At 37.8% G+C, this 67,666-nt stretch overlaps 1 protein-coding gene across 3 annotated transcripts; it reads left to right on the top strand.

The window, feature by feature from the left end:
- Positions 1-13,991: 13,991 nt before the first annotated feature.
- On the top strand, positions 13,992-57,483 carry LOC108101760 (calcium/calmodulin-dependent protein kinase kinase 1). 3 transcript variants are annotated; one of them, XM_043208476.1, is made up of 7 exons: positions 14,019-14,488; positions 28,148-28,634; positions 41,564-41,918; positions 56,407-56,594; positions 56,649-56,882; positions 56,940-57,220; positions 57,280-57,483. In XM_043208476.1, the coding sequence occupies exons 2-7, from the start codon at positions 28,323-28,325 to the stop codon at positions 57,365-57,367; spliced, it is 1,458 nt and encodes a 485-aa protein (XP_043064411.1). In that variant the 5' UTR covers positions 14,019-14,488; positions 28,148-28,322; the 3' UTR covers positions 57,368-57,483. The 3 variants fall into 3 exon arrangements, 2 of the variants coding, with proteins under 2 accessions (XP_043064411.1, XP_043064412.1); XM_043208477.1 differs by lacking the exon at positions 28,148-28,634 and having other exon boundaries at positions 14,025-14,488; XR_006245620.1 differs by lacking the exons at positions 56,649-56,882; positions 56,940-57,220; positions 57,280-57,483 and adding an exon at positions 49,816-49,907 and having other exon boundaries at positions 13,992-14,488; positions 56,407-56,511.
- Positions 57,484-67,666: the final 10,183 nt, after the last annotated feature.

Genomic DNA, 67,666 nt, shown 5'->3' with positions numbered 1-67,666 from the left:
GACATGGTGTCCCACCAGTAGACGGGTGAGCCGGCCGCGGGCCACCCCTAAGGGGAAGGCCAGGATGTGCGTAGGGCAGTTAGGGACAGTATTAAGTTTGGTAAAGTATTGTAATCAAATTATAAAACATGAATTACGATCGGCTCAAAGTTATTCTGCAGAAAAGGCGGTCTCCGGGTGACGGAGCCGCCCCTTTCCTCTCCCAAATCCTTCTTCCCTCGTAGTTTGGATTCTCGGGCAATTTAAGTCCAAGATTTTGAATAACTTGCTAGAAAAGTACGGCATACAACACGCATACACAGCCATTTATGCTCCTCAAGCAAACGCCTCCGAACGGGTTAACCGCAGCATCATCACAGGAATTAAAGCTTATGTTCATCCGAATCAATCCAACTGGGATGACAAGTTAAGTAGTATATGTTGTTCCTTGCGATCCAGTTGGCATTCAGCTGTAAATAATACACCCTATCGGTTGGTCAACATACATATGATCACAGAGGGTTCTGCTTATAAGCTGCTTAGAGAACTGGATTTGTTAGAGGATCGGGCTATCCAAATCAGTCGAGAAGATGCAGTCGAGATCTTTAGGAAAGATGCCGTACAAGCTATGAGGCAACAGCAAAGTCGTAATGAAAAATCGTACAACTTGAGAAGCCGCGATGTTTCGTATACTGTAGGACAGGAGGTTTATAGAAGAAATTTTCAACAAAGCAAGTTCGTAAAAGACTTCAACGCCAAACTAGCGCCAGCTTTTGTCAAAGCTAGAATAAAGAGAAAACTAGGTACAATTTATTATGAATTGGAAGATCTCCAAGGAAGAGTAGTCGGAAAGTACCACGCTAAAGACATTAAGCAGTGATAGATATTGGCTCTCCAAGCATTTATCGCACGTTGATAGATTACACCTCCCAAGTGCGATTTTAGCGGTGGGGACTTGTAGAGAGGGCTTGTTCGAGCTTCCATCCGCAAAGTATGCAGTTTTTTTTTTGTTTGGTAGTCGCAGTTGGATATTTTACATAAATACTTATGTTAATATCGTATTAAGGGGTTACATGGGTTTCACGGTTTCAAAAAATCGATTTTTTTTTCGTTTTATTAAATTCTATAACATTTCTAGAATATTGTCCTAAATTTCCAAGTTGATCCGAGTAATAGTCTCGGAGATACAGCCTTGAGAAAGTGGACGCTTGAGACCACTTTCATTGTCTCTTAAAACTTTAAACGCGTTTTTCTCAAAACTATGTTTTCAAAGTCGGTTGTCAAAATTTCTCGCAAACTACTCAACCGATCTTAATGAAATTTTACACAAGTATTCGAGATATCATTTACAAGGTATTGAACGAAGGATTTTTTTTTTTTCAATTACAACTATTTAAAAAAAAAAAAATGTCGAGAAATTTTCATCGCAATTTGCATTTTTTTGTAAAAACGTCTGCCAAAAATCCAATTTTCATTTTTTTTTTTTCCTTCGTCCAATACCTAGTTTATTGTCTATACTGAAACACTTTTTTTTTATTTTTACTTTGGATGATCCTGAAAGAAGTTCTGCTGACAACGCGGAGGCACCTTTTTTCCGAGGGACTGCCGGAAATGGCGTCGTAATGGCCGACATTTTGATATTTTTTTTGAAAATTTCACAAAATCTTTATTAAATATGTATCTTTTAAATAATAAAAAGTTTCATTGAAATATTTCATTTTTTATATGCAAAAAAAATGTTTGAAAAAAGGCCGTTTTTTACCCGAGTTAACCCATGTAACCCCTTAAGCCACAAGTATTTCGAAAAAAAAGGCCCTTAAGATCGGGTGGCGCCATTTAGGTTTGGAACTAAGATAAGACCGACTGGCAACCTGAGGATCAGCTGACCCTCTTGACAAATCGTCTGTCAGTGTCATTTCTCTTTGAAAGAGAGGCTTATTTCCGGCTTCGGCTGACTTTAAAATCCTACGGACAGGTGTATCACAGAATTGGTTCCATACTTCCCGCAAATAATGAAAGAGGAAAAAATGTTGCGAAAAAAGAATCGGTTAATATATTACTTCAAGTGCATAAAAAAATTTTATTTGTGAATCCCAGTACAAAGAAAAAAAAGTGTAGTATAACCATGCCGACTTAACCTTTTAAAAAGAAAAAAAGGAAAAAAAATGGAGCAAGAAAGTTATGTTCCAGCCGACCTTCGCCAAAGATCTTTCGCCGCCGGAATTAATTAAGTAAGTTTTTCTTTCCTTATTATATTTTTATTTATTATGATTTGCTTTTTATTTGGTTATTTTCGCTTGTTATTGGTTAAAACATATTTTAATTTAATTATTATTTTGCATTATTTTTTTGATTTGAGTCCACTTTATTTTTCTCAGTGCTGCGTTGCTGCCAAAGCTCGATATGTAATGAGAAAAACATTAAGATAATGAGCTTTCATAGCGAGGGTGGCTACAAAAGTTTCACAGACACTGAAAATAAAAACTTTTTCTTTTTTCTTATTGTTTAAAATTTCGTTTAATTTTCATTAATAGTTTTTTTATTATTATTTTTTTTTTATTATTATTATTTTTTTAATTTAATATTATTATTCTTTTTGTATATATTATATTACCGCATTCTATTATATAATATTAACCCCGTTCTTTTCCAGCAACATTATTCTCTTTGCCATAAAACAAAAACAAAAAAAAATATATTGAAATTAAAACATTAAAACACTGAAAGAAATAAAATATTATCGATTAGGGAAAATCTATATATATAAAAGCAAGTTGTGTTAGTTCCACCACTTATAACTTAAGAACGGCTGAACAGATTTGGCTGAAAATTGGTAGGAAGGTAGCTTAGAGCCCGGAATAGGAGTTAGGGTACTTTTTATTCCGTTCGACATACCAAAAATCGCATATAAACTGAGTTATTACCTCATCAAACTGACAAGCACACACTACCATAGCATTTTAACTCAATTTTTTTAAAGTGAGTAAAAATTATTTGTGATTTTGGTGAATTGAAGTGAAGTGAAGTTTTTCGTGCTTTTTGTGAATTGAAGTGAAGGGAAGTTTAATTAATAATGCCGCGACCCAGACGATCGAATCTTTCCCGACAAAGCCGTAATGCAAGAAGACTACAAAATACTGCAAATGGAAGGTCTGAAGAAGAACAAAACATTGAACGTGAACAGCGCCGCGTTAGTATGGGTCGACTTCATGCTTCTCAATAAGAACAACAGAGGTCAAGAAATAGATAATTTGCGACGCAAAAGATATTTATCAAGTGCTGATTTGAATCGAGAAGTGTTTCAATACGATTGCATCACTAATTACAGCTTGCATCCCAGCGTTTGCATTGGGCAAATGGACGTTGTTTGCAAGTATTGCGGTGCGTTGAAGTTTTACGGAGAAACGCCTGGATTATGCTGCTTTAATGGTAAAGTTAAATTGCCATTGTTGACTCCGCCACCTGAGCCATTGTATTCGTTGCTTTGTGGTGAAACACAAGAATCACGCCACTTTCTTGCAAATACCCGAAAATACAATGGTTGTTTCCAAATGACGTCATTTGGGGCAGATATTATCGAAGAACGAGGATTTAATCCGACATTTAAGGTTTTTTTTTTGTTTTTATTACATAGAATATAGTTAAAGAATAACTTACTTTATCTTAGATACAAGGGCAGATTCACCATCGAATTGGATCATTACTACCTTTCGAAGATACACAAAAAAAATTTTTACAAATATATTTCATGGGCAACATGGAAGAACAACTTGATCGACGTCTAGCGATCAATGAAGGGATGAAGCGAGCAATTCTTCAAGACATGCATTGTCTGCTTCATGAACATCATGCGATGGTCAGGTTGTTTAAGAGTGCTTTAGAGCGCATGATGATGACTATAAAGTTGTCATAAAAGCAGATAAACGACCATCTGGAACACACGAAAGGACATTTAATGCTCCAACAATAGACGAAGTCGCCATCCTGATTGTGAACAATTTGATGAATGAGGAGATACATTATCGGGTTTTACTCTTGATCGAAGATAATATATGTGTTACCTCATGTGCGGTAATATATTAATCAGGTTAGAATGCCAGCGCCAAATCGTCAAATGAATGAGGCATTTAATCGAGAATTAGAACGGGAACGTGAATATGATCACCAGGAATTAAATTTATTAGTTCAAGCGAATGTACCCCTGTTGAATTCCCAACAGAAGAAAGTTTACGATACTTTAATGAAGGCAATCGATGAAGAAAATGGTGGTTTATATTTCCTAGATGCCCCTGGTGGTACTGACAAGACATTCCTCATGTCATTAGCTTTAGTAACTGTTCGGGCGAGATCCAACATAGCTGTTGCAGTTGCTTCTTTGGGAATAGCAGCCATATTGTTAGAAGGATGCCAAACGGCTCATTCAGCATTAAAATTACCGTTAAATCTTCAAATTATTGAGGAACCAAAGTGTAATATTGCAAAACACTCGGAAATGGCCAAAGTTTTAATGGTATCGAAATAAAATTTTTCCTTTTCATATATAAAACAAAAAAAAATTTTCTTTAGCTTTTAAACACCAAACGAAGTTTTACCTAAAACTATCGCCATCTGGTGGCGGAACGGAGTTCGCTGGGTTTACTAGTTTATTATAAAAATTGTATAATTAATTGTATAATTGTATTGTAATAAATAAGCAACAATAATTGTCTTGGTTAGAAAATAAAATAAAATAAGAAGCATGAATTTTTTGGTCTATCATAAAAAAAAAAAATAAATTAATAAAACAGGATTAATATGAAATTATTTTTTTTATTTTTTTTTGCCTGATTTTTTTAATTTTTTTTTGTGAATAAATTATTTTTTTTCTCCCTTTAAAGAAGAGGAATAATAATAACAACAACAAAATCTCATGTTATACGAAATGAATAGTTTTTTTTCCTTCGTGTATAAATAATAAAAATTAGAAAAATGAATTGTAGCTAAGTATCTCCTAACTGGGGATCATGGTTGTCCAAGCGTCGAGGTAATTTGTGATCATTCCGAGGGATCTTGTCCATGAAATGTAGGACCAACAAGATCAAGGTAGGGTGGGCACTTCGCATCTTTTGCGTAGTGAAAGGAATGATGTAATTTTTTTGGGAAGTGTGCTCCTTTCTTTTTTTCATATTCTTTCCCTTCTTAAGCCTTCTTCGGTTGATCCCCTTTTCAAAAAAATAAAGTACGCGAATTTAGTTATTTTTGTCTAGCATTTGAGCGATAAACGTTGCGGTTTCTGTTTTTTTGTTAACCCACCCCAAGCCGACCTGACTAAATAAAATAAAAGCCGAGGATACCGCGTGCTCCGCTTATATGTTTTTTTTATTACCATCAGCTCATTCTCCAATAGACAGTTACATGCTACACACTTTTGTATTATAATTTCAGTCAGACGTTTGCAACGCAGTGAAGGAGACACCTCAGACCCCATAAAGTATATATATTCTTGAATAGCAACGCAAATACGTCTATCCGTCTGTCCGTTTCTCTTCAAACTAGCCTCGCAGTTTTAATGCTATCTTGCTGAAAATGTGTAGTTAGTGCACGAAGTATATAAGTCGGAATGGGACGAAATAAAAAATTCTCACGCCGTTGTTTTTGATCAGATCGACTTGATTTCTTCCATATGTCATTTTCTAACTACTATTGAATTTCGAATTAAATTTTATCAAAATCGGATAACTCCATCATATAGCTGCCATAGGAAAGATCGAAAAATCTATATATCAAGAAACCACGGTTTCCACTTCAAAAAATTTTTAATGAGCCAAAAAAAGATTAACAATGAGCCAACTTGAATAAAAAAGAGCCAAATTTTTAATTATTATTTTTTTTACTTTTATCATAAAAAAGTCATATAATGAATGAAACTAAGGATTACTTGGTAATTTAAGTAATTCTGTGTTATGTGCGGCGAATAATGGCTGCTGGCGATAACAAGTGCATCGACGACTCGTGAGTCCAGGGGGTCGGGCAACCGAGTGCACTGCGGAACTGGTTCCTTAGACCGGATAACTCCAAAATGAACCGAAATTTAAGTCTGAAGATTTTGAGTGATTTTTGGAGAAGAGAGAGGATTAGAAAAAAAAAACCACAAGGAGATTTAAAGGGCAAGAGTCAGTGGTCAAAGACAGTTCGGCTAGAAAAAAACTTAATTAAATAATAATTCAAATTCCTACCTGTGAGTTAAAACTCAATCTATTTTTTTTTTTATGTGAGTGAAGATAAATTTAATTAACTATGAGTATTCCAGAGTGAATAATACGGGAGAGGAAGAAGAAATTTTCTGGAGGAAGGAAGAAGACCAGCCACCCGAAAGAGACGACTTTTCGCACAGAAAATTGGCCACTTATTCCTGGGTGGCCACAGGTTTTTATTGCAATCTCGATATCTTCACTTTTGCCGACAAAAAAAAATTTTTAAAAATTGCGAGCAACAAATATCAACGCAAATTAAACTCAACGGCCCTATAAAATTAAAAAATTAATTAAAATAATTTATTTAGAACTCATATTTATTCACAATTATATTTATTCAAATTATTTATAAACTCCAATATAATTAACGCCCCATTATTATTTATTATTATTATTTGTGGGTGTTAGCGACCTTTCCAATTGAATATTTGGTGTTTTTGCCGGCTCAAGGTCTGGGTGAATTAAAAACACAATTTAAGTTTTTAAACCAATATATTTCGGCTGCCCCTCGGCAACCGTCTTCAGGGCAACTAATCAAAAACAAAAAACAATCAACATCAAATTACACTTTTTTTAAACAATTTAAATATAGAACATACTTTTTGACACGTCTGCGCCAAGTGACGTGGAGTTATAAACCTACTTCTCTAACAAATGTCTATATATATGTGCGCAGTTTTCTGTGTCCGTTTTGTAATTCATCCTAATGTTTGTTGGTGTGTTAATTATATGTAACATTTCCATCATGTAGCGCTTCCTGTAGTGTTGTTCTTGCGCCAAGATAATTGTCTCTTCAAAGTTCGGAGAGTGTCCCTGTTTGGCACAGTGGGACATGAGAGCTGTTTTTTGTGTATTCGTCTGATGCCTTCATTTAAAATCAGATTTATGTTGTGACAGTCTAGTTTTTAATTTTGATTTGGTCGTACCTATATAAATACTATTGCAATTATTTTTGCCATCTCTATTGCACGGTATTCGGTACACTACATCTTTTTTGTCTGTGGGAGCGATTTTTGATTTGGTTTTATTAAATGTTTGTTTTAATGTGTTGTCGGGTTTGTGGGCTATCAAAATATTTCCTTTGTCATAGCAATCAGACTGTGCAAGGCGTTCTGAAAGTCCAGGTACATATGTAACTGAGATGTAGGTCCGTTCTTTTTTTGGTGGTCTTTGGTTGTTGTCTGATTTTAAATATTTGTCCAATAAAGAGTTAATCATGTGTTTCGGAAAGTCATTGTTTGTCAATATGATTTTTATTTCATTAATTATTTCTTCATGGAATATTGCGTCTGAAATCCTTAGCATCCTATTTATACAGCTGCTGGCTGTATTCCTAATCATCATTTTTGGATGTCGAGAGTTATTATTTATTTAATTGTGATATCCGCCCTATTTATTTATTTATTTAATTATTAATATTTATTTATCTGTATCTATCTATATATGTGTTCCATGTGAAAGTCCATCGGTACCGTTGGTAGGCTAAATAAATGTTAGAATTTAAGAGAACTTGATTCTGAAAATATAACATGAATTTAAAATGAATTGGTCGGAGTAGAAATTCCTGTTGGGGGTTGAGATGACTTAGGCAAGGTAGTCCGACCCACAACTCAAAGTTGGGAGATGTGTCCGAGATTTACCCGAGGATGCACTCATGGTTGGGAGGGACTCCTAGGAGTACAGATTTGGCAGTGTAGTCCAGTCCAGAAATTCCAAAATCCGTTGTGTTAAAAATAGCCGTTGTACAAGTTTGAAATTCCGTTTTGTTTGTTTTTTTTTTTTTTGTTGTGTCTGCTGCGTGGAAATATTTGTGGTTGTTCCCCCCTGCATAGTGGGCGATTTGGCCTCGCTAGCGGCATTTAATTCACGTAGTGGTAATTCAGATAAAGTTTATTTATGAAATATGTTTTTTTTTTAACTTAAAAAATTCTATGATTTTCCTCTGATCAGTGAAAAAAACCGATTAAAGACATCTATTTTAGTTTAGAAGTTATTAATTAAATGCCGCTAGCGAGACCAAATCGCCCACTGTGCCCTGGGATCACGCTGACTAGCCGGCAACTCCACCGCGCGAAAAGCACACATGACATCCGTCATATGTTCAGAGCTACCATACCAGTGGATTAATTTAGTTTCGATCTGGCACTTTTAGATTTCAGACATTAATCACTTTTATAATTGCACAAAAACAAAAAAATGCATAAATAAAAAAAATGAATTCGTTTTTTTTTCAAATTTAAAATACTTTCTATTCAATAAAAATGGGCCAAAAAGCCAACGAGAAAAAAAGACCCAGTTTTGGCTCAAAAGAGCCAAATCTGGCAACCGTGACTACGCTGCTGCGAGAGAGAGAGAGTCGAAGTGCAATGTCGACGTCACACTGCGTGTGCAGACCTTAAAGCCTATTCCATGAGATGTCCCATTATATTTCTAGTTTTTTTCTGCTTTTTTCCGAGTAAAACTGTATGTGTAAATTCGCCAAATGCAATATGTGCACTAATAAGCTCAGTCAGTTTTCAGTATTATGAGAATTTGAATAATTAAAAAACTAATTTGATTTATTTTAAGAACCTATTACGAAGACGGCAACCATAAATAAACAAAAAAAAATGTTTTTTTTGTTGCTTAGTGCGTCTTCCGGGTATAACGACGAAAAATCGTCGGTCCCTTGAAAGTCGCTATAACCGGATTCTACGGTATTTTGATATATTAGGTTGTAAAAAAAAGGGGTGTGTCCGGCCTACGCACGACAGAAGTGAAACTTCTAGTATTCCTCTCTCTCTTATCATTTCATTATCTCTTATTTTCTTTCTTAAGTTAGTTTGAAGATTAGAGGTTCAATAATTCAAGGACGAAGCATGAATTTTTGTATCTATAGTTCCAAAAATGTTCAATTTATTTACAACTAATACAATATTACATAAATAACAATATTACAATTTAAAATTACAAAGGAAATACATTGACAATTTACCTATCATGTGACATTTTCATTATCAATTGCACAATTATCTTTTCCTAATGTCGTGATAATTAGGTTATGGTAACTGAAGTGCGAGATATATACATGAGCACTCAAACCCTTAATAAATCGTGCAAAAACTGCATCGATTGTTGTTCCATGTCTAGTCATGCTAATGTTCCTTTCATTAACAATGTCCAAATTGAGGGTGTTTTTGAAAAAGTTTAAAATCTCTACAGATTCTTCCCTCGCGAAATTCACATTAAAATCTCCCGAAATATTCATAGGAATTTCGTGATATTTCTTATTCAATAACCTCGAACCATCCTCTGTGCATGGCAGAAGTACGTGGTGGATAAAATCTTTGATTTCAGTAATCGATTTACCTGGTGAGATATAAATTGACACCATAATAATTTTTTTCCCATTAGCCAGAGAACATTCTGCAGCACACAAATCCCCAACGGAGGATGTATGACTGGAAACGAATACAAATACATATCGATATGTGTTTTCATTTCTAGGTCAAATAAAATGGATAAAAATTATGGTGCCAATTAATATCTGTATGCAACCTGTTCGATTTGAATTCCTTTTGACATTCACACCTCTCACCCCTTTTTCAACTGCAACCGCATTCTATTTTTAGATTTTTACGCTCTCAACTTTGTGCGAGCGCGCTGAGAGGGAGAAAGGATAGAGGAGGATAGAGACATCGTTCGTCAGCGGTTAGAAAGGGATGGGGATCCTCGCTTTTTCGTAACGGTCATGAATCGGTTTTACTCCGCCCCCGAATATCTATAACGCGCCTAAGGCTTCGGCCACGCATTGAGCGATGAGCGACTGAGCGACGCTCTCTCGAGCGACGTTAATGAGCGATCGCTTTGAGGGAGGTGGCCACGCACTGAGCGACATCACTCGAGATGATTAGTTGTAAAAATTGTAAAAATGCCTTATTCTAGAGAGGTTCTACGAAATCTGTTTGAAAGCCGTTATAGTAAATATAGGCAATTAAAAAGAATACAAAGACGTAGGTTTGACGTTCATCCCATTAATCGATTGATTTTATTTTTATTTTATTTATATACTTTTATGTATTTTTATTTTTATACACTTTATGAGTGTCGTTCCATAAAACGGTTCGGCTTTGAACAGCCGAAATTAAAGTTTCCGCGCATATTTTTTGCATTGTTTGCATTTCGTCGCTCAGCGATGCACTAAAAATTAAAACCAATTCTAGCGCTGAGCGACGTCGCTCTGACGCTCAAGAACTTCGCTCGTCGCTCAGCGGCTGCGTGGCCACTCCAATGCATTCTCATAAGCTTTAATATTTTACGTCGCTCGAGAGAGCGTCGCTCAGTCGCTCATCGCTCAATGCGTGGCCGAAGCCTAAAGAAGTTGCACTTCAAAAAGTCTTGCGGTATTTTCGCTAGTTGGCGCTGAAAGCGCGTAGTTCTTGTTTTATTCGTCGCATCAGGTCATACTATACCTTTTTGGAAAGCTTATTTAACGCACTAACACGTGTTTGACTGATTGTCTTTTCTTTTAAGTCGTTCGTTAGTTATAGCGTCGCAATCATGGAGCAAAATAAAGAGAATATACGGCCTATTTTACAGTACTACTACGATAAAGGCAAAAATGCATCTCAAGCCGCCAATAAAATTTGTGCAGTTTATGGACCCGATACAGTTTCCATTTCCACCGCACAACGATGGTTTCAACGTTTTCGTTCTGGTGTAGAGGTGGTCGAAGATGCGCCACGCTCGTCGAAAATTGCGATAAAATCGCTGAATTGGTCGAAAGAGACCGGCATAGTAGCAGCCGTAGCATCGGTCAAGAGCTGGGCATGAGCCATAAAACCGTTATAAACCATTTGAAGAAGCTTGAAGTTACTAAGAAGCTCGATGTATGGGTGCCACACGAATTTCGTAGGACAACAGAATTTTGGTGTATAACTTTTCAAAAGTGGCCAAAAACGCCATTTTTTCACTTTTCAAACACGATTTTTACGAAAACTTGACGTGATGGGAAAATTTCGACTCCGGGTTCGTGATCAGCACGAAAAAAACCTTTCGGAAACACTATATCGCATCTTATTCGCAGTCCAGAAGTTGAAATTTGCAGAGCAGTGTTATCAACAACCCTACAAACAATACAATAAAAGCAAGGGATTTTTATACCCTTGCAGACCAAAAGGGTATTATAACTTCAATCAGAAGTTTGCAACGCAGTGAAGGAGACACACGGTTGCCAGATTTGGCTCTTTTGAGCCAAACCCTACAAACAATACAATAAAAGCAAGGGATTTTTATACCCTTGCAGACCAAAAGGGTATTATAACTTCAATCAGAAGTTTGCAACGCAGTGAAGGAGACACACGGTTGCCAGATTTGGCTCTTTTGAGCCAAAACTGGGTCTTTTTTCTCGTTGGCTCTTTGGCCCATTTTTATTGAATTTGGCTCTTTTTGCTAATAGCGATACAAAGTATTTTAAATTTGAAAAAAACGAATTCATTTTTTTATTTATGCATTTTTGTTTTTTGTGCAATTATAAAAGTGATTAATGTCTGAAATCTAAAAGTGCCAGATCGAAACTAAATTAATCCACTGGTATGGTAGCTCTGAACATATGTCAGATGTCATGTGTGTTTTTCGCGCGGTGGAGTTGCCGGCTAGTCAGCGTGATCCCAGGGCACAGTGGGCGATTTGGTCTCGCTAGCGGCATTTAATTAATAACTTCTAAACTAAAATAGATGTCTTTAATCGGTTCTTTTTTCACTGATCAGAGGAAAATCATAGAATTTTTTAAGTTAAAAAAAAAACATATTTCATAAATAAACTTTATCTGAATTACCACTACGTGAATTAAATGCCGCTAGCGAGGCCAAATCGCCCACTGTGCAGGGGGGGAACAACCACAAATATTTCCACGCAGCAGACACAACAAAAAAAAAAACAAACAAAACGGAATTTCAAACTTGTACAACGGCTATTTTTAACAGGACTGGACTACACTGCCAAATCTGTAGTCCTAGGAGTCCCCTCCCAACCATGAGTGCATCCTCGGGTAAATCTCGGACACATCTCACTTTAAGTTGTGGGTCGGACTTCCTTGCCTAAGTCATCTCATCCCCCAACAGGAATTTCTACTCCAACCGATTTAAAATTCATTTTAAATTCATGTTATATTTTCAGAAACAAGTTCTCTTAAATTCTAACATTTATTTAGCCTACCAACGGTACCGATGGACTTTCACATGGAACACATATGTATATAGATAGATACAGATAAATAAATATTAATAATTAAATAAATAAATAGGGCGGATATCACAATTAAATAAATAATAATAAATAATAATGGGGCGTTAATTATATTGGAGTTTATAAATAATTTGAATAAATATAATTGTGAATAAATATGAGTTCTAAATAAATTATTTTAATTAATTTTTTAATTTTATAGGGTCGTTGAGTTTAATTTGCGTTGATATTTGTTGCTCGCAATTTTTAAAAATTTTTTTTTTTTGTCGGCAAAAGTGAAGATATCGAGATTGCAATAAAAACCTGTGGCCACCCAGGAATAAGTGGCCAATTTTCTGTGCGAAAAGTCGTCTCTTTCGGGTGGCTGGTCTTCTTCCTTCCTTCAGAAAATTTCTTCTTCCTCCCCCGTATTATTCACTCCGGAATACTCTATAGTTAATTAAATTTATCTTCACTTACATCAAAAAAAAATAGATTGAGTTTTAACTCACAGGTAGGAATTTGAATTATTATTTAATTAAGTTTTTTTCTAGCCGAACTGTCTTTGACCACTGACTCTTGCCCTTTAAATCTCCTTGTGGTTTTTTATTTTCTAATCCTCTCTCTTCTCCAAAAATCACTCAAAATCTTCAGACTTAAATTTCGGTTCATTTTGGAGTTATCCGGTCTAAGGAACCAGTTCCGCAGTGCACTCGGTTGCCCGACCCCCTGGACCAACGAGTCGTCGATGCACTTGTTATCGCCAGCAGCCAGTAAACAAACATTGTTTACCTTTTGTTCTGTTCTAAATTTTTTTATTATTCGCCGCACATAACACAGAATTACCTAAATTATCCAGTAATCCTTAGTTTCATTGCAGAAAAATATGTTGTGATGTTTTTGTTTATTTTTTTTATATGACTTTTTTATGATAAAAGTTAAAAAAAAAAATAATTAAAAATTTGGCTATTTTTAATTCAAGTTGGCTCATTTTTAATCTTTTTTTGGCTCATTAAAAAATTTTTGAAGTGGCAACCGTGAGGAGACACCTTAGACCCCATAAAGTATACATATGTATATATTCTTGATCAGCATCACGAGTAGAATCAGATGCGCGTTACTTCAAATTGCTTGCTTTTTGAATACGTTTCCAAATTTCCGACTAGCCATATATACATACATACATATATGTGTGTATGAATTACGCATGTACGCACGTACATACATATATAAACTTAGAAAAACAATAAAACAGAAATACATATATTGTATGTATTTACACGAATAATACGGAAAGGTCAAAAGTTGGCAGCTTAAATTAAAGCTTTTACATATGTATGTATATATGTGAACAGACAATAATATTTAATATTTTCAAACATAAGAAAACAAGGATCACAGCTTTTTAATTTTAAAACCATCATATGTACCTGTGTATGTATATAAATGGATTTAAAGAAATACAATACAGGTCACAGGTAGAAAAATTAATGTAACACAACAAGACAACATAAAACTTAATAAAATCGATAAGTCATATAAGCAAAATGTAACATAGTACATCGGTATGTACATTTACACCGTTGTACCTCAACGTTCATACAAAGCTCTATAAGAAGTACAATTTAAGGTCAATATTGAAGTGCCCTTACAAAAGTATCAATGGAAGTAAAGCTTTAAAGCTGTCGTTTGAAACTTTTAATGTCGCTTTTATTTAAAGCTTGGCCTTACGTCGTTTTTCCTTCAGTCGGTGTTTAAATATTGTATAATGTGCGCTTCCTTTTGTGTAGACATAAACTTAAGATTAAAAATGTATTTATAAATTTGCCAAAGTAAAAAAGTGTTTAAAAATATATGCTGCAAATAAGTTAAAATAAAATCCGAATACTTAATACCGTACACATTTATAGATATGAATTGGCTACACTTCTTTGTAATTTGTTTAAGCTTGCAGATGTGAACAAAAAACATACATATGCATGTATGTATATACATACATATGTACATTGTGGGTTATACATACATAAATTTACATGAGCATTACTTGGTTGTGTTTATATGAACGTACACATGTAAGTACTAATAATGTATAATAATATTTGGTACAAAAACCAAATTTACAAATTTCACAGTTAACAAATAACGATTTTAATGTTGCGCGAATCGTTCATGTGTACATACTTATATATTATTCGCAGTTCGTCTTAATTTTATTTTATTTTTGTAGAACATACGCAAGTGTACATTGTATCTTAGGTAAAGTAGCGCTACAGGGGCTTTTGCTAAAAATGGGCAACATTTTTTTTTTTTTTAAGGGATACCTTGGGGCCTAAACATTAATTAAAAAAAGGGGAATAAAACGTAAATTTGATTTATTTATTGACAAAAAAATAAACATAAGAAATCTATACTATATCATATAGCTGCCATAGGAAAGATCGAAAAATCGATATAGAATCAACGGAAATAAAATGATAACATCGTTATTTCTCTTCAGAAAATCATGATTTTTGGAATATAGAGTTTTCTATTGACTCTTGACAAACAAATAAAATTTCATCATTCATTCATATGGCAAAAAATATGGAAAATTTCGCCTTTGTGTATTCTGTTCGAGATATTTGATGACTGCAAGGGTATATAAGCTTGCTGAAGCTAGCTTCCTTTCTTGCTTGGCACTGAATTTATTCCTCGTCCGTTAAAAAGGGCTACCTTGGGGCCAAAAAATTCATAAATGAGTATCGTATAGAATAGCTCACATACGAGAGAATGAAATAAAAAATTTTTACGCCTTTGTTTTTGATCAGATCGTCGTGATTTCTTCCAAATGGCGTTTTCTAACTACTATTGAGTTTCTGAATAAATTTTATCAAAATCGGATAACGTTTTCAGATTTGTGCCTTATCTCATATCCTGATACTGTATTTACCTCCAGAGCATCACCAATTACGCTGCCTGAAGTTTCGTATCATCCTGCTTTCGAGTTAACTATCGACACTGGTAAAACGGTTAAAAATAATGCTACAAAGGCAGCCAAGCGAATTCTTTGTTTTCGCAAGGCTAACTTTCTGAGATGTAATCATCTTATATCTGCCAATGACTGGTCCAATCTCTATTCCTGCAATAATAATATGGAAGACGCCATTACAATTTTTTATTTGGCAATCAAACTGTTTTTTAACTCGTGTGTTCCGTTGTAGAACCCGTCAACATCCAATAAACCACCTTGGTTTAGCAAAGAGTTGACACACCTTTCGAATTTAAAGTCCAGACTTTATAATAAATATAAAATTTCAGGTTGTCAGTCTGTTTTTGGAAAATACATAAGAGCTCGGTTCCTAATCTTTTCTGTCTTCGCTTTCGTTTGAAAGTATGATTATTAATATTCAAGCCCCAAGGAATCCCTTAAAAAAAATAACTAGCCCATTTTAGCAAGAGCCCCTAAAGCGCAACTTTACCGTATCTTATAAAAAGTTTACCTTCTTCACTCCACCCGGGAGCAAAGGGCCTCTTCAATTTTTGTAGAGGATTTAATAATCTTTGATTTTCGATCGAACGGTGTTTAGCCAGTAGCGACTTATCCTAGCGGTTGGGTTGCCACCTGGCGCCATCTAGGAGTGACGAAAGTTCTATTATTGTATCCATAGTAACGTGGACGAGGGGGTGTGCGGGTCCGGGGAGCCGAAATTTGTTACTATTGTTTAGTGAGCGATAGAGCATAGAAGTGGTGGAGATCTGGAAAAATAGACCGATTCTTTTTCTGGGATCTTATACATTTGGAATATTCTGCCGAATATACTTACTATACATGTTAATATATTTGAAATGTGTTTCAGACCCGTTTCAAAAAACCGATTTGGGACTGCTTTTTTTATTTTTATCTTATGTTTGGGAATTGTATAATCTATAATCATGGTTTTTGTTTGGTGACCAATTGAATAAGTAGGTTGCAACAAAAACTGTTAAAGTGCGTGGCCGACTTGAGGGTCTATTCGAAACCATTTGTTATTTTGGTTCGCTTACAAAATAAATCATTTGGATTTAATACAACACAAGCAGGGGTTTCAGATGTTCTTTATGATGTCATGTACATATGTATGTTGAACCAGGTAGACCATTATTTTCTTATATACGAGCTTGGGATTTGGAAATTTAGCAAACAATAGGTCCTAGATACTTTTTATATTTCTAAACTCGCCAATTTCGGATAGCCGGATATTTAGTTTTGCTAGCGTCAAGCCTAAAGGAAATTTTCTAGATCTGTGATAACAATTCTATTTCTATCCAAAATAATTTTCAAAAGGTGTGGGTTTATCCGTTTTGAATTTTTGAATTTCATTAATTGAATTCATGAGTTCATTTAAATGTGCATAAATTTTAATACTTCATTCCATTTGTCCCTAATCTGTTTTTATTAATAGCTCTTGATTGAATATTATTTGTTTCCAATCGTCAGTCGTACCTGCTATAACTTTGAGAGCGGTTCTAAATACGTTCATATTTCAGGCGGCCCTGTTTTGAAATTGTAGTGTAGCGTCTAACTTGCGAATGTTTCTGAGGTCCGTTAATATAACTGGCGTCCTGGGATCGTCTGTGAATATTTTCGTTTTCGTTTTTGTCTGGTCAGCTAGTCTTCGTAGGTTTTCATGTTTGTTGCGCCGTTGCCTTGTGGACCACCCTCCCCTTAATGAGAATTGTGGTCCCCAGATCTGCCTCTACGATTGCCTTTGCTTGTTTCCTAAGCGATTAATTTACATTTATTAAAACTTTGTCAACGACTTGATAGTCCCTATGGTTCCTATCTTTGTTCATCTTTTCCTGGTGAATTTTTTAACTTATTTTCTTATCAATTCCGCGGGCTTTAATCGACTATTTCTTAAGGTTTATCATCGGTTACGAAATGAATCGATTTTTATACCCTTGCAGAGCAAAAGGGTATTATAATTTCAGTCAGAAGTTTGCAACGCAGTGAAGAAGACACCTCAGACCCCATAAAGTATATATATTCTTGATCAGCATCACGATATGAATCGAAATACGGCTGTACGTCTGTCCGTCTGACTGTCTGTCCGTATGTCTGTCTCTCCGTCTGTCCGTTTCTCTTCAAACTAGTCTCTAAGTTTTAAAGCAATCTTGATGAAACTTTACCAAAAGTTGTGTATTTATTGCACACAGTACAAGACGTCAAAAATATTTCGGAAAAAAAATTATTACGCCGTTGTTTTTTATCGAATCGACTTGATTTCTTCCAGATGGTGTTTTCATACTACTATTGAAATTCGGATTAAATTTTATCAAAATCGGATAACTCTATCATATAGCTGCCATAGGAAATATCAAATTAATTAATCCCAAGATTAATTAATCAAGAAAAAAATTTCATTAAAATCCGACAACGTTATCATTTACTGCCATAAGAAAGATTGAAATATCTACCTATATAGAAATAAGGGAAATAAAATTATAACATCGTTGTTTTTCATCAGACAGAGGTTTATAACGGCTCTTGAACTACTAATTAAATCTGATCAAAATCGGACAACTATATCATAAAGCTGCCATATGAACCTTAGTCGAAAATATGGAAAATTTATACGAATATCGTCATAGCTTCGATGTTGTTTAGCCTTTATGCATATCATGATCATTTATCAAATATGACTGCAAGGGTATATAAGCTTCGGCTTGCCGAAGCTAGCTTCCTTTCTTGTTTATATTTATTGCTTGTCAAAAGAATTATTTCACTGAAGTCGAAAATTTTTTTCGATATCACTTAGAAAACTGGATCTTGTAATTGGGCGTCCATCTTGTGATAGTACATTCTGATATATCGGTTGTTAAGTCGAACGGTCTCTTAAAATCTGGGTAGGAGAGTAAAACATTTTCCTAGGCTAGGATTTTTAGTTCAAAGTCAATTTTCTTTGACTCATACTTTTGTCTCACCGTTTTCGTTTTTTTCGGATACTTGTTAGGCGCCTGGCGATTGCCGCAATATACTTAATGAAGCATATGTAGTAGTTTGTTAACCCCAGAGAGGATCTTAGGTCGAAAAGGAAGAATTCAGTGACACCCATGGGGTGCAGCGTTTCTGACCACTCATGCATTGCACGGACCTATTCCGCTTCTGGGGTTCCTCAACGGTGATCCTAAGGTGCAATAGATATTAAAGCTTATAGATTGGGTGAACTTCATTTTTTTTCTTTCCGGCTCCAACTCTATCATGAACATTGGCTGTGAAACTTTTATTGTATAACCTTGCAGAGAGAAGGGCATTACAATTTCAGTCAGAAGTTTGCAACGCAGGGAAGAAGAAACCTCAGACTCCATAAAGCATATATATTCTTGATCAGCATCACGATATGAATCGAAATACGTCTGTACGTCTGTCCGTCTGTCTGTCTGTTCGTCTGTCCGTTTCTCTTCAAACTTATCCCTCAGTTTTAAAGCTATTTTGCTTAAACTTTACCGTAAGTTGTGTAGTTATTGCACGCAGTATAGGGGAATGTCGTCAGGGTTGGACACACTTTCGACCCTTGCCCAAAATTATCGTTTTAATAAGAATTAAGATCATTTGCGTAAATAGTTTGAAAGGTAAAGGCAAAAGGTATGTCTGACAATGAACATTATGTTGTGAAATGAAAAACATAGAAATGGAGATTTTTTAAAAAAAGAAAATGTAGTCAGGCTTGGCCACTGTAGTCAGGGTTGGACACTTGAATTGCTACTTCAGAAAAGTAGCAATAAAAGAGGACATTATCCATGGATCAGGTGTATTTTATGTCTTTTGATCTTTTTGGAACCAAGTATGAAAAAAAAAATTATTCAGATTCGCAATTAGGACAAACAGGACAGCATTATGCAAGTCGACTTTACCTCTTTCCGTCGTTCGCTTGTAGCGTGAACCTCTTCAAAGGGAGAAAATAAATTATTACTCAAAGAATTTATTTTTTTTTTACTTATTTACTAATTAATTCACTGTTTGTTGAATCAAGTAATTAATTACCAAATTTATTTATTCATCCAACTCATACTTTATTTTTAGAACTTTAATCTATTTCTTTAATTAATATGTAGGTATATTTTTTCACAATATAGAAAAAAAATTATTTCATTGAATGTATTTACATGTTTTGTAGTGAATAACTGTAAAAAACATTGGAAAAATTAAAATAAATTTTTTTAGGATTTCGTTAAGGGGGAACCACTTAACGTATTTTTAAACTTAACATGCGGATGGCATATTTTCCGCTGAATTATGCCACTTTTTTTGCGCGTTCTCCTATACTTTTTTTCGTCACTATCACGACACTATGCCAAAAAAACAGGAAAATTAACAGTTCTGGGATGCGGCTTGGCATGAAAAGTTTCCCACAGTGGAAACAATTAATACCACATTCGCACACAGATGGCGATTGTTGGTTTATTAGAAAAATTGCAAGTGTCCGACCCTGACAACTGTCCAACCTTGACGACATTCCCCTATAAGTCGGAATTAGAGGTGGGCGAGGGCCGGGCTTTTTTTCGTGGCCCGCGGGCTTACACAGGCCTGGAGCGGGCCCGGGCCTTGAAATTAAGATTCGTGCGGGCCCGGGCCTTATCAAAAAGGCCCGGCCCGTAAAAGCATGTAAAAGAATGTTGAGAAAAACGCTATGGACATAGAGCTTGACAAATATTTGGCCTATCTAGCAGCTCCTGGCACACATATTTTAGAGTTCTAGAAAAATGCAAGGGACTTAAAATACCTTTCTAAATTAGCTCGGACTATTCTGGCTATTCCCGCCAGTTCGTCTACGAGCGAAAGGCTTTTTTCAACATAAAAAAAAAAAATATGACATGATTTGTTTTTTTATTAAATATATAACATTATTCATGTATCTATACCTTAACAAATATGTAGGTACTTATATACCTTCTGTCAAAAAAGTACCGGGACTGGATTAATTAAAACGCCTGTGCTAAACCGATTTCGGAAATTTTTTTGTTGTTATGTTGGTAACACTGTTCTGCATTACTAAGTAAAGTTTGATCGCGATCTGTGAAGTAGTTTGTTTACAGTCGCTGGTTACGTCAGTCTATGTTCTGATTGCTTGCCGAATTTTATAATGAACAACTATATTGAACAAAGAATTTGTCTTAAATTTTGTGTTGCGAACAAAATTTATTGTACTGACGCGTTAAAAATGTTGCAGAAGGCTTATGGTGATGCAGTTTTATCGAGAACACGTGCTTTTGAGTGGTACAAAGCATTCCAAGAGGGTCGTGAGATTGTCGAAGACATGCCTCGTTCGGGACGACCATCCACCTCTCTCACCGACACTAACATCGATGCAGTGAAGGAATTTATTTTTGAAAATCATCATGTCAACTTACGAGAGATAGCACAAGTCCTGAACATCTCTCACGAGTCAATTCGTACCATTTTGACTGACCGTTTGAGTATGAAACGAGTCGCTGCACGGCTTGTTCCAAAAGAGCTGAATTTCGAGCTACCATTGTCAACGAATACAAGGTCAAAAACTCGATAAATACCATCGAACAAGCTCCGTATTCGCCAGATTTAGCTCCGTGCGACTTCTTTTTGTTTCCTCGACTCAAGTTGCCGCTTCGTGGAACCCGTTTTAGCACCATTGAAGACATTAAACAAAATTCGGCACGGGAGTTGAAGGCTATCCCGGAAAACGCTTATAAAAAACAAACTACTTCACAGATCGCGATCAAAATTTACTTAGTAATGCAGAACAGTGTTACCAACATAACAAAAAAAAATTTCCGAAATCGGTTTAGCACAGGCGTTTTAATTAATCCAGTCCCGGTACTTTTTTGACAGAAGGTATACCTATAAATTGCATGTCTTTTAAATTTCCTTATATGTGTAAATAAGTTTCGTGCGGGCCGGGCCGGGCCTTGGTGAAAAAGTTTCGTGTTCGTGCGGGCCGGGCCTCTTAAAAAAGAATTCGTTTTCGTGCGGGCCCGGGCCTCAAAATACAGGCCCGCGCCCACCTCTAGTCGGAACCGGCCGGATCGACCGACTATATCGGATAGAGAAAATGAAATAAAAAATTCTCTCGCTGTTGTTTTCAATGGATGGTACTTCACAGGACAATAAAAACTAGCACATCCCAATGAAAAATCACCTACCCATTTCACTATACAACAAAAAAAAAAAGAACACTTTTACATTCATAAACCTAATTTTGCTTTTCCACCTTGACGCCTTTTCCAAACTGAAACGTCTTTAACGACCGCTGCGAAAGCAACCATTTCCTACGGAACCCAACAAAAATTTAACAAATCCATTTTTAAAAAGGAGGAAAAAAATTCACAACCTAACCATTAACATCAACACCACCTATCGCATAAGTCCCCCATCAACAAGTTAGTCTCGACCATCAACAAAATAATCCTGCAAAGTAAATCACAAGAAGCATAAAAAAAAACTTAATACATTCCAACAACAACTGCAAAAGAAATATCTAAAACGAATACATAATTACCCATAGCACTACATACGTGTAGTACACCTGGTTTCAAAGGAACATCATAAGGTATGATAAACAAAACAAGAAAGGAAGCTAGCTTCGGCAAGCCGAAGCTTACGAGGGCTGTCTGATAAATAACTGACCTCAACGTGAAGCTAGCGGCACATCTCAAAAAAAACTTAAAATTGTGCATATTATAATAGCTACTCGCCAAAATTTCAGAAATTTATCTTGAGCAATTATCTGTTGACAGTCGCTTTTGTGCGCCTATTTCGGTGATTTCCCCAAAATGGAAAAAATTGAATATCGAGCTGTAATTAAATTTTTATTTTTGAAATCAAAAATGAATTGGACTCTGTGTATGGTGACTCTGCACCATCGTTTACCACCGTAAAATTTTGAATTTAAACGTCGTCGTAGGAGCCTGGAAGACGATGAACGCCCGGGGCGTCCAAAAATTGTAACCAATGACGATAACATCGGTAAAGTTCATCAATTGGTACTAGACGACCGCCGGATTAAAGTTAGGGAAATAGCTAAGATTATAAAGATGTCAAAAGAACGTCTTTGTCACATATTAAACCAAGATTTGGGCATGAGAAAGCTGTCCGCGCTTTGGGTGCCGCGTTTGCTTACGCTAGACCAAAAACGTGCGCGGATAAACATTTCCAGCGCTCTGTTGGCTCAGTTTATAGGCAATAGGACCGAGTTTTGGCGCCGATTAATAACTGTAGACAGTGGATTGAAAAGGGGGAACCGGCCCCAAAAAAATCTAAAGCTGTTTATTCGGCTGGGAAAGTGTTTTTTGGGATAGCCATGGAATTATTTTTATCGACTATCTTGAAAAAGGAAGAACTACAACAGGAGTATACTACGCGTCATTATGGGACAAGCTAAAGGAAGAAATTTAAAAAAATCGGCCACATTTGCAAAAAAAGAAAGTCTTGTTCCACCAAGACAACGCACCAACTCATACCTCAACAATTGCCATGGCGAAAATCCACGAATTGCGGTTCCAATTGCTTGACCATCCACCTTATTCACCGGATCTAGCACCAAGCGACTTTTTTTTGTTTCCTCAACTTAAAACTGCGCTTGGCGGACAGAGATTTTTTGTGAACTCGTATTTTGCACACAAAGACGCCAAGTACTATTTGGAAGGGTTGCAGAGATGGGAGCATCGCTGGGAGAAGTGTGTGGAGTTACAAGGTGACTATGTAAAAAAATAAAAAAAAATTGGAAAAAGTCGCGTGCATCATGGTTAGGTCGGTTATTTATCAGACAGCCCTCGTATATACCTTGCAGTCATCAAATATGTCGATCAAAATGCATAAATACTAAGGAACATCGAAGCTATGACGATTTTTCTATAAATTTTCCATATTTTTGACTATTGTTCATTTGATAGATTTTGATAATATTTAATCCGAAATTCAATAGTTAGAAAACGCTATCTAAATGCAATCAAGTCGATCTGATTAAAAACAACGGCGGAAGAATTTTTTATTTCATTCTCTCGTATGAGAGCTATCCGATATAGTCCGCTCCAACTTATATACTGCGTGCAATAACTAGACAACTTTTGGTAAAGTTTCAGAAAGATAGCTTCAAAACTGAGAGACTAGTTTGAAGAGAAAGGGACAGACGCACAGACGTACTTCGATTCAGATGGTGATGTTGATCAAGAATATATAAGTGACTTATACCAAAGACTATAGAATATCAAGATGTTGCATGACCTCAAAAAAATCGTTCTATGGTGGGTCTTGATATGGAGACCCACATGACTTTGCACTTTTAAAGGCAGCTAAGACCATATACTCAATTAGTTCGCCGCGCTTCATGAAGCCCGGTGGTGTTGTGGTAGGTGCTATGCCTCGTGTACATGAAGGCCCGGGTTCGTATCCCCGCCGAGCCCCCAGCCATATCATAAATTGTTTTTTTTTTCTTTTTTTTTGTGTAAATTAATTAATTATTTTATTTTTACATTTTTTTTTCAATTTTTTGCTTTTATAATTTTTTTGCGTTCATGCAAGTGGTGAACAGCCTGATACAATTATACAAGGTAGTCCACTCGGCAAAATCCATAGTCCCCTTATTTAACTTTGTCAAGTAAGTGTGAGTGAAACGGCTACATTGTGCTTCAGTTTGACAAGCAGGCACGCACTGAAAATAAGGGACAAAAACCGAACGACTTCGGCAAGCCGAGTGGACTACCTTGTATAATTGTATCATGGTGAGCAGCAAAATACCCTAACACGCGTATGTACATTCGCATGTGTGAAAATTTAACGACACAATTATCTGAATAAGGAACATTATTAATATTGCACCAAAGAATTCTTTAATTTAATTATTATAAACGAAAAATTATGATTTAAATGAAAATTAAAGAAAATAAAATATTAATGCTTTACAAATCTGATATACCCTTCTACTATTGTAAAGTGTATAAAGCCCGATAAACTGAAAATTGTCAGCTATGAACAAATTCCCACTTTGGGAACACGACGAATATTAAAAACGAAGACGAAAGCCGAAAGCAGCAGTTCGTCGTGTTTCTATTTTTAGATTTTCCCTTTTCACCCCGACCGACCGCATCATGAAGCTCGAAACAGAAACGAAAAATTTTTTGTATGGGATGCAACATCTTGATATTCTATAGTCTTTGCTTATACGTAAATCCAGTTACTAATAACATGAGTCCAAAGCCTACTATAGACGTATACGCAAATGCCCTAGCTACCAAACCCAACATACAACTTGTATACCCATTATTCCAATTGTCAATAACATAAGTCCAGAGCCTACTATTGCAGTTATTCAAATCAATCCCGACATAAACATTTAATTCGTCAGACATAAATATTTCCCACGCCTTCGATCGGCGCCACCTGAATTGTAAACACTTCAAAAGCCTTTATCGACGTCAGCAGACATAAACAATATTCAGAACTCTAAACAAAGGGTCCAGCCTGAGAACCCATTCGTCAGCATAAAATCTTTGGCCAATCCAAATTAATTAAACAAAAGATGCAGCCTAGAAACTATTTTATCAGGCCACATAAAAATTCTCTAATCAAAATCCACTTTCGCTGCCCGCGTCGCTGTCACCGGTAGAAGCCATAGTTATAAGAATAATGCATTTTGTAAAATCAGTTTAAGATTGGGGATCTAACTCGTAAGAACTTTATCAATAAATAACTCCACTGTATATTAAAAAGAAAATCGCATTTTTTTAATATATCCCGAAGTGAAAAACCTAATTTATATACTTAATGGGGTCTAAGGTGTCTCCTTCACTGCGTTGCAAACTTCTGACTGAAGATCGCTGGCCGCCCTCGACACATAACAATTTGTGAATGTGGGTAGGTGGCCGTCGTTAGCCACACTGTGTCACTGAGTAATACCAGTCGATAAGGAAGACGAGAGGGAACTGTCGTCTTTTAACTACTAGCCTTAAGCTGAGTAGAGTAATGATAACATTTAACGACGGCCGTCGGAGTATTGCTTATGAGCGGTGGCTCTTTATTCGTGCAAGTTAAAAACAGAATTGAATACAATTCTTTTACTTGAAGCTGACATAAGTCGAAAAATCATAGCGGCCACGCAAATATGCTGTGTTTGCCGGCTTTGCACGAGCATCCGACTTTGTCTAGTTAACTTCAGTTAACTTATATTTCTATACTCTAGAATTAATTCAGTAGATCGTTTTTTATATCGATCGATTAGCGCACAAGGGCCTTCTCTGTTTTTCCTATTCGCAGTAGATAACCCCACACTTAAGTCATCTAACAAGGGTATTAAACAGAACACGTCTACAACGAAACAAATCCATGCGACGTATGGGAGTCGTGAGCAAGAAACTCTCATTTTTATTTGACGAAAAAAGGATATTATTTATTACGATCAAATCGAAAAACTAATTATGAAATAATTCTGGTTTCATCACGGTCATCGTTGGAATTCAGGGTAGCTTTGACTGAGGACTTTTGCTTTCATAGAAAATTTATTTTCAAGTTCTGGCTTTTAAAAGAAAGAATGTTATGTATTTTTCAATTTATCTGTTTATATTCTTTTTTATTTATACTCTGCTTTTAGGAAAATGAAGAACCCCACCCGACCCTTAAAAGTAAAAATAGAAGGTTTTAAAAGCCCAAAAAAGAGCTGTATTTGTGTGTTTTTTAAGTTAAGTTTTTTTTTAAGTTTTTTAAGATATTAAATTTAAAAGTTAAGTTAAAATACATATTATTGTTCAACTTTTGAAAAGTAATAGGAAAAAATTGTAATGAAAAATATTTAGAAATAAGCCTGTGATGCTTCACCTTCAGAAGCGCCTAGAAAAAAAAGTTGTTTGGCGGTAAACATCATAACTCGTTAACGGATAATCTTAACAAAAAACAAGAAAGGAAGCTCGCTTCGGCAAGCCGAAGCTTATATACCCTTGCAGTCATCAAATACGTCGAACAAAATGCATAAAGGTTAAACAACATTGAAGCTATAAGGATTTTTCTATTCATTTTCCATATTTTCGACTATAGATCATATGGGAGCTATATGATATAGTTGTCCGATTTCGATCAAATTTAATTCGTAATTCAAGGATCGTAAGAAAACTCTATATTCCAAAAACCATACTTGTCTGATGAAAAACAACGATGTTATAGTTTTATTTCCGTTATTTCTATATATCGGGTGTTTTTTTTTAGAGGTATAGAACTTTAAGTTGCAATAAAACCACGATGGTTCCACCAGATTATTCGATTGACATGAATTTTTTTTATTCCAAAGATAATCTTGTGGCAATTCATTTTATTTATGATTTCTGGCATATGACCGCCATGATGATCATATTCGCGCAAACACCGCACCAAACTGTAACTTTTTGGTCGTAAAGTGGCTGTTCTTCGATTAATTGAGGATTTTCGGTGCGTACAAAGACTTAATTGGGTTTTTAACTGGAGCACTTTTAACTTTATTCATTTTACGAAGCGCACGTTGGGTTAACACAATTGAGAATTTATTTTCAATGTAGAGCTGAACAATTTGAGCGCGTTCCTTTGGAGTGTATTGTTCCATGGTATCAATTGTCTTCGACTGACGCTTCCAACGTGGTATGACATTTGACGATCTGTCGACGCTGTCAAAAGTTGCAGGGTTGCCGAATGGGTCAAATTTAAATGGCCCACCCTGTAGTTGTCCGATTTTTTGAAACTTTTTTCTCCGTTTAAGAGTTGTTAAAAAACTTGATATTCAAAAAATCATGATCGTGGGATAAAAAACAACGATGTTATAAATTTATTTCCATTAATTCTATATATATTTTTCGAACTCTCCCATGGCAGCTATATGATAGAATTATCCGATTTTGATCAAATTTAATCCGAAATTCAATAACAGTTCAAATAACGCCATCTTGAAGAAATCAAGTCGATCTGATCAAAAACAACGGCGTCAGAATTTTTAATTTCATTCTCTCCTATGGGAGCTATCCGATATAGTCGGCCGATCCGGCCCGTTCCGACTTATATACTGCGTGCAATAACTACACACCTTTTGGGAAAGTTTCAGCAAGATAGCTTTAGAACTGAGAAACTAGTTTGCTGAGGTGTCTCCTTTACTGCGTTGCAAACTTCTGACTGAAATTATAATACCCTTTTGCTCTGCAAGGGTATAAAAAATGATATGCGTCTTAAAGGTAATATATTTCTCGAGGTAATCAGGAAGTTTTTAAAAAAATTATTTTGTTTATTTTTTGGAGCACTTGAAAGTGAAAAGTACGATCTTAGCACAAACAGCGATTTTTTGCTTTCAAAAATAGAAAAAAATTAAAAATAAAAAAACCGCTTCCTGATTACCTGCGTATTTATGTGGAGAATTTGTGTTAAAAATTTAAAAAGGATCGGTTCAGTAGATTTTGAGTTCTGATGTTCACCGACTTTCAAAATAACGTTTTCGGGGAAATCTATTCAAGGTATTTTTATACGTCAAAATACGTCCAAATTCGGTCGTTTAAAACGCTGAACGTAACTTCGTTAGTTTGAATCTAATTGACTCAAAATTTGTACACAATATTCTCGAGATATTGGTCTGTAAAACAAAAAACAAATCAATGCAAAAAAAAAAATTTTTAAATCTTTCCAACCTAGACAATAAAGTTCAAAGGTTACACTTTATTAAAATACAAAAATATTAAAAAAAAATAAACAGAAATAATATATTTTTAAAACAACATTTTTCAACTTTGCACAGAGATAAATCTAGCTGACAAGACGCAAACAAATATTGAGGCAAATTATTTGAATATAATTAACTTGGATTAGCAAGAAGGAAAAATCAAGCTAACCTTAAATCTTGATCACGAGCAACGGTCTTCCATGTGCCATATTATCGTCTGAAGACTGTTAAGTGAAAACGAACTATTGAAATGGAAGACTCGGTGTCAAATTTATCAAACAAAATTGATCGATGCTTAAGTGTGGATAATGCATTTTTTGAAAAGTGTCCCAGCAACATTTCCGGCGAACCGGTTCAACAAAATACCGCATCAAAACATCAATTAATAGAAAGTCGTCCTATATATCCAAATGTTCCATACAGCCCATACAGTAGCCCTTTTGGTAGTCCTCGATCCAATCGACGCCGACCGACTTTTCGAGAGTGCAGAACAATCTCGATTGAAAAATCTGGAAGTTTTCTTCAATTAAACCAATACAAATTAATGGAGCAAATTGGTCAGGTAAGATAAAATAAAATACATTTTTTCCTTAACATTAAAGTAACATTACCGTAAGCACTTCTGTCCAAAATCACAAACCAAACTTATTTTTAAAATATTTCGTGGAAATCTATAAATGCGCAATGGAATTTCTTGTTTTGTTCTACTTTTGCTGTAAGATTACCGTACAAAGCAAAAATACCTTTTCAAGACATTCTGCCAGATAGATAGTGTTTGTGGAAAAGATAACCCAAAATGCCATCCATAAATGCACAATATGTTTATTTAAATGTATGCCGTGTTCGCTTCAAAATTTGTTGGTTTCAAAATTTAAATGTGCATAAGCCTAGAATGTAGCTTAACTGCATATTTTACGCGACCCAAGCGATATAAAATATGCAATGAGTAGTAGTACTAACTAAGGCGCGAACGCATCTTTTACACCACCGTCGGTCAGTTCAGCCTCCATGAGACCACCTCGAACAACGGTCTCAGGCTGATTGACTTCGCCGCGGCGCGAAACATGGTAGTGAGTAGCACCAGATTTCGGCACCTCGACAAAGACGCGCAACCAGATTGATCACGTTGTGATAGACGGAAGGCATGCCTCAAGTGTGATGGACGTGCGTACGTTTCGTGGAGTCAACATTGACTCGGACCACTATCTTGTCGCAGCCAAGTTACGCATGCGGCTATGCCGAGCGAAAAACATACGCCCCATTACGCAACGAAAGCTTGACGTCACTAGGCTGCGATCACAACGGACAGCAATGGCCTACTCCACTCACCTCTCGGAACTGCTCCACCAACCTATCCCTCTCCCTGTTGACGCCGGCGGACTCTGGGCGCACATATCCCACTCCATGCGAGCTGCTGCTGAAACAACCATTGGGTTCAAGCGCCCACCCACACGGGACCAATGGTATGACGAGGAGTGTCGCGTCGCAGCTGCAGCAAAAAACGCCGCCCACAGAAAAACGCTGCAGTCTGGCGCAACGCGAGCTACGTGTGAACGTTACAGGGAGAAAAGGAAGGAAGAGAGGCGACTTTTCAGACGGAAAAAACGGGAGCAAGAAAAGCGAGAGTGCGAGGAACTTGAGGTGTTACGAGACAGCAATGATGTTTGAAAATTCTACCAACAAGTCAACTGACACAAGGTTTCAAGACCGGAGCATCTAACTGTCGGGATGAAAATGGAAATCTGGTTACGGATACGCAGTGCACGCTGAGGTTATGGAGGGAGCATTTCTCCAAGCTGCTAGCAGGCGATGACGGCACCAATCCCGCCATTGGAGGAAGCAGCCCGATACCATCAATCGACGACAATGTGGATATACTACTACCTACCCATGACGAGGTCCGAGTTGCTATAACGCGGCTCAAAAACATCAAAGCAGCCGGTGCTGATGGACTGCCTGCAGAGTTGTTCAAGGCCGGCGGCGAAGAGCTGACAAGGTGCATGCATCAGCTCTTGTGCAAAATATGGCTAGAAGAAAGCATGCCCAACGATCGGAATCTCAGCGTCCTTTGTCCTGTACTGAAGAAAGGTGACCCGACGATATGCGCCAACTACCGGGGAATCAGCCTGATTACCATCTCATACAAGGTCCTATCGAGCGTAATATGTGAACGACTGAAGCTGATTGGACCTTATCAGTGCGGCTTCAGACCTGGTAAGTCCACCATAGACCAGATCTTCACATTACGCCAAATCCTGGAAAAAACCCACGAGAATAACATCGACACACACCATCTCTTTGTCGATTATAAAGCTGCATTCGATAGCCCGACGAGGGAACGCCTATATGCCACCATGTCTGAGTTCGGTATTCCTGCAAAGCTAATACGGCTTTGCAGAATGATATTGAGCAGTACCATCAGCTCTGTCAAGGTAGGAACGAACCTCTCCGAACCTTTTAATACCGTTCGAGGTTTCAGACAAGGCGACCCCCTGTCGTGCGATCTCTTCAACTTCGAGATGGAAGGGGTACTGCGGAAAGCCGGTGTACATCGATCTGGCACTATTTTTTATAAAAGTGTCCAGCTCCTTGCGTATGCCGATGATATTGACATCATTGGCCGCAGAAAGCGTGATGTCACTGCTGCATTTTCGGCTATCGAAAAAGAGTCGGCAAAAAGAGTCGCGGCGCCTAGACGTGGTAGCGGACGAGGTAGCGGACAGCTATACCTTCGAAGTGGTCAAGGAGTTCACGTACCTTGGCACTGCCATTAACACCGAAAATGACGTCAGCCTGGAGATCAAGCGAAGAATCACACTTGCCAATAGGTGCTACTTTGGTCTGAGTAAGCAAATGTGCAATAGAGACTTCTCTCGCCGAACAAAACTAACACTCTACAAGACACTCATCCTACCCGTGCTTTTATATGGCGCAGAAGCATGGGTAATATCACTGACGGATACAGCAGCGCTTGGAGTGTTCGAGAGAAAAATTCTTCGCAAGATCTTTGGTCCCGTTCGGATTGGGGACGACTTTCGCATTCGGATGAACCACGAGCTGTACGAGTTGTACGACGACGAGGACGTGGTCCGGCGCATCACGATGCGCTGGCTCGGCCACGTTGTGCGTATGGATAAAGAATCTCCAGCTCAGAAATTGTTTGAAGCGAGGGTCGACTACGGGCGACGACGAAGGGGACGACCAAAGCTCCGATGGAAGGACCAAGTGGAGGAGAACCTGACTGCACTGGGAATTTCCGATTGGAGGAGGCGCGCGAGGAGCAGAGGCGCCTGGAGGGAGACGCTGAGGTCGGCCAAAACCCGAATCGGGTTGTAGTGCCACCTAATGAATGAATGAGTAGTACTAACGGTCTGAATGGTCATAGAATGGTTAATTTGCAGACGGCTCTCTTCCTTATACCCTTAGTTGAACAGACCATTGCTACTCTGTCTGATGCCATCCTTACCGGGAATGACTCCTTAGACGAACCCAAGCTGCCCTTTCAAAGGTCGAATGATGTCCTCCTTCAGCAACATGAGGCTTCCGAGCTCGATATTTGCTGCTTCGAAGCGCAACTAGCTCCTTTGTTGGAGTAGGGATAAATAAGAGATTTCTTCCATAAGTGTTCTTGCATCTGGGTCACTTCTCGCCATCTGCTGAGACGGCCTTCGCGGAGAGGAGTTACGCTCGACTTAGGAAATATTGCTAAGCTGATAGATGCTGAGAAATGCTTGCGCCGGCAATAGCACCTTAAGACTTTTTGCTTTTTTGAAACAAAAAGTTCTCTGCAGAAGAGAAACTTTCCGACTTGACAACAGTCTCCCATAAACCACTGAAGGGTGGAGCACAAGAAGGTATGAAGGTATGCTGGACGAATGCGGTGCCTTATTCCGTGTGTGTAAATGGGCTGCTCTCTACTTGACGCAGAGTAGATAAGCTTTTGTGGTTTCACCGTTATTCGGTGCATTATTATCCGCAAGCATCGCAGAATTCATATAACTAGATAGCCTATGGTAGCATTACGGTTTGTGAAAATTTTAATTTTTAAGGGTTAACAACTTTGATGTCGACTTTCTCCATAACGGAGGAATGGGCTCTGGCTCATTAGTAAGCTGCTCTTTATCACACTCAGACTTTTCCTCGCGGGCACTTAACTCGTTCGAACACCACTTGCCAATTGGAAAGTGACCTTGCGTCAAGTAAATCCCTTACCTGGATAAAAATAACTTTGTCTTATTCAGTTGAATCGCCACCATCATCATGAATCATTTACATTCGCTCTCTTGACTTTCAAGGCGAACGGTCGTGTTTATTTGTGCGCTCCGAATTTTTATTTGTTGTTGCTAAAGCCGCCGGTGGTTTTAAATCAATTTGTTAAAATTTCGCCTTTTAAACCAATAAACTTTTAAACTTCGTTCGCTTCGCGAGTGAATCTGTTTTTGACTGGGTTTTATTTTTATGAATAAACTAGCGGACCCGGCGAACTTTTTCTCGCCCCAATTTCACGATTTCATTCAAATTTTTTGTGAAATTTTTTTGACTCGAAACCTTTGGAGAGCGATGTGATAAACAATATTTTTTGTTTTGTTATCCGGTACAAAAATAAATAATGATGACGACTTTCCGACACGCGAACAGGCTACGTATAACTGTCCATGTGAAAAACATTGATATTCCAGATTTATTCCGCAGACTTCCAACGACTGGCCTTGCGATTTATTGATTGTCATCGCAAATGCCAATCGAACTGGGAACTGAATCCTCTTAAATTGGAATGGAATTTCTGTTGGAACAATCGGAATTCTTGGGATAAGAACTTCCTCTCCTTTAAATTTACCCTTGATGATCGTCGCTAGAATCACGTTGTTCATTAGTTTCTTAAAGGACAACCGCGTACCGTTGCATAATCTCGGATGATTTAGATTCCGCAGCATTATAATAACTGATCCCACCTTCAGTTGCAAATTATGCGGCGGAGTTCCTGGCACATCCAGTGAGTTTAAAAATTCTGTCGGATAGTTGGTCGCTTCATCCTCTATTATTTTGTCGGGCTTGAGGTGGGGTTTGTGCAGCGCGAAGCTGTGCCATTCGGGCACGTGTCGATGCATTTATTTCTGCACGTTCCTTTTGCGTCCGACTATTACGGAAATTCTAACTATTTATTACATTGCGCGAACGCCGTCCAAGTCTTAATCGTCTAACAGCAGGCATTATTTCCAATTGTTTAAGCTCACTCAAATTTTTTTTGTTTAAATATTTTTTTATCGAGTTCATCGATACACAATATCAACGCAGCTATGATCTTTTTTTTACATACAACATTGTGTACATCTGTTGAGCCGCTAGCGACTTTTCCAGAAGGTTTTCCAAAAATTTTCTTATGCTATAACCTTCTTCTGGTTCTAAGCTATCTCCATACCAATTTTCAGCAAAATCGGTCAAGCCGTTTTCATGTGATGCGATTGCGCACATTTTTTGTCTCCATTTTTATATATATAGATATTAATTTTTCTTGTGCTTTTTGTTTTTTTGATCTGTGTCTTGCATTTCTACTCTATCCGCAGTGTTGTTTTTGTTGTTGTTAGTGCAAGCTAACAGCGCAGTGTTCTCCCGCTTTCGCTCTCTCACAAAACGTAAAGTTCCAAGCGTGCAGGCTGCGCTCTTGCGGTACTTTTAACTGCTCGCTTGAAAGTTTTTGTTTTGTTTTTCTTCATACAATGGTAAGAAGCTAATAACCATTGAACTAAATGTGGTCTGTTGTTATCAAAAATGTTGTCAGGTAATAAAGCGTGATCAACCAAAAATGACTTGTTGGCTGTGTGATAAAATGGTGCACACTAAGTGCGCTGGTTTTAACGGCCGAACAAGTTATGACCTAGCTAAGGGTCCAAACCTGAAGTACTTGTGTGATACATGTTTTGGGGTTGCGAACGAAATGAAATCGTTCATGCGCCAAACCAAAGGTGGCTTAAAGGGGCTGATCAGCTGTTTTGGCGTGGCTAGAGATAGTTTTCGCTGAGCTGATGATTTCCGCTCAGCGCTGGACTCTCAATTAAATGGCTATAAGCTATTGGATGAGTCTCCAAAGCGCAAAAAAGCCGCTGGTGGAAGGCAGCCGAAGGGGAGCACCCCGCAGCCTCTGGCAGTTGACCAGAAGGTCTCCACTGAGGAGCAGCCGAAAACCGCAAAAAATCCTCAAATGTTGCTTAGATCGGCAGCAAAAAAAGATTCGGATCATCCCGATCAATCCTCAGTGGAGGGTGTTCAGACCGGCACCCCTAGCTTATCCGATTCGTCCGCACTGGTCATACAACCAGTGATTCCCCTTGCCCCAAATTGTTTACCGCCATAAGGGAACTTTGAGGCCGGTTTACCGGCTCAAGTTGGTGTTGCAGAGAAACAACCTGTAGTGCCAAAACCCCTTTCAGTGGTTCCATTTAAGAAACAGATTTTCGTTTCTCGGCTTTCCCCTGATCAATCATCATCCGATGTACTGTCTTATATACAAGGCAAAACAAAGGCCGATAATATTAAAGTGGAAAAATTTAACTTTTCTTACGCTCGGGATATTTCATCTTTCAGGATCACTGTCCCAGACGAGCTTTTTTTTCAACCATATGTTCGGGCAATTTCTGCCCGGATAGTATGGTGGTAAAAGAGTTCGAAGCTAAGATAAAAAATAAAAAAAAAGGCCCGTGGGAATAAAACTTCCTTCGAGTGGCCAGACCACTAAGCCTTCATCTTCCTCTTCCTCTTCTTCCTCTTCTTCCTCTTCCTCTTCTTCCTCTTCCTCAAAAAACTAACATCAAGCCTTCTTCTTTCCTATCAAAATGCAAGAGGCTTGCGTAGCAAGCTATCTAAATTGTATTCTGATAGCTTTTCTTTTGCATCCCATATTATTGTGTTTACAGAAACGTGGTTAAAGTCGGAGATCCTTAACTCCGAAGTTTTTCCAGGTATGTACACAATATACAGGCATGACCGGCCTTCCAAGCGGGGTGGTGGAGTCTTAATTGCGGTTGAGTCCACCCTCACTTCGGAGGAGGTGCTTTTTGATGAGCTCAATAGCATAAAATTTATATGCGTAAAGCTGTCGCTTCCCGATAGTCTTATTTATATAACTTGCTCCTATATTCCGCCATCTTCTGAAACTTCAGTTTATTTTAATCATTTGTCTGTTTCGGATAAGCTTTCAGATGGGGATCAATTGGTAGTTCTAGGAGATTTTAATATTCCTGGAACTATTTGGTCCCCAGATGAAAGATAAAATGTCCTACTTGACATTGTCTAAATTGTCTGCCGTATAAGGACATTTCTTGCCGTTTGAATTTACAATCCGATCTAGATAGCTTTCAAAAATGGTGCAGTGATAACTTACTCAACTTAAACGGCTCAAAGTGTAAGCTTATGACCTTTTGTCGAACTGACCCGATACGGGGGGCTTACGCTTTAAGGCCAGGTTCCTCTCAACAATTTTGAAAAAATGAAAATTTTTTTTTTTTCATAAATTGCTACTATATACTTGTCGAAATAGTATAAAATAAGTCCCGAAGGTCAGCAAGGCCGAGAAGTAGGTGTAAAAGAGTGAGGAGCGCTGCTGATAGTACGGCCGCTCGAACGCCTTAAAAACTTTAAACTGATTTTTCTCCGAACCACGTTTTTTCGCATGGATGACACTCTCATTTCAAAACTATGGCACTTATCGATTTGAACCAAACGGCATTTTACTCTTAATATGTCTGGCTATGGCCGGTACCAGAATCAGAAATATTCATTATTTTTTAAAAAAGTTATAAACAATTATAAGTGAAAAAAAGGGTTAAAAAACTTCAAAAGTCCGCCATTTTTTTATTTTTCATGGAAAATTTTTCATTCTGGTACCGGCCATAGCTACTTCGATGCAGAACACGAAACTATTTTGGTTTTTGCATTCAGATAATTATTTTTCAAGTAATCGTGTCATCCATCTACGAATCGGACGAGTTTCAGCAGCCATTTTCAGGACCGCCATTTTGAAAAAAAATTTAAAAAATTTTTTTAGTAATTTCATATACATACTTTCATATATAAAAAAAATTGAATACTCAACATTTTTTGTTATGAAAATAAAATTAATTGAAAAAAGTACGTTTCTCAGAGGAACCTGGCCTTAAGTGGATGCTCTTTGGACAGAATAACTCAAGTGGATGACCTTGGTGTTCTTCTGGACCCAAAATTAAAATTTTCTATCCATATTTCGTCTATGGTGAATAAAGCCAGGAGTGTGCTGTGATTTATAAAAAGGTGGTCAAAGGAATTTGACGACCCTTACATAACTAAAAATTTATTTATTTCGCTTGTCCGTCCAATTCTTGAATATGGATCACCGGTCTGGAGTCCCCAATATGGAGTTCATTCGGATCGTATTGAATCGGTCCAAAAATATTTTTTACTTTTTGCCCTACGGCGCCTAAATTGGGATGCAAACCTTTTATTACCCTCCTACTCTAGTAGACTACTTATAATTAATTTACCCTCCCTAGCCAACCGTAGAACGATGTTTGGAACAGTTTTTATGTTTAATCTTATTTGTGGTAAAATTGATAGCCCCGACTTAGTTAGCAGGCTAAACTTTTCTGTTCCAAGTAGATTAACCAGAAATTACATCCCCCTAATTTTAAATCAATGTAGATCTAACTATGAACTGCATGATCCCTACAGAGTATTGTGTTCTGACTATAATAGACTTTATCCTATTATATCTATTTCTGACTCTCTGCCGCTCTTAAAGCGATCTCTTCTGACTTTTTTAGCTCATAATTAGATCTCATTGTATTCCTCCTCATTTTCCTCGGCCTTTTTTTTTATTTTTCTTAGTCGCGACTCTTTTCTCGCGAGCCGAGCCGTACGATACACGTCAGCGCCCCTCGGTCGTTTGGGCGGGAGGTGTGGCCGTGGGACACGCGCGTAAAAAACAAAAAATATCTACCAACAATTTGTACTCCAATTGGTAATTATTTATCTTCATAATAAAAGAGCTGATGTATTGCTCTTTTAGCCAAAAAAAAAAGGGACAAGGCTTTCGCCAAACGAAACACAGCAAAAAGTGCGAAAACCGTGCCCTGCGGTACATCTGGTAGACGTTTTCACGAAGGGCCTGCACGAAACAAAAATTTTAGGGAGCTACCAGAAGTCGTCTTAGCAGACCCATCAATGACTTGCTTATGTACGCAATGGAATTGGGAATCCAAAAAATTAGTGCAAGCCTATGCATCAACTTTAGTTGGCCCCTGATGCGACAAAATAAAGTTAATCTGATGATGAAGTAGATGGTAATATTAGGTAGTTTGGTAATGACATACCGGTTTCTTTATTGATTTTTGACGACGATTTTAACATAGTTAGCATTGTCCGATTGAAGTGCTATATGTACCGTTGTCTTCGATGATTTATTGCCATTTTGATGGTAACTTGTATATGCCTCTCCTAAAGAAGTCCCTGTCCCTACTGGCAAAGAACTTGGCGATTCGATTTTCACAATCCTCCCTTGAACTCAATTTTTGTGCATCGAAAAAATTTTGCATGGCCAAAAACAGATGGTAATCGCTTGAGGCAATGTCCGGACTATAAGGTGGATGCATTAACACTTCCCAACCAAGCTCCCGTAGCTTGTGACGCGTCACCACAGATGTATGGGGCCTGGCGTTGTCATGATGGACCACAACGCCCTTACGATTCACCATGGCTGGCCTCTTCTGTTCAAGTGCAATCTTCAATCGCTCCAGTTGTTCACAGAAAAGGTCAGAATTGATGGTTTGGCCATAGGGCAAAATTTCATAATGGATAATTCCTCTGATATCCCACCATACACTCAACAACACCTTCTGAGCCGTCAGTCGTGGCTTTGCCACCGTTTGAGACGACTCACCGTGCTTCGACCAGGATCTTTTACGCTTTACGTTGTCATATGTGATCCATTTTTCATCACCAGTGACTAACCGATCCAGAAATGAGTCGAGTTTATTACGGTGCAACAAAGATTCGCAGATTGATAAACGGTCGAAAAGGTTTTTTTGGGATAACTCATGAGGCACCCATACATCGAGATTTTTTGTTAAATTTTTCGACTTTAAATGCCTATGGACGGTTTCCGTGCTTAGTTTCAGCTCCTCTGCGATGGTTCTAATAGTCACATGACGATCTCGATCCACTATTTCCATGATTTTGTCCGTATCAACGGTCACTGGTCGTCCGGAAGGCTTGGGTGTTTCGGTATCAAAATTGCCACTTCAGAATTGCCTAAACCACTATTCGTCGGTTTGAATCGAAATTTTTAACGTGGAAGTTCATGTAAACAAACTAAATGTCATTTTAAAGGTGATGCCAATACCTTTCAAACGATATAAATTTGAATGTATAAACCGGTATGTCATTAGCAAACAACCTAATATTTAGAGTTCATGAGTAGGTCGGTCAATGGAGATGAAAATGAGGTAGATTACGGGGTGTCATGCCTTTTGCACAGACACTAGAGGCATAGATGCATTCTTTTTACTTCTCTAAATCGAAGATTCGGACACGAATTTAGCAATTGAAGGTTATATAGCCTTGCACTAAAAGCTTAAATGGTGAAAAAGACTAAACTCATAATAAGTTTACGGCAATAAGTTTTTTTCATAATGTTTTCCATTGTTAATTCGTCGAAATTTGATTTTTCTTTTATGATACCTTTATGACATAGAAGTTTGATCTTTATAAGAATGCCTTTGGCAAATGCGAAAATATCGGGAAAAAATTATAAGCCTTTTTTTTATCACAAGGACATGAGTGGTTTTTTTCCAAGACTCATGAATTTCGAATTTATGAAAATCAAAATTATAGAAAAATAATAGAATAGACATTATAGCTTTGATGTTGTAAAGAATTTTTTTTTTTTTTGTTCTAACCCCTTTATTTATTACATCTATTCAATAGAATATTAAGTAATTGTTTTAGAAGACAACATGTGGGCTTAACTTATTACCAACGCAGAGAAGAATTAAATAGATAAAATATTAAAAAGTTATTTCCATAAAAATCCAACTTCGTATCATATGACTTCCAAGAGCTTCTTAATCTTATATGCTTTACGATATTTACACCAAAAAATATTTTTTTTTCTTTTTAATTTCTTAAACCATTCACCATCCTGAAATGAAGTGAACGCCCGTCAGGTTTGCCGCCTTACCCCAGACCTATCATCTTTAGATATTACGACTTGTATTCGTTACAATAATTAAATTGATGATCTAAACGCATTTTGAAACTCTGTGTTCGACCAGCTTGTGAAAATTTTACAAAAGAGTAAAGAACAGTAAACATTACAAAGAAATTGCCTTAACAAACTTTCCTCCTCCTTTATTTTTTCCTATCAGAATTCAACTCACACAAATTTGTTGTGAAAAACCGAGTTAAAGCTGGATATTTTTACCTGTAATTTTTTGCAGGATAAGAATACACTTAGAGGCTTGATCGTCAGTGCAGGTGAGCAGGAAAACTGCTGTTGAGTCAAAAAACACGTCAGAGTTAATAACATTTAAAGAAAATAATTGCAAGCTCATGATTTTTTTATAATTGCTCCTTATATTTTTGATTTTCCCCTTTATAGGTTTTTGAGGTATCTTCAATTTTTTCGCTAACCTGATGAATACGTATATTTTGTGCAAAACGTCTCACTGTGCTACCATTTCGTGCCCAAAAACATAGGCCCCACGACTGCGACAATGTGGATTTGTGAAATTAATCAATTTTTTTATTGATGATACAAGTGATTTCTTATCCTTTACGAGGCGAATCCATTTAATTACTTTGTTATAGTCACAATCTAAACTTTAAACGCGATTATCTCGGAATCGCATTTTTGAGAAAAGGTCATTGCGATGAGCACGATATCTAGGTAACCACTACATCGATCGATTTGAAATTTTGGGGGATTGTTTGTAGATACAATAGCTAGTTCCTGAACGAAGGAATTTTATTTTCGACAAAATTTCTATTTTTTCAGGCGAAAAACTAAATTATTAGACCTCGAAAAATCGTTTTTTTTTAAAAAAATAATCACTGTAACTGTAAAAATTTTTTTTTCGTAAAATCCTTCGTTCACGAACTAGGTAACACTATATACTAACGTAGTTTTTTTTTTCTGTTGAGCCGTTTCCTTGTTTTCATGCTCACCGTGAGCCACTACTGAAAAAAAGACTTCTGCGGCAAGGACTATAACTTCCACAATTATGAATATTTTCACTCGAAATTTTATACGAATTTACTTAAGGACACATACGTTGATAAAATTTATATTGTATTTAAATAAAACAATGGTAACATGCTAAAAAAAAAAAATAAATAAAAACCCTGTATTTCTCTGGTGAAAAAGGTATATAACCCCTTAAAGGGTTATATCCAGTTGCAATTTTGAAAAAATCGAAATTTTTTTTGCCAATTTTGAATGTATATATATATCTAAGAATATTGTCTGAACATTTCACAGTATTCCGGTAAATAGTTTTGGAGTAATGAGTGTATTTATAAAGACGTCTCCCACGTAGTTCAACTAGTAGCCAACACTTTAAATGCGTTTTTCTCGAAACGATGTCTTCAAAGTCGTTGAGGAAAATTTCTCCGAGACGGCTTGACCGATTGACTTGAAATTTTCACATTCTCTTCTTAGATATTTTTTTCAGGTAATGACACAGGGAATTTTGGCTCCGACAAAAATTTCGGTTTTTTTAGCCACTTCAAAGTTGAAATTTTTGTGCCAAAAACAAAGTTTTATGTTTGGGAAGCCGCCATTTTGTCAAAAATCAAAATTTTGAAAATCGCACTTGTCATTACCAGTATTTGTCTATTCTTTGCGTAATCCTTTTGGTTTTTTGTATTTCTGATACTTTGGATCAGAGATATCTTCCTCACCGCAAAACACCTATTTTAAATGGACCCTCAGAAGATCCTCTACAGGACTGACGGAGTCCAAAATTTTTTTTTTAAATGTATTCTAAAACTAGAAAAAATTACCTATCTTTTCATATACAACACGTATACATACAATAAATAGCCTCTCCAAAAATAATTTTCAAAAAAGCTCATTTTTTTGGCCTCGCAACTGGATATAACCCCTTAAGGGAAACTTTTAACAGCACTACATGGGTGTTGACAATAAAAATGAATAAAAAGTCCAGGTTTCAATAAACGCAATGAACGACGATTTCTTGGCCAATATTTCTGTCGTTCTAGCGAACTTGGGTAAAAAAAAATTTACTACCGTACACCTTATTACCAGGCATATTTGGCTTCATTCTCCATAACATAATCTTAATAAATAATTGCCTAAAGCCTTAAAAGCATATATTTTTTTTGCTGACAGTAACGGAAGCAGTTACTTTTACATCCTTATCTTCAGTAGCGAAGACACCGCGTTTGAACATTCGTTAATGTTACACAAAGATCACAATAACAATTACCCTTTACTTTTTGTAGGGTTCTTATGGACTTGTAAAGTTAGCCTACTCGGAAGAAGATTCAACACATTACGCAATGAAAATTCTTTCAAAAAAGCGTCTATTACGCCAAGCTGCATTAATGCGACGAGGACCCAGAAAGGCAACATCGCCGCTAGATCGGGTTTACAGAGAAATAGCCGTTCTAAAAAAACTTGACCATCCCAATATCGTGAAGTTGATAGAAGTGTTAGATGATCCACTTGAGGATTCATTATATATGGTTTTTGAACTGGTACAGCAAGGAGAAGTTTTAAGAATTCCCACAGATAAGCCATTGCCTGAAAAGAGAGCTTGGAGCATATTTCGCGAGTCTTTACTTGGATTGGAGTATTGTGAGTAAACAAAATGATTTTGTAACTAAAATTTGTTTGTTTCTTTAATGGTTTCCTTTTTTGTTAGGAAACCGATTAAATTATTTTGTTTTTTATAAGAAAACGCTATTCTCGATCTATAACGATTTGAATCGAGCTTGACGTGTACTTTCGTGCGTCGGTCCGTCTTTTTATGTTGCTTAAACTTATTCAAAAGTGGTGTAGTTATTGCACGCGTTTGATAAGTCGGAACGGGCCGGATCGGCTCACAACGTCGGATATCTTCCATAGGAGAGATCAAAAAGATAACGGGAAAATATGATAACGTCATTGTTTTTGATCATATCGGATTGTTCTTTCCAGATGGTAATTTTAACTTCAATTTAATCTCAAATTATATTATTGAAATCGGATGACTATATCATAAAGCTGCCACAGGAAAGATCAAAAAAATGTATAATATATTTAAAAAACGAAACAAAAAATTATAAAGTCGTTGCTTTTTATTCCACGAACAAGATTTTAGAATATCGAGTTTTGAACTACCCTTCTTGAATCTTGAAAAAAATATTTGTATTATTTATATCATTTTGGTACCATAGAAAAGATAGAACAATCTAATAGAATTAACAAGAGTAAAATGATAACTTCAGGGTTTTTCATCCGATAAGCAATGAATTTTGGAATATAGAGTTTTCTAACGAATCTTGAATTCGGAGGTAAATTTCATAAAAATCGGAGGACTATATGATATAGCTTTAATTAATTACAGTCGAGTCCCGATAATGGCAAGGGGATCACTTTCTTTACGAATTAGACGGGAATTCGATTTATCGATATTTTTTCAAGGGAACAGAATTTTTTACGATTTATCGCGATTTTCGATTTAGCGGGGTACGAATTATCGGGATTCGACTGTAATAGAAAATAATAATAATTAATGAATAGCTTCGATGTTGTATATCCTTTATGTATTGTGCTCGACGTATTTGATGACTGCAACGGTATATAAGCTTCGGCTTCCAAAAGCTAGCTTTCTTTCTTGTTTTTATACCCTTGCAGTGAAGGAGACTCATCAGACCCCATAAAGTATATATATTCTTGATCAGCATCACGATCAGAACCCAAATTCGTATATATGTACGTCTGTCCGTCTGTCTGTTTCTATGTAAACTAGTCTCTCAGTTTTAAAGCTATCTTGCTGAAAATTTCCCAAAAGTTGTGTAGTTATTGCACGCAGTATATAAGTCGGATGGGGCCGGATCGGCCGACTATATCGGATAGCTCCCATACGAGAGAATGAAATAAAAAATTCTCACGGCGTTGTTTTTGATCAGATCGACTTGATTTTTTCCAGATGGCATTTTCTAACTACTTTTGAATTTCGGATTATATTTTATCAAAATCGGATAACTCTATAACATAGCTGCCATAGGAAAGACCAAAAAATATATATGTAAATAATGGAAAAAAAAATTATTATTACCACGAGCATGATTTTAGAACATCAAATTTTTTAAATACCCTTGCATCGGGAAAAAAAATTTGATAAAAATAGGACTACTATATCATATAGCTGCCATAGAAATAACGGAAATAAAATGATAACATCGTTGTTTTTCATCAGACAATCATGATGTTTGGAATATAGAGTTTTCCAACGAATCTTGAATAACAAATTAAATTTTATTAAAATTTGAGAACTAGATCATATTGCTGCCATATAAAAAATAGTCGAAAATGTGGAAAATTAATATAAAACAAGAAAGGAAGCTAGCTTCGGCAAAGCTGATATATCCTTGCAGTCATCAAATATGTCGAAAAAAATACATAAAGGCTAAACAACATCGAAGCTAAGACGATTTTTCTATTCGTTTTCTATATTTTCGACTATAGATCATATGGGAGCTATATGATATAGTTGTCCGATTTTGATGAAATTTAATTCGTAATTCAAGAGTAGTTTGAAAACTCTATATTCTAAAAATTATAATTATAATTATAACGATGTTATATAATTTTATAATATTATAATTTTCTTTCCGTTATTTCTATATAGATTTTTCGATCTTTCCTATGGCAGCTATAAGATATATTTGACCGATTTTTATGAAACTTTTTTCTCAATATAAGGGTTGTTAAAAATCTTTAAATTCAAAAAATCATGCTCGTGGGATAAAAAACAACGATGCTATCAATTTATTTCCATTAATTCTATATATATTTTTTTTATCTCTCCTATGGCAGCTATATGATAGAGTTATCCGATTTTGTTCAAATCCGATTTTGTTAATCCGAATTTCAATAACAGTTAGAAAACGCCATCTTGAAGAATTCAAGTCGATCTGATCAAAAACAACAGAGTGAGAATTTTTAATTTCATTCTCTTGTATTGGAGCTATCCGATATAGTTGGCCGATCCGGCCCGTTTCGACTTATATACTGCGTGCAACAACTACACAACTTTTGGGAAAGTTTCAGCACTATAGCTTTAAAACTGAGAGACTAGTTTGCGCGGAAACGGACAGACGGACAGATGGGCAGATGGATTCTGCTCGTGATGCTAATCAAGAATATATATACTTTATGGGGTCTGAGGTGTCTCCTTCACTGCGTTGCAAACTTCTGACTGAAATTATAATACCCTTTCGCTATGCAAGGGTATAAATATGCTCCATATTGAAAGTAACAACGAGATCCCAAACGAAAGAAAACTCTGCTCTCTTAGAAAAAAAATAAGAAAAAAATCGAAAAAAAAATTTTTAAAGGTTGGTTCTGGAAGCGATTGGTTGAACAAATGAAAATTTTAAAATTTGTCTACGCAAGTTAAAAATTATTTTTTGTCTGTTGAAAACATGTCAATGTGTAGGAGTTCGCCTGTGTTCGAGGGAATGGGTATTTCTCCGAGAATCTGTTTCTGAGGGTGTCTATCGTATTTTGCCTTCTAGCATATTTCACAATTTGCGACCACCTCATTTGCCATGTGAGTCATTTTGGGAAAAAAATAGTCTTGCAGAATCTGTTTCACGTTTTCCTGAGCGGCACTATGAGCCCTGTTATGTTCTGACACCGTAATTTCTTTTTATTCGTTTTTGTCTAGGATGTCAGTCACCACACGGTTCGTGTAACGGAATGTGGTTGTCGAAAAAGTTTCTATTAATTTATGTTGGATAAATGCCAGTACTGGTAGTTCGCATAAAATTGTATTGACTACGTCTTTTTTGACCACATTGCATACTCTCTGTATAAGTGTTTCTCTATCCGAGAAATATAAGAGATGTCGAGTTTTTTCACCAAACATAATGACCGTTCTAACTGAAGCAGTTCCGCTTTCTTCTATGATTATCTGGTTCCGAAAGCAGTTGACCGGTTTGTCTGTTTTTTCAATAGTGTAGGTGAGTGATAGCTCGCTATGTATTGTGGCAATATTTGACTGGGCATCCTCTTCTAGAGCGTGGATGTGCTGTCGGGACAGTGCGTCAGCGACGTAAATCTCTTTTCCTGGTTTATAAAAAATTTGGGCCTTGTGCTCGTCAATGAAAGCTTTCCATCGCTTAATTTTTGCGTTTGGATTGCGATCTGAGACGGCGAAAGTAAGTGGCTGTTGGTCAGTAAAAGTGTTTAAATTTTTCACGCCGTATAAATAATTTCTGAGGCTTTTTAAGGCCCATACTATTGCTAATAACTCCCTTTCGTTAGTTCCAAAATTTAGTTCCCTGTCCTTTAAAGTTCGTGATATCATGGTTATGGGTTTTCCGTCCTGTGACAAGACTGCTCCCAAACCAAAAGACGAAGCATCTGTCGTCAAGTCAAACGCTTTTTTGTAGTTTTGATATAATACCATTACGTTTTCAGACGCGAGAACACTCTTAAGTTTTTCAAATGCCTGGCGTTGATTTTGGTCGAAGTTAACAGGTATTTTCTTTGATTGTCCTGCACTTACTTTGCCATTTTCTCCTTTTAGGATGTCACTCATAGGTTTTGCAATAGATGCAAAGTCTTTAATAAAACACCTATAGTAATTAGCTAGTCCGAGAAATGATCTGACATTAAATAGTGTGGTTGGTTGTTCGTAGTTACGGATTGCATCTACTTTGTTAGGGCATGTTCTTATGCCTTCACTTGAAACCACGAAACCTAAATACTCTACATTTTCTTTAAAAAAAAAATTAGATTTCTCGCACGAAACTCTCATGTTGGCCTCATATAATTTGTCTAAAACCCATGCTATGTGTTTCACATGCTCGTGCATATTTTCTGAAAAAATAATTACGTCGTCGACGTAGACATAGCATGATTTCCCTATTTGTTCCCTGAGCACATCGTCGATGGCTCTCTGAAAAATGCTACAGAACTCATATTTCCCATTTTCTACTGAGAAGACCGCTTTTTCTCTGTCATTTTCGGTCAAAACCAGACTTTAAATTTAATGTGGTAAAGTATTTTGCCTTTCCTAAATTTGCCAAGATAAAAACTACGTTCGGGATAGGGTATTTGTCGTCTATTGTCTTCAAGTTAAGTTTTCTGATGTCTATTACTAGGCGTTTTTTTGTGTTTCCCTGTTCATCGGTCCCTTTCTTATCTACAACCCAAACGGGGTTGTTATATGGAGACCGAGATGGTCGGATTATGCCATCTCGTAACATCGCTTGTGTTTCTGTATTTACAAAGTCGGACACACCCATCGGGTATGGATACGGTTTTGAATATATCGGATCTTCATTCTCTGTCCGGATAGTACCAACAATGTTAGTATTGTACGGCAGCGCTTCGTTTGGCTCTGCAAATAACCCCGTACGGTTTCCTAACATTTCCTGGAATTTTTACATTATTTCCTGTGGTACCACTATATCCTCAACTTTTGTAAAATTTACATTTGCACATTTCAAAAATTTAATTTCCTCCGAAATGCTGTTAGTTATTAACGACGTCAGTTTTTATACCCTTGCAGAGCAAAAGGGTATTATAATTTCAGTCAAAAGTTTGCAACGCAGTGAATTAGATACCTCAGACCCAATAAAGTATATATATTCATGATCAGCTTCACAACCTAATATTAACTCGAATTTATTGTTTTAAATTAAAATTGATTTTATTATTGTTAAGCAACAAAAAAAAAAAAAAAAAACAAAAAAGAAAGAAAGGAAGCTAGCTTTGTCAAACCGAGGCTTATATGCCCTTGCAGACATCAAATAGGTCGAACAAAATACATAAAGGCTAAACAACATCGAAGCCATGACGATTTTTCTACTAATTTTACATATTTTCGACTATTGATTGTATGGCAGCTATATGATATAGTTGTCCGATTTTGATGAAATTTAATTCAGTATTCAAGAGTAGTTTGAAAACTCTATATTCTAAAAATTATAATTTTAATTATAACGATTTCCCGTAATTTTATTCCCGTATTTCTATATAGATTTTTCGGTCTTTTCTATGGCCGCGATATGGTAACGTTGTCGGATTTTACTGAAATTTTTTCTCGAAAAAAAAAGAAAAAGAAAAGAAATCTGACAACTACGTCGAGCTTGTTGAGTCCATGCTATCGAACTTGCAAGAGTTAGGGTGCAACATGAGCATAAAAATCCACTTCCTGCATTCATTTAGACCGATTTTCACAAAATCTAGGTGATTTTAGTGAGGAGCAGGGTGAAAGATTCCATCAGGTTCTTCGAACAATGAAAGAGCGGTGTCAGGGGCGGTGGGACTCACATATGATGGCAGACTACTGCTGGAGTTTGCAACGTGATCTACCTAAAGTCGTCCATTCAAGAAAATCGTATAAAAGATCATTTGATAGTGTTCAATAGAAATTTTGTTAACATCATTTATTAATTTTCTGTAATTTTTTATCAAAATAATAAAACTCTATATTTCAAAAACTGAAGCTGTTAGCAATCTTCCAGTATTTTTTTCATACTCAGGGCCATAGAAATACCCAATAACAGATTAAAAAAAATAAAGGAAACAAGACTTGTGTTGACCAGTGTAATCAATGAAACTATATCTTACTATTTTGTAATATAAGAACTATATAACGTATTTTTATGCTCACTTTGCGGATGACATGTTGTAATCTTGTGTTATTCCACCTTTTCGGCCAGGTTAGAAAAACTTTTTCGAGCACTTTTTTTTCACAGGGCAACGACACGTAGAAAAATGAAATCCCGAAATAGGTAATCACGTGGAAAGTTTAGAGTGACCGATAGAAGTTTCTAGACACCCACTAACAGATGGTACTAGAACGAATATTCAAAATATTGAGATGGTCCAAGCCAGACAACGATCCAACCCTGACAACATTCCCCCTATATATGTATATATATTTTTCGATCTTTTGTATGGCAGCTATATGATAGAGTTATCCGATTTTGATAAAATTTTATCCGAAATTTAATAGTGGTCAGAAAACGCCATCTAGAAGAAATCAAGTCGATCTGATCAAAAACAACGGCGTTAGAATTTTTTATTTCATTCCCTCGTATGAGAGCTATCCGATATAGTCGGCCGATCCGGCCCGTTCCGACTTATATACTGCGTGCAATAACTACACACCTTTTGGGAAAGTTTCAGCAAGATAGCTTTAAAACTGAGAGACTAGTTTAGGCAGAAACGGACAGGAGGACAGACGGGCAGACGTACAGACGTATTTCGATTCAGATCGTGATGCTGAACAAAAATATATATACTTTATGGGGTCTGAGGTGTTTCCTTCGCTGCGTTGCAAACTTCTGACTGAAATTATAATACCCTTTGCTCTGCAAGGGTACCTATAATAAAAATTAAAAAAACCTTAGGCCCATATTATCTTTTTATCAGTTTTTTAAGAATCGGTAGTGGATATAAATAAAAATAAATAAAAAAATAAAATAGATAAGCATTTTGTTTTGACTATAATACACAGTAGTTTGAAAGGTTCATGCAGGTTATACTATATATAGTTTGCAATGGGGCAAACGACCACTTTTTGTGGTATTAATTAATAACTTAAAATATATTTTTAATTTTAATGATTAATAACTTAATAATAAGAGTATAGAAATTGGATTTGTTTGTTTTCTAAACCGATTGATTATGCTCTTTTATAATGGTCCAGGTAATAAAATATTAAAAATTACAGTTTCCTTATCATTTGTCGTTGCATCTGCCAATGTCAAGAAGATCCCCATTTCCAAATTGAGTGTAATAAGAATTGAATACTGTACAACATAAATGAATCTTAAGAACTGAAAAGAGCTAGAATCGCTTTGAAGCTCTATTTAATAACATAAATTAGCGACTATTTTAAGGTAAGAACTTACACAAGATTATAGGAATGGCACAATCAGTTCCTACCATTCACGTTCACAAACATATATTGCAAACCTCTTTGATTAACGTAAACTTAAGTTGTTTTTTAACTCTTGAAAGTTTAAACAAAAACAAACGACATCAGCAATAGCTGACTTTTACAGGTGATAGCTACACAGCGGTACTCTCTTAAACTGTTTTCTTAGTGTCATTTTAGATGAATGTCAAAAGTCTCATAGTGCAATGCCTTAAAACTAAAGGACTATAATTTGTAGTTATTATTTTGAAACTGAAAAATGTAAACTACAGGAAGGACTGTCAAGTATCGTTTTGCGGTTAGTTAATGAGGGCAAGTTAATTAGCAGCAGTCTATTTGAATGAGATGATAATAAGCGGTTTGGATTTCAGTTAAGGCAGGGGAAGGTAAAATATCAAAAAGTTTTTTGCACCGATTCTATTTTTTAATTTAAGTTTTTCATTCAACAAGCGTTAATTTCTCCAAGGCAAGCTAATAAATGACAATAAAACGACATCAATTTTTACTTAGAGCCGTTGAGCACCATTTAAAAAAATTTCTTAGATCGGATTGTGGTCTAGACTGACATTAAAAATCTTTATGTTGCAGACATTGTTCTCATCTAAACAGGGTGATAATTAACGGTCCCCGGAGGTAACAGGACTTGATACAGAATTTTTAAAGAGGACTTATCTTCTAAGGTAAATAATGATCCATCTAAAGATATTAACTGGACTTACATTAAAAAAAAACATACTGACAACTGAAAATCCTACTTTTTTAAAAAATGTTAACCTAAAACAAAAAATAAAATAACCATTTTTATATCGTATAAAAAATGAGAGGAGGCAGAAACCAAGTAATTGATCAAGTTTTATGAAGCGAGTATTCAATAAGGTTTAAATATAATATATATACGGACAGACGGACAGACGTACAAGTATATCGATTCAGATCGTGATGCTGATCAAATATATATAGGTATACTCTATGGGGTCTGAGTTGTCTCCTTGAATGCGTTGCAAACTTCTGACTGAAATTATAATACCCTTTGCTCTGCAAGGGTATAAAAACTGACATCTTTCTTGATCTAAAAGACAAAACGTTAACAACTAATAGCAGTTCGGAGGAAATTAAATTTTTGAAATGTAAATTATTTCACAAAAGTTGAGGATGTAGAGGTATCACAGGAAGTTATGGAAAAATTCCAGGAATTGTTAGTCAACCAAACCGGTGTATTTGCAAAGCCAACCGAAGAGCTTTCTTACAGTAACAATGTCATTTGTAAATACAGAAGCACAAGTCATGGTTAGAGACGGCATAATCCAACATTTAGGTCTCCGTACATGAGCAGGGAAACTCAAAAAAACACCTAGAAATTTAAGGAATCATAATTTAAAAGGGATTGAAGAGAAATACCCTTTCCCGAACTTAGTTTTTATACTGGCAAATTTATGGCAGGCAAAATACGCCATTAGATTTGAAGTTTGGATAAAGAAGAACTGCCTTTTCAGTAGAAATTTGGAAATACGATTTTTGAAGACTTCTCTTCAGATTGAAACATTTACCCAGCATTTTTCAGAGAGCCATTTAAGATGTGCTCAGGGAACAAATACGGAATTCATGCTTTGTCTACTAGAAAATGCACAGCCATGTGAAACACATAGCATGGGTCTTAGACAAATTGTATGAGTTCAAAATGAGGGTTTCTAATTTTTTAAAGAAAGCGTATAGTAATTGGGTTTCATAGTTTAAAGAGGAGGCGTAAGAATATGCCTTAACAAAGTAGATTCAATTCGTAGCTCCGAGCAATGTGAGATCATTTCTTGGACTAGCTATTACTACAGGTGTTTTATTAAAGACTTTACATCTATAGCAAAACCTATGAGTGACATCCTAAAAGGAGAAAACGGCAAAGTAAGCGCAGGACAATCAAAGCAAATACATATATGTTTACTCCGACGAAAATCAGCCCCATTTTAAAATCTTAAGAGTTTTCTTGCGTCTCAAATTTACAAAAAAGGGTTTGACTTAACGACAGATGCTTTGTCTTTCGGTTTGCGAGCAGTCGTATCATAGGACGAACAACCCATAACCCATAACCCATATCTGGAACTTTAAAAGACAGGGAACTAAATTTTGCAACTAACGAAGGAGAGTTATTAGCAATTGTATGGGCCTTAAAAAACATCCGGAATTACCTTTCCGAAATGAAAAATGTTCACATTTTTACTGACCATCAACGCGCTGTCCGGACAGCATAATCACGCGCTAAAAGAGGATGCACAGTCAGATATGCCACTATACATAGCGAATTATCACTCACTCCAAAAAACGGACAAGCCGGGCAACGGCTTTTGGAATCAAATAGTAATAAAAAAAAAAGCGAAAGTTATTTAGTAAGAAACGATCAGTACCATTTTATGCGAAATGCCAGTACAGACATTTATCCACCTCAAATAGAAACATTCCCGACAACCACGTTCCGTTACACAAACCGCATGGTGACTGACATCTTAGACGAAACCCAACAAAAAGAAATTACGGTGTGAGAACTATACAGTGCTCATAGGGCTGCAAGATTACTTTTTCGCAAAGTGAGTCATAAAGCAAATGAGGTGGTCGCATATTTTGAAGATTTGCTTTACTCTTTTTCAAGCGAACTTTCGAGTTTTTTTGCGCGCTCCGATTTTTTTGATTTTGAATATTTTGTCATTTTCATACACCGTTCACTTCGCGGGTGAACTTTTGTGAATTTAGCAAACACTTCAAAAATTGATTGTTGTGTTTTTCACTTTATTTTGTGCTTTGTCCGTCAACGGTAGTGTTAGATGGGCAGTGATTAATCACGTCCACGAATCTATTATGCATCTAGGTTGGGAGAAAACGTTGGATAAAGTTTATGGTTTTTACTGGTTCGAAAACATGTCGAAGTACGTTCGTAGGTTTGTCGAAAATTGCATCACCTGTAAATTAGCTAAGCCACCAGTTGGAAAAATGCAGGCTAAATTACATTCGATTCCTAAGGTAGAAATTCCGTGGCACACCCTACATATTGACATAACAGGAAAGATGAGTGGAAAAAAAATAACTTAAAGGAGTACGTTATTGTTTTGGTAGATGCGTTTTCGAAATTTGTTTATTTTTATCACACCTTAAAAATTGACACTGAAAATACTATCAAGGCTGTTAGAGTCGTCGTGTGTTTGTTTGGAATCCCAAAGTTTAAAGGTCTTTTTGAAATAATTGAACTATTAGATGGAGATCGGTACACTTTAAAATCTTTAACTAGCAAAATAACTTATAAATATGCGCATGAGTTTTTGAGGGCATTGCCAAATAGACAAATAAATAATGAAGTTGATAAAGATTTAGACGACTTAAGTGCAGATGCGTCTGATTCCCATGTGGGGAATGATGATATGGAAGGCACGGTAGATGCCTTGGAATCCCTAGAGGGGATAGAATAACCGCACCATAACAGAAGGAATTGTTATGGCGGGGGTTAGTGATGACCGCACCATAACAGAAGGACTTGTTATGGCGGGGGTCAGTATGTGGGTGTAAAAGGAAATACACCAGTTGATAAAGCTATGCAATTAGTCAAGTCTGAATTGTAAATTATGATTAAAATGAAAATGTAATTTGTGAAATGTTATTAAGAAATCAATTTGTTTATTTTGTCTAAATGCCTCAAAACTTATGTGTAGAAGATGTAATGAAATGTTTGTTGATAAAGAAATGTAATGAAAACTGAAATTCGAGAATACTGTGATTTTAAGGTAACACACGAGGACGTGTGAATCGTCAGGAAGGCCGTGTCGGATCAGATGAAACGGGGCCTACTTTGGTCTCTTGGTCAGGACAGGTGAAGCGGGGCCTTCTTTAATGTGAAGCAGGGACAATTAAAAAAGGAAGTTAGAAATTGAGTGAAAGCATGGCAGAGCAGGACAGATTTAGACTGCTGCCAAGTGAGGTCTGTTCGTTAAGCGCTGACATACATGTTAGAAAGAGATAGCTAACAATGTATAAGAATTGAGTAGAAAGTATAAATTTGGAAAGTAGACTCTAAGGAGTCAGTTCAGAAAGCGCCTGGCAATCGAACGGAACTTGCTGCTGAGAATTTTAGTTAAAGTGATGAATAATACAAACGACCCTCCGACATATACTTTATGGGGTCTGAGGTGTCTCCTTCACTGCGTTGCAAACTTCTGACTGAAATTATAATACCCTTTTGCTCTTCAAGGGTATAAAAATAATGCTGTAAAGACAGCCAAGTCAATTAATTCTATTCGAAGGGCTAACTTTCTAAGACTTAATCAACTTATATCTGGCAATATGGAAGACGCCATTATAATTTTTTTTAACTCGTTTGTTCCGAAATATAACCCGTCAACATCCAATAAACAACCTTGGTTTAGCAAAGAGTTGACACACCTTAGGAATTTAAAGTCCAGACTTTATAAAAAATATAAGGTTTCAGGTTGTCAGTCTGTTTTCGAAAATACATAAGAGCTCGGTCAAACTTTACAGTGCTTAACTCTCAGTGTTAAAAAAATTATTTAATCCGTTACAAGTCCCAGTTTTTCGGGATCCTATACAGTTTCTTTCCGCCACATCCCTACGTATCAATATAACCAGCGGTCCACTCACACTATCAGCTGTGTATTGTCCCCCACGATTCAATATTCCAGAGAATGAATTTTTGGGCTTCTACAACTCACTAACTAACTGCTTTATAGCTGCCGGTGACTATAATGCAAAACACCACTACTGGAGCTCTCGTCTTATTAACCCCAAAGGACGCCAACTATACAATGCTATTATCAAACCTAGTAATAAGCTAGATTTTGTTTCACCGGGTAGACCTACATACTGGCCAGCAGATCCGAATAAACAACCAGACATTATCGATTTTGCCGTAACTAGGAGAGTGCCGCCCAGGCTGATACGCGTTGAAACACTCCCTTGAAACACTCATTCCCCTGTTCTACTCTGTCTATTTGAACACCCACAACTTGTAAAGCGACCACAATTTCTGACTTCCAATACAAGAAACTAGCTAAATTATAAAAAATATATCAGCTCTCACATTGAAATCGAACCCAATATCTCGTGTCAAGCTGACATTAAAAATTCAATCAAGCACATAGCGGATGTAATGTCCTCAGCTGCCAAACACTCTACAACTGACCCTTTAGCTACATCCCTCCCAAATACTATGCGCACAAACATGCAGATCCAAACGCTCCTTCAAGAAAAGCGTAGACTTCGCCGAAACTGGCAGACACACCGATCCCCAGCCACTAAACAAAGCTTAAAGAAGCCTGTCGGAAGCTATCTAAAGCTTTGATAACTGAGAAGAATCAGGCTCAACGTGCGTATATAGCAAAGCTCTCACCCACTAGCCCGATTTTCCAATTCGCGTAGTGACGAGGAAAAGGCCAACATTTTCGCCTCTCACTTACAAAACGTCTTCCAACCTCATCCGCCGGCGAATCAATTTACTTTGCCAAACATCCCACCAGCACCTCCACAATCATTCTTGAAACAAGTACAGTCACAAAAGCCATTGCAGAACAGATGAATCCGAAAAAAGCCCCCGGCCATGATTTAATTTCGCCTAAAATGATAATTGAACTGCCTGCATGTCCAGTTAAATGCATCACCACCATATTCAACTCAATTCTCAAATGGGGCTATTTACCTCTGCAATGGAAAAAGTCCGTTATTACAATGATACCGAAACCAGGCAAAGACAAATCTTAAACTTCGTCATACAGGCCCATTAGCCTGCTTCCGTGCTTATCTAAGCTATTTGAAAAGCTGCTTTCATGCCACCTAAGAAAACACCTCCAAAACAACAGAGCGATTCCCCTGCATCAGTTCGGCTTTAGGGAAAAGCACGGAACTATCGAACAGGTAAATCGCATAACAGCTGAAATATGCACAACTTTTGAATACAGGGAATACTGCAGTGCCATATTCCTGGACGTGTCTCAAGTCTTCGATCACGTCTGGATTGAATTTCTAGTTTAAAAAATCAAGACTGTCTTGCCACAAAATACCCACAAGTTGCTTGAATCTTACCTCAAAGATAAAGTTTTTACTGTAAGATGCAAAAATTTCTTCTCTGAAAACCACAAAATCAAGGCTGGAGTACCCCAAGGAAGTGTGCTCGGACCGATCTTGTATGTCCTATACACGGCTGATATTCTCACAAGCGGTCAAACAATCCTATCCACCTTTGCTGATGACACTGCTATAACACTGTGCGACAAAATTTAACAAAATCTTTGTTTAAGTTATTTTTTTGATTGTTTTCGGTTAAGGTGCATAAATTATGCACAAAAATATCTATGCCACCTTTTAAGTGATACAATTTCGTTTTTCATGGTAAATTTTATGAAATTATTATTATGAAAATAATTAACACAAAATATTATTATTTTTTTTACTATTATTTTTTTAAAAGTGAAATTTTTTCCTGATTTTTTGTCTTTTTTAGAGGTATCCTCGCATAACAAGTTCCATATGTAGTCGCCCAGAGTATAGAGCTGGGAGAAAAAAATTTTAAAGCATTGTGATAAAAGCCTTACGGTATATTTGCTTAATACATTTTAATTAATAGATATTGAACTTGCATGAACGCTTATAACGGTGAAAACATATTTTCCCAATATGTGTTTATAAGTTTGTGAAATATGCACAAACGCGCGTTTTTGGGACATTTGAGTGTGCGTAAAAGCTGATTGGCTATTGATATCAACAAATCCACAAACTTGTATTCTTATTTTGATTAGTAGAAGTGAAAAATAAGAAAAAATCAACTTAAACATTTTTTTGTCGCACAGTGTAATTAATGTACAGAAAATATGCAGCCTTGTTAATATTCATTCAAATTAGCTCTATAGCTAACATTTTGTTGGGATATATTATAAAATATTAAAATTATTTCTATAAAAATTTGACTACTAAATCATATATTTACCTACATATGTTATCAGAAAATGTTAGATAACTATAGAAGTACTATACAGAATTCCCAATTGCTGGCGTTGTATTGGCTAATAATAGTCCATAACCACAGAAGTCTTTTTTTCGTGTCATTGACTTACGTTTTAGAGCTTTCTTTCCTGTTTAAATAAAGTTTATCATAAATGTAATTTATTTTTTTGTTTTTTCCATGTCTACAAAAAGTACACCATCAAAAAATAATTCATGCCGACATCAAGCCTGGAAATTTGTTGTTAACTGAATGTGGCCATGTCAAAATAGCGGATCTTGGCGTGTGCAATGAATTTATTGGAGAGAATGCCAAGATAAGCAATGGATCGACCGCTGGAACCCCAGCCTTTAGAGCACCGGAAACACTCGTCGTAGGTGAGGTAAGTTGATAATAAAACATTGTAAAGAATTTTTAATACATTTAAATATTTTAGAACGAATATTGTGGAAAGGCGGCAGATGTCTGGGCTTTAGGCGCAACTCTTTATTCTCTGGTTTTTGGAAACGTTCCATTTCTGGCAGATTCCGTGCCTTTACTATATGAAAAAATTAAAAAAGACTCCGTAGTATTCCCAGAAAACTACTTGGTTACTGAAAACTTGAAAAGCTGTATAGTACACATGTTAGAAAAAGAGGCCAAGGATAGAATAACAGTTCCACTGTTGAAGGTACCCAAAACCAAAACTTGGTCTTGTATTTTTATTAATACATATTTATATTATAAGATAAACAGTTGGGTTACTTCTGATGGAGACTTTCCCTTGCCGACCGAAGAAGAAAATTGTTGCTTGGTACAAGTTGACGATGATGAGATAAACTCCGTCGTGCGCAGCATTCCAAAATTAGACACACTAATATTGATAAAAAACATGTTAAAAAAACATTCTTTTGGAAATCCGTTTATGAAAGGAGCAAACGGAAAATCAAATTGTTTGCGGATAGAAAAGTTTGTCCGCGCAGGTCGGTCAAATTCAGCTCCTGGCTCATATCACCTGTCAATGGACAAGTATAAAAACTCGGCAAACAATAAAATGTAGTTGGTTAAATGAAATCTTTTATTTTCAGACAGCCCTCTGCAGATACGCTTCTTCCATCCCTAATGGAACATTATTCGGGCCCATATAACGAAGATACATACGTTAATGCAGATTAATAAACACCAAAAGCACATTTTTGGCAAAGCCATCGGTCCAATGTTTATTTTTAAGTAACTGAATTATGTATACTCTAGCCTTTTGAACAGTGTTAATAGAAAAAGAGGAAAAGAAAGTCTGGAAATTGGTGTATATTTTGCGCGAGATCGAATTAAGACCCATAGCAATAAGACACTCATATACCCCAGAATGTAATATTTAGAGAACAAAATTATATATTTTTCTTCTAATTTTGTTTCTATTCTAAACTCGAGGTCAAGATTAGTAATATTCCATTAAAGAAATGCAATTTATAAGCCTTTATTACCAGTTGTTTAAGGGCATGGTATACGATTTCAAACCTTCTGCCTTACTATGTCCTTTCAGTGCCTTGCCTTTACAAGGCTCCTGCCAATTCGGCTATAAATGTATATATTTAATATCTAACTTCAAAGGGATACTATTAATTTTATTTGGCGTTAACATTTTCATTTTTATTAATATATCACATTTTATATAAAATTATTTAAATTATCTATGTTAGGATGGCCTTAAATGCGAAATCCTTCATAGATGATGTTCATGGAAGCTACGAGGAAATCGGAACTCGTAACGACAAAAAAGATTGGGGAGGAGCATTCAAAGAGAAGATAAACTCTCTCTCTCGACCTAAAGTCAAACGAGAAGCCGATGAAAATATAGAGCGACACAAGCCTAGAATCGTGGTAAAGGGCTTTGGGCAGAGACAAGGCTTTGATTACGACAAAAAAACATACGCTCGTCTTACAACTCTGAAAGCTCTTCTAACAGCTATTAATCAAGACAGCTTGTGCACCAGGCAACTTGATGTGAAGAATGCGTTTTTGAACGGTGACCTGGATGAGAAAATATCCATAAAGATTGCCTCTGGATTTATAAAAAAGCCTGGATAAGTCTGCAAGCAGGAAAAAGCGCTGTATAGGCTGCAAAAAGCTCCCCGAGCTTGGAATCAAAAAAAAAAAAAAAAAGTTTTTATTTTGTTTGTCGACGACATTATAATGGGTTAGAACTTTCAGTTGGCATTTAACATATGTCAAGTGGTTTATTCTCAGTTTGGTTTGTCAATTCATCATGAATCAATTTCGAAAATAATGGTTCTTTACGGAATGCGTATCGCGCACTACGTCCATCCAACATCCAACGTTTCACACCACGTTTTTTATGTCAAGTTATTGGTCTATGCGGATTAGCCACAAACGCCGTGCCGATATATGGCCACAAAAAAAAGTAATCGCAAACTGGACGTGCAGAGCCTGCCGAGGCGGTCATACCATATGCCAGAAATCATATTTATAATGTAATGCCACAAGATTATCTTTCAGATTAATAAAATTCATGTCAATCTAACAATCCATCGTTGTTTTATTGCGATTTAAAGTTCTAAAACTCTAAAAAAAAACACTTATTATAACTTCATCCGTGATCTTACCGAGAAAATTGACGTTCAATACGTCAGTAAAAAGGATCAAATTGCAGATGTGCTGATGGAGGCACTACCAAAGGAACAACAACACCTTTTGTGCCAAGAATGGGCATAACGACAAGTGGAGTTTAAATTAAAAAAAACTACTTTGTATTAAATTCGGGAATCCCTAATTCGAATATGTTGAACAGGTAATTTGGTTTTTGTGTCAAGACTTTAGTCTCAGGAAAAACTAATTTTTACTTTGTATTTCGAAAGGTGTATCGAAAAATGTAAAGGATGCTCCGAACCGCGTTTTCGACTTAATAATTCAATAAATTATGAACTGGCCAAGCCGGGATTAATGGCCAGGAAGTGCGTTTCTGTGTGTTTGGTGGTATTCATTAATTAATTAATCATCCATTATGAACTGCTCCAATATGGACAGACGCATTATTCTACCATCTACTGCAAACAACTGGACCGATCGAACAGAAGCGTCCAGAATTGGCCAACGGGAAGGGTGTAGTGTTCCACCAAAACATCGTCAGGCCACTCGTCAGAAGCTACGGAAGCTCGGATGGGAGGTTTTATTGTAATCCAACATACAAGCCACGACCGTCCAGGTCGAACGGGAAAAGCGGACCTTGGACTGGGGTAGAGCGGAGAAGCCAGGAAATAACGGTGCCGCTCTGGACCTTGGGCTCTAACTGTAACTGTCGAGCTGTAAATTCGCAAACTTTAGATCCACACAAGGAATCAACGGGAAATTCCTCGAGGTACTTCGGACCCGATCATGGGAGTTGGCTGGAGAAGGACAGTCAAGAAAAATCTGAAAGATGCTGGGTAAGGTACACGGTGCTTGATGCACGAAATATTTGGAGGTGTTCTGGTGTGATGTTCTGCATAAGGCAATCGGACGGTTCTCATGAAAGTGCGGATCTGCTAGGTGCTGGGCCGAAGTTATCCAGACCAAACGCCGACCAAACCCTTTTGCCAAGCCGAATTACAATCTGAATAATTTTTTGGGCTCGGAAATCACGCATTAATAAATTTTATGGGACGAACACACAAATTCTGCTGAGCTTGCCGCACGTTTTAGGTAGCGAGCGAAAGATAAAAAAAAAACAGTTCGTTACAACTAGCTGTCCGAGATCTTCGGAAATAAGGAGGAGGGCTTCTACGAGGGAATATTCTGAAGTTTGGTGAGCATGGAATAAACCCACCCCCAGATTTCACATTTGATCTTTGCTTTTTCATCATCTACCTGTATTGTTATTTTTAATATTAAAGCCATGAAGGCAAATTAATTAAATAGGATAAGTTCAAAACCCCAAGAGTAAACATTTGCGCAAGGGCTGTAGAGTTCTCCAGTATTAGTCAACATAAATTCAACGGCTGCTCATACACAGGGGTGCTCTCGAATAATTAGCGATTCGCCAGAAATACGAGCTACAAGCCCTGCTAAAGGAGTTCGAACTTGACCCGAACGGTCAATTAGACAAACTGCGGCCCCAGCTAGCATCGTTTATTGGAGGAGCGACCCATGGCCGGTTCTCCGAGAGCGCTTTGTCGCGCTGGAGGCACCGACCCCGAAGACGGCGACCAGTCGGCCCACATCACCGATGCCAGGAGCAGGGGATGTCCGGCATCCAAGAAGAAATCCGTCTAGCCCAGGACGTGGGACACAAGTGCCAACTCAGGCACCTCTCCCTCCACGCAGTCCAATTTCAGCCGCCGCGTTTGCTGAGAAACTTTGGGGATGGGGCGTCGAGGAAGGAGCCGCATCTTACCACATAGGAATCAGTGAACTACCACGAGCCATTGCAATTCTGCTCTCAGGCCGCTCCGAGGGTTGGTACCGAGCCTACCAGATTCAGGAGGGAGTTCTTGGAATTTTTCCTAACACCGCTGTACTACCAGAGGCTGGAAGACACCATTGGGACAAGGCACCAGCGAGCCGGAGAGCCTTTTCAGATTACATAGTAGAGCTGCGTCTGATGACGCAAAGTGCGGGCTATTTGATCGAACAGGAACTGGAAAGGATCTACGAGAACCTACTGTCGAAAAACCAACTGTTTATGCGACGACACGAGTTCTCCTCTTTGGAGAGACTTACCCAATTGGCCAAGATCACCCGGGATCGGTATTCCGCTCGGCAAGCGGCCCTGATCCCAACCCCACATTGGAATTTTGAAAGGGGGAGCCCTGGCTGACGGAACTCAAAAGGACAAGTCTGCCTGCAATTTGCTCTCGTTACCGCACGAAGAGCGGAACCGGGGCCAGCAGCAGGGGCGACACCCACCACTGCAACTGTACATTTTACGGGCGTATAAGAAGATCTACGGATACCACGGGAAAGCACGGAAACCCATACCTGCTCCGAGGACACATGTCCCACTGGACATGTGGCTGGACCACGCAGGGGGACACACCACCGGAACCCAAGGAACCGCTATCCCAGGGGCAGGAAACGCAGACGACCTACAGCCGCAAGCGAATACCACCAGCACTAAGACCAAGGACCCTTCTCGCAGACGCCCCCCAGGCGGAGGCAAAAGGTTGACAACAATAGGGGCAGCAAAGCAAAGATTTTGATATCTCGTCAGTAACACCAGAGCCCTGCCAGAAAATCGACAGATACCAGTTGCCAGCCCGCGTAGATGCTACCATCGCACGGGAGCGAAATCCATTCCGGAGCCACTGCCCTCACGGCCATCGAATCGGAGGACTCATTCCGACCACAGGCATCCGACGGACGCCACGACGAGAGAACGATCCACTTCTTAAAAGTTGAGTTAAAGCTTTTCGACAAAATCGACGAATTACTACGTGAAAATTTAGAATAGTTTTTCTAAATATTATTAACCGAGAAACTTACTTTCCGGCTTCAACAGATTAGAAGCGGCGCCAATTTGTGAATGGCCCGCTTAAAAATTCCTCCTCCGCTGGTCCTCACGTCGACGACCCTGACCCTTCCGTCCTCTCCTGCGTGCCTGGCGATGATCTTCCCATTCAGCCATTGTTAAGGCGGCAGGTTATCCTCGGCGCGGATGACGAGCTGTCCGTTCTGTATGTTGGGCTGCTCCAGATGCCACTTGCCCCGAATTTGCAGGCCCAGCACATATTCCTGGGACCATCGCCACCAAAACATTTTCCTGGCTGACGAAACAAGTTGCCATCGCTGCAAGCAACTGTGACCCGTCTGGTCTGGGGTCCGGAGTGGTGGAATTAGGAACAACGTCCTGCCTGTCAGCAGGTGCCCGGGCGTTAACGCTTCTCCGTCGCTGGGGTCGTTGCTTAACGCGCCGACGCGCACCGTCGCCAGTTCCTCTGCGGTTAGGAACGCGCTGCCCACCGCTCGTAGGAGTAGGTTCTTGGCAGTCTTTACACCTGCCTCCCAAAGCCCGCCCATGTGCGCAGCTCGAGGCGATGTGAACGCAAACTCGCATCCAATTCTTGATGCGAATTCGCATACGGCATCTGCCTCCTTCTCGATGTGCTCCCGAAGGCCCTGGAAGTGGCGACTGGCTGCGACGAAGTTCGTCGCGTTGTTGCAGTGGACTGTGCGAGGGCATCCTCGGCGCCCAACGAACCTTTGGAAAGCCAATAAGAAGGAGTTAGTGGTTAAGTCTGACAAAATTTCTAGATGAACCGCTTTAGACGCAAAACAAACAAATAGCGCTATGTAGGACTTATAAGGAGGCCTTCCACGAATGTCGTATAGACGGGGCCACAAAAGTCAACGCCACAGATACTAAATGGGCGGAGAGCACGGAGAGGATCTGCGGGTAAATTTCCCATAATTTGTGTCATTAGTCGAGGCTTTCATTTGAAGCAGCGAATACAAGACCGAACTATTTGACTGCAGACCTCCTGAGTGTTGACGATCCAAATACGCTGTCGAAGGAGACTCACAAGTGCTCGTGGCCCGACATGAAAATTGGTTAGATGAAGGTGCCGGACATAGCTCTGCATAAATTGAGAGCATTTTATCAACAGCAGTAGAAACTTGGCATCGTACGATATTGGAGCATTTACCCCCCAACTCGCAACAACGAAAAATTACACCAAGTACCCGAGTCTTCATGAATGAAGGGGTTCAATCGTTGAAGACCTGGGCAAACTCTGGAGTTCTTCCGAACTTTTTTTAGTACTTCGTTATACTCGTGTTTCTGGATGGTCTCGACAATCCTTGAAAAGGCTGTGTTGTATTTAGTCGGTGACAGAGTTTTTTCAAATACTATACTCTTGTCTTTGGGTTTCCTTATAAAGCGAAAAAAATCACTTGCACTTGTTGATTATGTGTCACTGTCACTTTAAAATAATTTGTTCCCTTTAGGGGCCTTCCATAAACCTCGTGACGCTCATCATCAGAGAGTCACGCTTTGTTGTAAGGAGGTTGTAATTTGTATATGTGATGCGTCACATAGAGGGGGGGAGGGGGTCCAAAAAGCCAAAAATTAGCGTCACGAGGTTTATGGACGGCCCCTTAATTAATTAATTTAGTTCACCCGGGGGCGCCATGAAAATTTAGAAGAGTTCTTCTAAATATCATTAACCGAAAAATTTTGGGTGGCTAATTAATTTTATTTTGGCAAAAACGAAAACGAAAAGAGACGTGCGCTCGATTCAACTCAATTTCAAGGAATCTCCTTTTTCTCCATAACCATACTTTTTTTTTATTATAGCTTTGCTTTTATTAATTGAATATACTCTTAATTTTGAGACTTACAATAAGTTGGCGAATCTTAACATTAAAATTTATCTAGCAGTATATTAAGACTGCATTCTGGTTGCGCGTCCCCCAGGTCGTTCGCTGGGTGGGTAAGTCATTGCGACGAAGGCGTGATTGGTTGCTCAACCTTGTTAGACCTCTCGCCAGGTGGTTAGGGTGCACCGATAGCTTGGTTAAGTACTTTGCCTTCTGTTCAGCGATCACTTCTTTGACTGGTAGAATGTTTAAGTCGCGGTGTATGTTTTCGTTGCGAACGTACCACGGTGCCCCGGTGATAGTTCTCAAGATCTTCGACTGAACTCTTTGATTTATGTCAATGTTGCTATTGCTGGCGTTCCCCCATAACTGGGAGCCGTACATCCATATAGGTTTTAGGACCGAGTTGTACAGCAGGACTTTATATTCAAGGCTAAAAGATGACCGAGCGTTGATAAGCCAATAAAGGCTGCTGGCTTTTAGCTTTAGGTGTGTTCTTTTGGCTTCAATGTGCCGGCGCCATGTGAGTCTTCTGTCGAGATGTACTCCTAGGTATGTTACTTCGTTTGCTTGTGGGAGTAGGGTGTTGTTTAATGTACTCGGCGGGCAGTTTTGCCTGTTCAGAGTGAACGTAACGTGCTTGTATTTTAGTTCGTTCACTTTAATTCGCCAATCTGACAGCCACTTTTCAACATCGACCAAATGAAGAGCTAGCTGCGCAGTTTCTTGAATCGGGCATTTTGAGCGGCTAAGAATAGCTGTGTCATCGGCAAACGTGGATGTTGTTAGACGTGTGCTTGTCGGGATGTCTGCTGTGTAGAGGACATATAATATTGGCCCTAGCACGCTACCTTGAGGAACTCCAGCTCCAACAGTGTAATCATCAGATATAGCAATGTTGCACCTCACGACAAATTTTCTGTCGTAAAGGTAAGACTCTAAAATCTTGTGGGTGCTGTAGGGGAGCATTGTCTTGATCTTGTACATTAGACCTTCTAGCCAGACTCTATCAAATGCTTGAAAGACATCTAAAAATATGACAGTATAGTACTCTCGTTTTTCGAACGCGTTCCGAATTTCGGATGTTATCCGGTTGACCGCTCAATTGTTGCATGCTTTTCACGAAACCCAAATTGGTGTGACGGGATTCCTTCCTGGATTCTCAGGTATGTGTTAATCCGAGTCATTAGACATTTTTCAAAGAGTTTAGATCGGCAAGAGAGTAGGCTTATAGGTCTATACGACGTGGGGATAGTGTGGTCTTTCCCCGGCTTTGCTATCATTATTATAATCGACTTTTTCCATCTCTCTGGAAAGTGGCCAAGTTTTGCGATGGCGTTAAATAGCTGGGTGAGAGTGCAAACGGCGCAGTATGGGAGCTCAATGATCATTTTGGGAGTTATGAGGTCGCAGCCCGGGGATTTTTCGGATTCAGTTGTCTTTTGATGATGTTAACGATTTCGTTTGGGCGAAACTCAATTGGCTCATGTTAGGGCTGGGGCTCGTATGATAGTGTCGGCAAAATAAACGCATTGGTGGCAGGATACTTAAGCCTAGCTTACCGAAGGTTGGCGAACCCGGAGCGAACGAAAGCTTTATTGCGCTTCCGCCTTCGCCCTAAACTAACTTACACTAGACTTCAAACTTCAATTCAATAATACTTTAATTCTAACAATTCAAAAAATAAACAAAGCAAGAATGGAAGCTAGCTTCGGCAAGCCGAAGCTTATATACCCTTGCAGTCATAAAATATGTCGAACAAAACGCATAAAGGTTAAACAACATCGAAGCTAAGACGATTTTTCTATTCATTTTGCATATTTTCGACTATAGATCATATGGGAGCTATATGATATAATTGTCCGATTTTGATCAAATTTAATTCGTAATTCAAGAGTCGTAAGAAAACTCTATATTCCAAAAATCATACTTGTCTGATGAAAAACAACGATGTTATAATTTTATTTCCGTTATTTCTATATAAATTTTTCCATCTTTTCTATGGCAGCTCTAAGATATAGTTGACCGATTTTTATGAAACTTTTTTCTCAATATAAACGTTGTTAAAAAACTTTATATTCAAAAAATCATGCTCGTGGGATAAAAAACAACGATGCTATCAATTTATTTCCATTAATTCTATATATATTTTTTTATCTCTCCTATGGCAGCTATATGATAGAGTTATCCGATTTTGTTCAAATTTAATCCGAAATTCAATAACAGTTAGAAAACGCCATCTTGAAGAATTCAAGTCGATCTGATAAAAAACAACAGAGTGAGAATTTTTAATTTCATTCTCTTGTATTGGAGCTATCCGATATAGTCGGCCGATCCGGCCCGTTCCGACTTATATACTGCGTGCAACAACTACACATCTTTTGGGAAAGTTTCAGCACGATAGCTTTAAAACTGAGAGACTAGTTTGCGCGGAAACAGACAGACGGACAGACGGACAGATGGACAGATGGACAGACGGACAGACGTACAGACGTATTCCGATTCTACTCGTGATGCTGATCAAGAATATATATACTTTATGGGGTCTGAGGTGTCTCCTTCACTGCGTTGCAAACTTCTGACTGAAATTATAATACCCTTTGGCTCTGCAAGGGTATAAAAACGCTTACGAGACGCGCGTTTCATCTTCACGCTGGATCTGAAGAATGGATAATGGCAGATTCCTGTTGCGGAAGCTACTGTGCCCGGCCGTGGACTTTTCCACTGGAAAGTCATGTCTTTCGGACTCCATTCTGCACCAGTGACATTTCAACGCGCTCTCGACCGCGTCATTGGAACAGACATTGAGCCGTACGCTTTCGCCTACTTGGGTGGCATCATCGTCAGAGGTGCGGGAAGTCTTCCGACGACTGAGTCCTGCCTATATTCCGACTACTAGGAAAGAGAATTAACTGAGAAAAACCAGAAGAAGAAAAATTACTCGGGTACGGAAAAAGAGTGCCTCGCCATAGTATAGACAACACCCAAACTACGTTGCATCGCATTACACATTTAAAAAAGGAGCGACTGTATTGACACATCGGACGTCTTTTCCAAATGGGTCGGGATCATCCCCTAAAAGAAGGCCACGGCAGGCCAGCTGTAGTTTGGATTTCGCAAAAGGATCCTATCTCGCTTCGGACCACAAAGGACTTTGATAAGCGACAATAGCACCCAGCTTACCAGCCTTAGTTTCAAGGTTTTCTGCCGGAACAACGGCGTTAAATTGGTACCATGGGATCAACTTTTATCGGAATTCTCACTAGTAATCAACACAAGCGTGTAGGACAGCATAGGTTTTAGTCCGAGGGGCCCACCAAGGGTCGACATTCCAGGGGAGCGAGTATGCGGCCTCGGATTGCCGACGGCAAGCAGCCTGGCCCGTCTGCGGGTGGGCGATGACGACGAGCCGGGAAGGGCGACACACATGACGGTAGATGCATGGCTCCAAACGCCGGATCACCAAGTCTTCGCCCCCAGGCATTTGTAGTGGTGCCAGTGGGAGACACAGCTGGTTCCCGAAGGAAACCCGACATCCTCGGATGACTCGGGGGATGACACAGCCCCCACTCCAGCAGCCGATCCGTGAGGCCAACCTATGCCAACCCAAGGCCCTGGGTTTGCCGAGACGGAATCAGCATCACGATCTCAATCGAAAAACATCCGTACGTCTGTCCGTGTGTTCTCCTGTCTATTTCAATATAAACTAGTTTCTCAGCTTTTAAGCTATCTTGCTCAAACTTTCCCAGAAGTTTTGTAGTTATTTCACGCAGTATATAAGACGGAAAGGGTAGTGAAGTGGCGGGGCGTCCAACGTTGAAGGCAGCAACTCCTGTGGTCAGCGACGGCTGGCGGTGTTAGCTGTGGGGGCAAGAAATTACACACTCGGCGATCGCGAAAAGTAAAAAACTCTAAAACTTTGATTATGGCGCGGACCGGCCGGGCGTTTATTTCATGCGTTGATGTTTTGGAACTAACTTAAGCTATTCTAAGCTAGGCGCTTGGAGGCGCAGCGGAGATTTCTCGCGCTCGGGGAGTGGAGAGCCTGGACGGCCGAGCGCGACATGCTCCAAGCTTCGGGAGAGGGAGAGTGCGGTGTGGGGAGAAGCTCCGGGAGAGGGAGAGCGGGAGAGGCCTGAACATTCCGCCCCCCCTTGCAACCGC

Source organism: Drosophila ficusphila, unplaced genomic scaffold (genome assembly GCF_018152265.1).
Source record: "Drosophila ficusphila isolate 14025-0441.05 unplaced genomic scaffold, ASM1815226v1 contig_470, whole genome shotgun sequence".
NCBI lineage: Eukaryota > Metazoa > Arthropoda > Insecta > Diptera > Drosophilidae > Drosophila > Drosophila ficusphila.
The sequence above is the reverse complement of the archived record's forward strand: the minus strand, read 5'-3'. Positions and strand labels throughout refer to the sequence as shown.

What these genes read in the sequence shown, in the direction of transcription:
- LOC108101760 (XM_043208476.1), top strand. Translation starts at nt 28,323, where the DNA reads ATGGAAGACTCGGTGTCAAATTTATCAAACAAAATTGATCGATGCTTA. An exon ending in AAACACTCGTCGTAGGTGAG is followed by an intron (nt 56,595 to 56,648) that starts GTAAGTTGATAA and finishes TAAATATTTTAG; the next exon opens with AACGAATATTGTGGAAAGGC. An exon ending in TAACAGTTCCACTGTTGAAG is followed by an intron (nt 56,883 to 56,939) that starts GTACCCAAAACC and finishes TTATATTATAAG; the next exon opens with ATAAACAGTTGGGTTACTTC.